This window comes from Anolis sagrei, chromosome 2 (assembly GCF_037176765.1).
Source record: "Anolis sagrei isolate rAnoSag1 chromosome 2, rAnoSag1.mat, whole genome shotgun sequence".
Lineage (NCBI taxonomy): Eukaryota > Metazoa > Chordata > Lepidosauria > Squamata > Dactyloidae > Anolis > Anolis sagrei.
In genome coordinates, this window is record NC_090022.1 from 177,535,122 (window position 1) to 177,602,458 (window position 67,337).

Below are 67,337 nucleotides of genomic sequence, written 5' to 3' on the forward strand. Positions count from 1 at the left end.
TCTAAACGGGATGTAACCAGAGCGTGGGCTACCGTGGCCAAGTCAGACTTCCCAAGGTACGGGCGCAGCTGGCGCACAAGCTTTAGCTGTGCAAATGCTCCCCTGGTCACCGCCGAAACCTGGGGTTCCAGGCTCAGCGATGAGTCCAGGGTCACACCCAAGCTGCGAACCTGCGTCTTCAGGGGGAGTGCGGCCCCATCCAACACAGGCTGTAACCCTATGCCCTGTTCGGCCTTGCGACTGACCAGGAGTACCTCTGTCTGTTACATGTAGACAATAAGTCCCAAACTGCAAATGGCCTTTAAAACTCCACCATTTTGGCTCATAACAAAGAGAGGAATGATAAAACCAGCTCTTCTTGCCCATAGGAATGAAATTCATGATCCTGTGGCTCACAAACTAACTTCCAGTCTCGGGTATACTATCCTATGACCTTCCTATAATCTAAACTGAAGCATGAACACAGTTAGTGGTAAGGTGTTGATGCATTCACTTGTCCTAAGTTTTTCTAAGATGTATTGTCGAAGGCTTTCATGACTGGAATCACTGGGTTGTTGTAGGTTTTTTCGGGCTATATGGCCATGTTCTAGAAGCATTCTCTCCTGACATTTTGCCTGCATCTATGGCAAGCATTCTCAGAGGTAGTGAGGTTTTTCTAACATGTGGTTCAATGGTATTTACATGATAAGATGCAAAATTTAACTAACAAATTAGTGCCTAACAACCACTTAAATGGAAGTTAAATGCCTGCCCTGAAAGTCTCACGAGAATGAAGTTGGAAAATGCAATCCATGATGATTGCTGGCTTCTGATTGATTCCTACATGCGACTCAGAAAGAAATTCTAAGGTTATGAGTTTCAAAATTCAATTTCCTGGGATAAAGATTGTCTGTGAAGAGTCTGATGGAGAACACAGGAAGATCACCTGGATGCAAATAAACCACCATCTCGTTTCCAAGATCTCTATTACTTGTTGGGTGGAAATCTTTTGACTTTGAAACTGACTGCATAGTTAGGAGCACGGAAAAACTACAATGAAAAAACTACAACTTTAAAAATCACTATATTTAAAAACAAAACCTGTCCATGACTTCTGACAGAAATTAAGTATAGGGTTGCTCTAGAAGACCTAGAATTTCCTAGAGGGCCTATAATATTCTAATCTGCAAAAGTTAAATCAGCCGACTGCATTATAAATATGTTTGGCTCTTTAGTGCTCTCTCTCATTTCACTGATCAAGTATTACCTTAGGGATTTCATTCTAGAATCACAATTCTGAAATGTTAACTTCTGCGAGTGAATTTAGTTAAAACAAACTAATCAAGTTGCCCACTTAGTTGATAAATTACTTGATTGCAACTTGTACTTACTTCTGAGTATAATTCAATTCTAATACACTCTCTTAATACACAGAGTAAACAGAGTGGGAGATACCCACCTATTATAACCTGAGCCAGGTATCTGAATTAAAAAGATCTGGGATTAAGATTCAGGGAAATAAAACTAAGATGGGTTGCTGTGAGTTTTTCAGGTTGCATGGCCATGTTTCAGTAGCATTCTTTCCTGATGTTTTGCCTGTATCTGTTGCCTCATTCCCACAGACCTCTGAACAAACATCTGAGGATGCCTGCCATAGATGCAGGTTAAACATCAGGAGAGAATGCTTCTGGAACATGGCCATACAGCCCCAAAACTCACAACAACCCAGTGATTCTGGCCATAATAATAATAATAATAATAATAATAATAATAATAATAATCTTTATTTGTACCCCGCCACCATCTCCCCAAAGGGGACTCAGAGCGGCTTACATGGGGCCAAGCCCAAACAAAAATTACAATATAACAATACAAATTACAATCAAATAAACAACATAACAGTAAAATATAAAACATCAAAGCATATAAAACAATATACACAAAACATAGGAACTAAGCATAATGACAACAAATCGACAGCTAGGAAGGGAAGAGGGGATTGTTGGTAGCATCCCTCTAAAGGCCCTTCCACCCAGCCATATAACCCAGAATATCAAGGCAGAAAATCCAAAACATCAGCTTTGAACTGGGTTATCTGAGTCCATACTGCCATATATTGCAGTTCAAAGCAGATAATGTGGGGTTTATTCAGCTATGTGGAAGGGGCCCCAGTGGGGAGAAAAAATTTTCTCTGGGCTTATATTCTTCTCTTATTTTTTATTTTTTATTTAAATAGACATACATGTGTGTTTCTTGCGTACAGTGCAATGCTTTCCAGTTATTAGTATTCCAAAATCATTTCTCAGATGATATATTTTCTTTAAGGGGTCATAGTCTTCTATTTAAATAGTACATATGAATATCATAGGCTTTCATTTAATATCTGCTTCCTCCTTGTCTACAGTCTTATATACATTTTTCGTTTGATTTTACATTAAGATGTTGAAGCATTGGTTGCCAATCATTAACATTGTTTTCTAATAGTTCTCTTCTTAATGGTACAGTTATTTTATCCATTACTTCTTACTTAGGTGATCCCTCATTGTCCGAGTAGGATAATCTTCCAAGGTGGGTCTGTAGGTGACTGTGGAGCCCTATTCTTGATCTGCAAAATCTCCCGCAGTGAGGGCATTGGTTTCCAGGTGGAAGGCAGTCCCAATTGGGGTTGGCTTGATGCGCCTTCCTCTTGGCACGTTTCTCTCTTTCGCCCTCCATTCGTGCCTCTTCAAATTCTGCAGCACTGCTGGTCACATCTGACCTCCAGCTGGAGTGCTCCCAGGCCAGGGCTTCCCAGTTCTCAGTGTCTATGCCAGAGTTTTTAAGGTTGGCTTTGAGCCCATCTTTAAATCTCTTTTCCTGCCCACCAACTTTCCATTTTCCGTTCTTGAGTTTGGAGTAGAGCAACTGCTTTGGGAGACGGTGGTCAGGCATCCGGACAACGTGGCCAGTCCAGCAGAATTGATGGAGGACCATTGCTTCAGTGCTGGTGGTCTTTGCTTCTTCCAGCATGCTGACATTTGTCCGCTTGTCTTCCCAAGAGATTTCCAGGATTTTTTGGAGGTAGCACTGATGGAATCATTCCAGAAGTTGCGTGTGACATCTGTAGACAGTCCATGTTTCGCAGGCATATAGCAGGGTTGGGAGTACAATAGCTTTATAAACAATCACCTTGATATCCCTATGGATGTCCCCGTCCTCAAACACTCTCTGCTTCATTCGGAAAAATGCTGCACTCGCAGAGCTCAGGCACTGTTGTATTTCGGTGTCAATGTTGACTTTGGTGGAGAGGTGGCTGCCAAGGGTTTATCCATTATCAGCAAATCTGTAATGTATTTTTCCCATTCTTCTAAGGGAGGTATCTCTGAGGTTTTCCTGTATCTGGCCTATACTATTCGAGCTGCGACTGTCATGTAGAACAATTTTTCCCCTAAATGTTCTTTCTAGTTCTCCATCAAGCATGTTCAAAAGGTACATTTGTGGTGTCATTTTGGAATTTGTGTTTAACATCTTTTCGAGATATGCACAAATCTGTTTTCAATAGTTGTTTACTTTGTTACATGTCCACCACGTGTGGTAAAATGGGCCTCTTTCTTTCTCATATTTCCAACATTTGTCAGTGCAATTATACATCTTGCCTAGTCTCTTTGGAGGGAGATACCATCATAGGTGCATTCTTCTCTTTTTAAATGAGCTAAAGTGGGTGATGAATCTATTTTGGTAGTCAAGGTTCAGCACCCTGGAAAGCTCCCTAATAGAGTGTGCCTACACCAGGCATGGACAAACTTTAGACCTCTAGGTCAGGGGTTCTCAACCTTCCTCATGCTGTGACCCCTTAATACAATTCCTCATGTTGTGGTGGCACCCCAACCATAAAATTATTTTCCTTCCTACTTCATAACTGTCATTTTGCTACTGTTATCAATTGTAATGTAAATATCTGATCGACAGGATGTATTTTCATTCACTAGACCAAATTTGGCACAAATACCCAATATGCCCAAATGTGAACACTGGTGGAGTTTGGGGAAAATAGTCCTTGACATTTTGGGAGTTGTAGTTCACCTACAATCAAAGAGCATTCTGAACCCCACCAACGAGAGAACTGGGCCAAACTTCCCACATAGAACCCCCATGACCAACAGAAAATACTGTGTTTTCTGGTGATCTTAAGTGACCCCTCTGACATTCCCTCATGACCCCTCCAGGGGTCCCGACATATAATCCAGTTCAAAGCAGATAATGCGGATTATCTGCTTAGAAGATCTGGATTATATGGCAGTGTAGAAGGGGCCTAAGGCTGGATTTACACAGCCATACAAGATCCAGATTATCTGCATTGAACTGGATTATCTGGCAGTATAGACTCATATAATCCAGTTCTAAGCAGATAATGGTTAGATGATCTGGATTATATGGCAGTGTAGAAGGGGCCTGATTGATATGGTCGGTTTTCCAAGGTGTCCTTGTTGTTCATTCGTTCAGTCGTCTCCGACTCTTCGTGACCTCATGGACCAGCCCACGCCAGAGCTCCCTGTCGGCCGTCACCACCCCCAGCTCCTTCAAGGTCAGTCCAGTCACTTCAAGGATGCCATCCATCCATCTTGTCCTTGGTCGGCCCCTCTTCCTTTTGCCTTCCACTTTCCCTAGCATCATTGTCTTCTCCAGGCTTTGCTGTCTCCTCATGATGTGGTCAAAGTACTTCAACTTTGTCTCTAGTATCCTTCCCTCCAGTGAGCAGCCGGGCTTTATTTCCTGAAGTGTGGACTGGTTGGATCTTCTCGCAGTCCAAGGCACTCTCAGGACTTTCCTCCAACAGCACAGCTCAAAAGCATCTATCTTCCTTCGCTCAGCCTTCCCTAAGGTCCAGCTCTCACATCCCTAGGTGACTACAGGGAATACCATGGCTTTGACGAGGCGGATCTTTGTTGCAAGTCTGATGTCTCTACTCTTTACTATTTTATCGAGACTGGACATTGCTCTCCTCCCAAGAAGTAAGCGTCTTCTGATTTCCTGGCCACAGTCTGCATCTGCAGTAATCTTTGTGCCTAGAAATACAAAGTCTGTCACGGCCTCCACGTTTTCTCCCTCTATTTCCCAGTTGTCAATCATTCTTGTTGCCATAATCTTGGTTATTTTGATGTTTAGCTGCAACCCGGCTTTTGCGCTTTCTTCTTTCACCTTGATTAGAAGGTTCCTCAGCTCCTCCTCGCTTTCGGCCATCAGAGTGGTGTCATCTGCATATCTGAGGTTGTTAATGTTTCTTCCAGCAATTTTCACCCCAGCTTTGCATTCCTCAAGCCCCACACACCTCATGATGTGTTCTGCATACAAGTTAAAAAGGTTGGGTGAGAGGATGCAGCCTTGCCGTACGCCTTTCCCAATCTTGAACCAGTCTGTTGTTCCGTGGTCAGTTCTGACTGTTGCTACTTGGTCCTTGTACAGATTCCTCAGGAGAGAGACAAGGTGGCTTGGTATGCCCATCCCACCAAGAACTTGTCACAATTTATTATGATCCACACAGTCAAAGGCTGTGTCAGTGTAGAAGGGGCCTAAGGCTGGATTTACACAGCCATACAAGATTCAGATTATCTGCATTGAACTGGATTATCTGGCAGTATAGACTCATATAATCCAGTTCTAAGCAGATAATGGTTAGATGATCTGGATTATATGGGAGTGTAGAAGGGGCCTGATTGATATGTTCGGTTTTCCAAGGTGTCCTTAGCCACTTGAGAATATGGAGGACCAACTGTGGAACCAGCACGACTCTTTTCCTTCCCGCGCAGGCGCACTAGCCCTGCCGTAGCCTTCGCCCCGCCTTCTGCCGAGCAGACACCGGGGGGCCAATCAGGAGGCCGGTGGGCGTGGCCTCCCCGGGGCTGTACACAGCCACCACGTGGAGCATGCCAGTGGCCCCCGAGACAGCGGCGGAGGCGGACGTGTTGGCGGAGCCAGAGCGCGGGAAACGCCGCTGCAGGGAGCCATGCCGCCTCTTCTCCCTTCCCGTGGGGATCCTAAGTGAAATAACACCCAAACACCCCACTTCACGTTGCCTTCATTGCAAGGCCAAGCCGGTGCTGTTGTTGCGGCTGCAGGAAGGGCGCGCTGCCTCTCTCTCCTCCCTTCCTCCCTCCGGCTGGCCTTTCCCCGAAGCCCTGCTGCAGAGGACTGCGGATCGGAGCCGGGATGGAAGCATGGCACCGGAACCGGCGTCGCCAAAGCGGCAGGGTAAGAGAGCAGCCCCTCATCCGGGGATCCTCCTCTTGCGGGGCTTCCTGAGCGCCTCCCCCCCCCCCCCCCCCCAGTGCTTTGCCTCTTCTGTGTTTGGGACTTCAATTCCCAGTAACCTGAAGGTTGGAAAGGCCTGTGTATAAGGAATCTGTGGAGGAGATAGTTGTAGTATTCCCTGCTTCAGAGATGGATGATCATAATGCATGGCATTCCTTTGGCTCTCTTTACAGACTGAGAAAATGCAGGCAATAGCAAGGCCTATTGAAATGAATGGCTCCTGGCCTGAGAATGCCATAGAGATATGCTGAAGGCCTAAAGAAGGACATGGTTTGTCTGATGTGGGCACTGTATGATACTGGCCCACAACATAAGCCCCTTCTACACTGCCATATAATCCAGATTATTATTATTATTTTGTCGTTGAGAAACTGCAAGTCGCTTCTGGTGTGAGAGAATTGGCCATCTGCAAGTACGTTGCCCAGGGGATGCCTGGATGATTTGATGTTTTTACTATCCTTCTGGGAGGCTTCTCTCATGTCCCGCATGAGGAGCTGGAGCTCATAGAGATGAGCAAGGCAGATCGATTTATTTTTTTTTGTCGTTGAGAAACTGCAAGTCGCTTCTGCTGTGAGAGAATTGGCCACCTGCAAGGACGTTGCCCTGAATGTTTTGATGTTTTTACCATCCTTGTGGGAGGCTTCTCTCATGTCCCCACATGGGGAGCTGGAGCTGACAGAGGGAGCTCAGATGAGCAAAGCAGATCGATTTATTTTTTTGTCGTTGAGAAACTGCAAGTCGCTTCTGGAACAGGATTATATGAGTCTACACTGCCTGATAATCCAGTTCAAAGCAAATAATCTGGATTTTGTATGGCAGTGTAGAAAGGGCCTTAGGGAGGAGCAATCCCTTTGCAAGGTAAGCATCCCAAGGCTGCCATCTTGGTCTGTTTCAGAATAAAAACACCTAAGGCAGCCCTGTAGTGTCTTGGAAACTGACCGAGAGAAAGCCATTTTTAGCATCAGCTTTATTGAACTTCATTGCTGGCTCTGATGAAACGGATTAAACATTTCTTTGCGCCAGTTACTCTCCAAGTATTTCCTTGCAAGGATAGTCAGTCTTTGTGCCTTTCTGCCACATGAGCAATCTCTGGCCTCCCAGAGGTCTGTGCTAAGTAAAGGTTTTCCCCTGACATTAAGTCCAGTTGTTTCCAACTCTGGGGAGTTGGAAATGACTGGAGGGGTTGGTGCTCAACTCCATTTCTAAGCCGAAGAGCCGGCGTTGTCCATAGACACCTCCAAGGTCATGTGGCCAGCATGACTGCATGCAGCATCGTTACCTTCCCGCTGGAGCGGTACCTATTGATCTCCTCACATTTGCATGTTTTCGAACTGCTAGGTTGGCAGAAGCTGGGCTAACAGCAGGAGCCCACCCCCGCTCCCGGATTCAAACCTGCGACCTTTCGCTCAGCGCTTTGACCCACTGTGCCACTGGGGGCTCCCAGTGATAGATAGATAGATAGATAGATAGATAGATAGATAGATATGTCAACACATTGCACTGCACAACTGCTTTGAGTCCCCCCAGGGGAGAGAAGGGGGGTATATAAATACTGTAAATAAATAAATAATACATAAACAATGCAATGTATTGACATATGTATATAGTGGCCCTTAAGACACCTCTGTTGCTGTACATTGAAGGAACCTTTGGCCTTTTGTGTTTTCTGTCTCTTTAAGCCTTGACAGTGATCTGGGGCCTTCAAGACATAAGCCCTGTTTACCTTTCCATCCATCATGAAACACCAGGCGGATCACGCATCTCTAAGCCCATGGTACCAAAATCCATAGCTGCTCAAGTTATGTAGTATACAACGCTAGTCAAATGGTGTCCCTTATGTAATATGGCAACATCACAGCTTGCTTTTAGGGGGATTTATTTGGAATCTTTTCAAGTCATGCTTGGTTGACTCCAACCAACAATAGAGGGATCTAGTCCCCGATTCACTGTCAAGAGGGAAGTGGAATTAAAGGGAACGAATGTTGGGCAGTCCCTGGTAGCGCAGCGGGTTAAACTGCTTAGCTGCTGAACTGGCTGACTGGAAGGTCAGTGGTTTGAATCTAGGGAGCGGGGTAAGCTCCTGTTGTTAGTCCCAGCTTCTGCCAACCTAGCAGTTCGAAAGCATGCAAATGTGAGTAGATCAATAGGTACCGTTTCAGCGGGAAGGTAACTGCACTCCATGCAGTCATACCGGCGACATGACCTTGGAGGCGTCTATGGACAACGCCGGCTCTTTGGCTTAGAAATGAAGATGAGCACCACCGCACAGAGTGGGACACCACTAGACCTAATGTCAGGGGAAAACCTTTACCTTTACTTCAGCATTGGGCAGAGTTAAAGTGTTGAGATACAACTGGACAGATACACGGTGTTATGAAGCCCATAAGGTGACCTTGGGCCAGTCGCTGTCGGTCAGCCTGTTTACTCAGAGAAAGCCCTTGTCTCATGTCTCAGAGAACCACAAATCAAAAATAAATATGCCCACAGCTCCAAAATCCCTTGCTGTGCCCATATCCCCAACCTATATTCTAATTCTGATGTAGGGGGAAAGGAGGTGAATCGGGAGAGGGGTGGCTTTGAATATGATAGATGCATATAATAAACATGCAGTTCCAGTTTGCTACAAGTGACTTGGCCTTGTGTGCCCCCTATTGATAGAGCCAGGGACTCCAATGCTTAAATGCATCTCCAACAGTAGGGTCATTTGTGTGAGACCACTGGCTCATCTAGTTTCCTAATGGGAATTACATAGCCCTTCTGTTGTTCCTGGACTGCAGGTCCCACTGGTCATGAAATGTAATGGGAGGTGTAGGGAAATAGAGAGGTCGGCAGGATTCCCCTCCCTTGTCTGTAGTAGCATCTGTTCAGAGGTTTGCAGGTTTTCCCAACTGTTCTGCAAATGCTGCGGGTTGAACCTGGGACTTACTGCATGCAAAGCACTCTGTGGTTGTACAGAGAGCTCTTCTGAACAAGTGCAGAGTGTCACTTTCCAAATAACTGTTCAGAGACTCCAACTAGTCCAACAGGCAGCAGCCAGATTACTCACCGGAGCGCCATACAGGGAGCACACCACCCCCCTGTTATGTCAGCTCCACTGGCTGCCGGTCCACCTCCGAGCACAATTCAAAGTGCTGGTCCTGGCCTATGAAAATCTCCAACCCAGCTTACTTGTCCGAATGTATCTCCCTCCCTCTACGTTCCACCTCGTAATTTAAGATCTACTGGGGAGGCCCTGCTCTTGGTCCCACCGGCTTGGCATACGCGTCTGGTGGGGATGAGGGACAGGACCTTTTCAGTGGTAGCCCCCCACTTGTGGAATTCGCTCCCCAGCGAGATCAATATTGGCGTCCTCCCTCCTTTCTTTTAGAAAAAAACTAAAACCGTGGTTGTGGAGCCAGGCTTTTGGCTAGTGGGCACAGCAGGACTTTAGACACTGAACCCGGACCACAGGACTGTTAAGACAATTGGAAATGGCTGTGATTTTGTGACTATGTGATTATAGGGCTATGTGATTATGTGATTAATGTAATTAATGTTACTGTTTTTAATTTGCTATATATTATGTTTTTACATTGTGTTACATTGTGGAGCCCTCGATGGCGCAGTGGGTTAAACCCCTGTGCTGGCAGGACTGAAGACCGACAGGTCACAGGTTCAAATCCGGGGAGAGGCGGATGAGCTCCCTCTGTCAGCTCCAGCTCCTCATGCGGGAACATGAGAGAAGCCTCGCACAGGGATGATAAAAACATCAAATCATCCGGGCGTCCCCTGGGCAACGTCCTTGCAGACAGCCAATTCTCTTACACCAGAAGCGACTTGCAGTTTCTCAAGTCACTCCTGACATGACCAAAAACAAATTGTGTTACTGATATTGTGGCATCGAATTGCTGCCTGTGTTAACCGTCCTGAGTCCCCCCTCGGGGGTGAGAAGGGTGGGGTAGAAATGGTGTAAATAAGTAAATAAATAACCGCAGGCTCAAAGGTTTCCAAGGTCAAAAAGGTGACAGATTGGCAAGTTTGTACCCGTTTCCCCTCCCTCTTTTCTTTTTTTTCTTCTGTACGAGTTCCTGCCCTGTTCCACACAGCCTGTGTGTTGTCATCCGGCTCTTGGCAGTGGCTGCCGTCTTCCCTCCGGTTGCCAGGAAGTCTCTCGTCAGCATCTGGCCAGGATGCTGGGGGGACAGCAAGGTGCCAGGAAGAGAACACGCACTTCCCGTGTTTCCCTCACCCCTGCTACTGGGTCTCTCTCCCCCTCCTTTATACCTCCCTTCCATAAGCTCATTTCTCTCCTTTGCTTACCCATTGCAGGTCCATTCCATGATGGATTACAAAGCCACGCTCACCAGCACAGTTTTTCTGGAGCCCTGAGGAACCAGGAGCAACCCTTTCTTGCTTGCTTCTTCTCTGTTCTTCTCCTCTGGATGCAGGCGGACCACGGAGCCACTTCCCCCTGGGTTCTGCCCCAATGTGTCCTTTCCTGCGGTGTTGGATAGACTGCTGCTGAGCCGATCCGAGAAGACATTTCTTTGGACTGGGCCGCACAGAGTGGCTCTTTGCAGCTTGCTGGCCCCTCTGAGAGCCTTGATGGGACAAAGGTTTTTTAAAACTGAGATTAATCTGGTTGGCTTTACTCAGAGGAAGGTTATCTGGCTACCCCTCCAGTGACCGGGCATTTCTTTGCCTGGATGCACCTCTAAGAGCGTCAGGCAAGCCAGGATCCTAAGCCAAGTTTCTAGGAAGCTGGTTGTGCTTCTCAGAGAACAAACCACAACAAGAAAGCCTTCTTCAAGGCCTCTTTTCCTCCTCCAGACCTTTGGCCTTCCTTCCTCCCAGAATCCAGTGGCCAGTTCATACTCCCACTTATGGTTTTCGGAAGCCATAGAGAAAGAAACTAAAGGATGAGTCTGTTCACAGAGTCATGCCTCATGGTGCTTCCTTCATATCTTACTAGCAAATATGGTTTCTCTGTGATGGAAATGGACAGACTTTTGGCTACGGCAACATGAGATAGTAGGCATTTTCTCAGGGGCTAAGATCATTGGGCACTTTGAATCTAGAGCTTGGTGATAATCTCATACTCACCGGGGAGAAAGTTACACCGACTTTTACTCTGTCCCCCCAAAAACGATAGGAGTAAAGAAACAGAGTATCATATGCTATTGGACCTGGGACAATTCAGGCAGTGGTTTGCATTGTGGCCAGGACTAGTGTGAACTTTCTGGTCCGTCAGCGCCGTGGCTAGTAGCTACATGGAAGACCTGAGCAAATCCGCCTCATGGCTGAGGGCCGAGCTGGCCTCCCCTTCCCCGTGTCTCCACATCCTTGATTGCCGCAGCCGGGAGTTGTACGACTCGTCCCATGTGGAGCGAGCCCTGAGTGTGGCCCTCCCGGGGCTGCTGCTCCGGCGCCTCCGCAAAGGGAACCTTTCTGTCCGGTCCTTGCTGCCTGCACCACCGCAGGGTCTCCGGGACAACCCTGTCCTGCTGTATGACGAGGGAACACTTCATCTGCCCCAACAAAGGGGTCACGAGGATGACGAAGACTCAGTCCTGGTGACATTGCTGCAGAAGCTGCGGGAGGAAGGTTGCTCGGCTTACTATCTCCAGGGTGAGTGTGCAAGAGAAAGTAGTGTTTGTGGGAGAACTAAGTGTTCTTGTATGCCTGCATGGGGGGGGGGGGGTGTCTTACTCTATTTCGGAGGTAGTAAGTGTTTTCATTAAATTGCTTTTGTGTTTTAGTCCAAACTTTAAAGGGGCTATCCAAGGTGCTGGAACCTATCCTCAAAAATATTCAGAATCTAATGTATAGTTCTGTTGAGGTTCAGGCATAACGCCCAGAATGAATTTGCTCCCCCATTGACATGTAAACCTCCTTTCGTGTCAGGGAGAAGGTGAAATAATAATAATAATAATAATAATAATAATAATAATAATAATATTTTATTTATATACCGCTCCATCTCCCCGAGGGGACTCAGAGCGGTTCCCAAGTAACATCACAAAACGTACAGAGTAAAAACAACATAACCATAAGATTGACAAACAAAATATAAACATAAAATTGTCGCCATAACACACATATATTAAAAATAATCCTGCCTTTTCAAGGCAATTAAAAATGTAAAAGGCCGGGCCAAGATTTGTGCAAGGCCAAAAATTCTAGGGTGCCCGGGATTTAAGTGCAATGCTATGGCAGGCAACAATAATATTAGGGACGGGTCTGTGGCTGTTCATTCCGGGGCTGATTAGAGGAAGTAATCTGGGTAATTGATAGGAAGAATAAGGCCGTATTTGACAATGTGTAGGGCTGAGTTAGAACTGGTCATTTTCAAAGGCTTGTTGAAACCACCAGGTCTTCAAGCTCTTACGAAAGGAGGGGAGGGATGGGGCCTGTCTTATTTCCCTTGGAAGGGCATTCCAGAAACGGGGGGGCCATCACTGAGAAGGCCCTCTCTCTCGTCCCCACCAACAGCATAGCTGCCCAATTGGAATATAGAGGGGGCACTGTTGAACTTGCAATTACTTAAGTGTGTTTACTGTATTTTCTCCAGGGACTTTGAGGTAGTATATGTTGCTCTCCTCCACTTTATCCTCACAGTAACAACCCTATGAGGTAGATCTGGCTGAAAGAGAGAGATCGCTCAGGGTCACCCAGTGAAGTTCATGGCTTCTTTCTTCTCAGATCGAGGGTAGAAGGAAAATAAGGAAATTTTGTCTTGGTTTAAACCAAGGTTTCTGAACTGCAACACCCAGCATTATTCATCATTGACTATATTGGCTGGGCCTGGTGGGAGTTGCAGAAGAGCATCCCTTAGAGCAGTGGTTCTCAACCTGTGGCTCCTCAGATGTTTTGGCCTTCAACTCCCAGAAATCCTAACAACTAGTAAACTGGCTGGGATTTCTGGGAGGTGGAGGCCTAAACACCTGAGGACTCACAGGTTGACAACCACTGACTTAGAGGACTGTACTTTGCCAATCCATAATCTAGACAAGTCCTTCTAATCTGTGACAAATGTGTGTCCAACATTTTGGTTTCACAAAGGCAGCTCTCCTAAGGTAGCTGGAAAACATTACAAAAACTCACAGCAACCTAGAACATAACCAAGTCTGTAAAGCTCAAGTATAACCACAAAATAAAAACCAAAAGGTTGGGCAGTAGATCAGTGTAGTATAACTAACATCTCAAGACATATCTGTGCTATATTTTTAATGGAGACCGCAAAAATGTGTCTAAGTTTCTGTGATCTCCCGTTCTTTTCATTAGGTAAGATGGTACAAAAGGCAGGGAGTGATGGGGAGAGAGGGAAAAAACCCTATCATGATGCGGATGTTGGGATGTTTGAGTTATGCCCTAAGAAGGAATGGAGGAGGAGGGTTTGGCAGACATCTAGGTAAAGCTATAATACAAAGTTGGGTAAATGCTAAAACAGTGGATGGGGCTCTTAATGAGACATGCCACATTATCACAGGATGTCTGTGCCCTATACCACTGGAGAAAATACATTGTTTAGCTGGTATTGCACCACCTGACATCTGCCAGGAAGTAGCAGCCAATAACAAAAGGCAGTGTCATCTCTGGCCCATCCTCTTTTCGGATATCATCCAGCACACCAACGCCTTAAATCAAGAAATAGTTGCCTAAGATCTACAGAGATACTCGCAGAAACACCTCAGCAAGCAAGAATCCAAAAGTGGCAGGCTAAAACCCAGAACCTCAATCCATAGCTGATAGCAAATGAGAGACTCCCTCCTGGGCACACAGAAGGCTGGGCAACTTGGAAGGCGCTGTACAGATTGTGCTCTGGCACCACGAGATGCAGAGCCAACCTTAAGAAATAGGGCCACAAAGTGGAGTCTACGACATGCGAGTGTGGAGAAGAGCAAACCACAGGCCACCTATTATAATGTAGTCTTTGCCCTGCAAGATGAACAATGGAGGACCCTCTTATGGCAACATCGGAGGCAGTCGAAGTGGCTAGTTACTGGTCAAAGGACACTTAATATAATGCCAAGTTTTTTAAACTTTGTGTTTTTTAAAAATATATATTACAACAGTACCCTTGGTTTGCTTCTGCAGTTTGAAAGGGGATGGACTTTGGATGATGGGACTTGCACTACCTTCACTCACTTACTGACACCACTGCCACCCTCATCTAATGACTGATAAAGACCAAACTTGGCACACAGAGCCCCCATGACCCACTCTATATCCTGCTGCTGTTTGTAGGAGGATGGCCCATGGATGATGGGACTTCAAGTACCTTCACTCACTTCCTGAAAATAATGCAGCCATTATCCAAAGACCAATAAAGACCAAACTTGGCATACAGAACCGCCATTACCCACTTTCTCTAATAACCCGGGCAACGCCGGGTCCCCAAGCTAGTATATAATAAATAAATCTCTATGAAATACATATTAAAACAAACAAAACAGATTAAATGAAGGACATGCATTAAAATTCATGTTTATGTTTAAAGACTGGGTAGGCCTGCTGGAAGAGACAGGTCTTCACTTGTGTCTTAAATTCCGAAGCTGATTTAGCTGTTGGAGCTCTACCAGCAAGTCATTCCACAGACTTGGGGAGGCCAATGAGAAGGTCCTCTGGGTGGTTGTTGAGGTCTTTGGTCTTCTCTGTCAAAGAGACACCCCCCAGAAGACTCAAGTGTGTGGGGCAGATTACCTCTCCTGCCCTTACTACACCTGCAGACTCTCAAAAGCTTCACCAGCTGCTTGCTACCCAGCTGTAGGGATAGCCTTGCCAAAGAATGAAGCGAAGTTGGCAACTCAGCCTAGATATACTCTGGGAAACTCTTTGGCACCTGCTCAAGCTTACCACGCTTCCTCCCTGATCTGTCCCAGTTATTTGGGCCAAGGGACAGGATCCAGTGGTTGGTGGGGTTGCCAACTTTTCAGGTGGGGTGTTGGGATTGTGCTTTTCTCTGCAGACACTGGTACATACTGATTTTGATCCTTTGTGGTTTTAAAAAAAGGCATCAGCTGGCAATTTCATACGGTACATTCTTGCTGAAAAGCAGAAGTACACGGTGGTTTGTTTTCCTTAGAATCACAGAGTTTCTGAGAATCATAGAGACCAACCCATTGCCATGTCTTACCTCATTAAAAATATAGAACTGAAAGAGACCGCAAGGCCCATTTGGTCCAACCTCATTATGCCACAGTCAAAGCACTCCTGACAGTCTCTGTTTACAAACCTCCAAAGAAAGAAACTCCCAATACATGCCAAGCCAATGTAGTCCACTGTCCAACAGTTCTTACCATCAGGAAATTCCTCCAAATATTCAGGTGGAATCTCTTTCCCTGTGTCCTTCTTCATGTCCTAGTCTCCACAACAGCACAGAACAAGTTTGTCTCTTCCTCATTGTCACATCCTTCCAAATGTTTAGATATAGCTAAACCAGTGGTTCTCAACGTTCCTAATGCTGCAACCCCCTTAATGCAGTTCCTCATGTTGTGGTGACCCCCCCCCCCCCACCCACAATATTATTTTTGTTGGGACTTCATAACTGTACTTTTGCTGAAGTTATGAATCATAATGTAAATATCTGATAGGTAGGATGTATTTTCATTCACTGGACCAAATTTGGCACAAATACCCAATACACCCAAATTTGAATACTGGTGGGGTTGTGGGGATTAATTTTGTCATTTGGGAGTTGTAGTTGCTGGGATTTATAGTTCATTTAAATTAAAAGAGCATTCTGAACTCCACCAATGATGCAATTGAACCAGACTTGGCACACATAACTCTCATGACCAACAGAAAATACTAGAAGGGTTTGATGGGCATTGACCTTGAGTTTGGAAGCTGTAGTTCACCTACATCCAGAGAGCACTGTGAACTCAAACAATGATGTCTCTGTACCAAACTTGGCACAAATATTCTATTGTCCAAATGAGAACACTGGTGGAGTTTGGGGGAAATAGACATTGACAATTGGAGTTGCTGGAATTTATAGTTCACCTACAATCAAAGAGCATTCTGAAGCCCACCAATGATACAATTCGGCCAAACTTCCTACACCAGTGATGGGCAACCTTTTGAGCTTGGTTTGTCAAAATTTGCCAAAAACTTGAGCATAATTTGGGTGGAGTGTCACTTTGAGAAAAAAAAACCATAATTTTGCAATATTTATAGTTTAAATAAGAAAAATGTATAATCCATTCTGAGTTATGGAGTGAACTATGCTCAAACGTGCAGATGTTACATTTAAAGATGGAATTAGATTGGCTCTTATAAGGTGTATTTCTCTGTATGTGGCCGCATGTGTCTGCGTGTCATCAAAAATAGCCATGCGTTTCAGTGCTGACACGCGTGTCATAGGTTCACCATCATGGTCCTACACAGAACCCCCATGACCAACATAATATACTGTGTTTTCTGATGGTCTTTGGTGACCCCTCTGACACCCCCTCGCAATCCCCCCAGGGGTCCCGACCCCCAAGTTGAGAAACACTGAGCTAAACAGACCCACGAAGCTAAACAGGCAACATAGATCCACATAGTTAAAGCAATGGTATTCCCCATAGTCACCTATGGATGTGAGAGCTGGACCATAGGGAAGGCTGAGCGAAGGAAGATAGATACTTTTCAACCAGTCCATATCGTCGGGAAACAAAGCCCAGCTCCTCACTGGAGGGAAGGATATTAGAGGCCAAGATGAAGTACTTTGGCCACATCATGAGAAGAAAGGAAAAAGAGAAGACAATGATGCTGGGAAAAATTGAAGGAAAAAGGAAGAGGGGCCGACCAAGGGCAAGATGGGTGGATGGTATCCTTGAAGTGACTGGGTTGACCTTGAAGGAGCTGGGGGTGGTGACAGGGATCTCTGGCATGGGCTGGTCCATGAGGTCACGAAGAGTCGGAAATGACTGAATGAACAACAACAACAACAAAACAGACCTACCTCCCTCAACTGTCCATCATAGGTCTTGGCTTCCAAACCTTTAATCATTTTGGTTGCCCTTTTCTACACATGTTTCATCTTGTCCATATTTTTCTTGAATTGTAGGGCTCTGAACTGACACAGGTGAGGTCTGATCAAAGCAGAATGGAGTTGAACTATGACTTCTCTTAATCTAGACACTAAATAGTATTTTATGCAGACTCAAATCACATTGGCTATTTTAGCTGCACATTATTGACTCATAATTTCTAGATCCCTTTCACATATAGAGTTGGTAACTCTAATGGTGATCATAGGGTTCATTCTGTGCCACCAATCCCTTCCACACCTTTCTAGTTCTTACTATGGTGCAGGGGTAGAGGACCCATAGGACTCTACAAGCTTTGAATGGCACCTCCCACAATATTGTTGACCAGGATGGCTTGAACTTCTGTGATCTGAGGTCTGCAAAAATCTAGAGGACTGAAATGTCTCCACCCTTGTTATAAATACACATTAAGTCCCCACCTCTGTTGTCCTGGGTGGTGTCTTCCTGTGATTTATCCCCTGGTCTGGTGAGCCAGAGAGTATTTGTATCAATGGATTGTGGGAGAGGCTGGTGAGATAAGACTGACTGTGCATCTGATTAGGAAAATATAGTGCTGCTTTGGGCAAAGTCCCAGTTTTCTTCACAATTCTTGAAGCTACAAGATTCCTCTTCTCTTTTCCCCGAAACCATTCTCGCCTTTCTCCTGTATAGGCAGCTTTTCATACAAGCCTTCCCCCTGCCATCTTCCATATCTGGCAAAGAAATAGTTGAACACTTATATTTACCTCCACTAAGGAAATGCCACGATAGAGGATTCTAAGCAGATGTCAAGAGAAAGTAATGGACATCTGATGAACTGATCTTCTAGTCAACATTGGAGCCTTTTCTTTGTATAGCTTTTGTATGATCGTATAGGATAGTAGCCTATCCAGAAGTCCAAAATACTTCAAAATTCAAAATTGCCTGCATGGTGTTAGGGATAGTGACAACTTTGCTTTCTGATGGATCGATGTATCCAAACTTGGTTTCATGCACAATTTATTTAAAGTATAGAATAAAATTTCAGACTAAGTATATAAGGTGCATGTCTATATAAATAAAAACGTAATGTCTGTTTGTGGGATTAACATACCTCAAAAACCACTGGATGAATTGACACCAAATTTGGACACAAGACAGCTATCAGGCCAATGAGTGACCATCACTCTAAAAACACTGAAAAACACAGTGGAAGAGACTTAAAAAGTCAAAAAAATAAAAAAAATACATTACAATTCATGTGCAAAACCACATATATACACAAACAAAATACATATACACAGACTGAGCCACAGCAATGTGTGGCAGGGAACGGCTAGTCTATATAAATAGAAATGTAATGTTCGTTTGTGGGATTAATATAACTCAAAAACCACTGGATGAATTGACACCAAATTTGGACACAATACACCTATTAGGCCGACGAACGACCATCACTCATAAAAACACGAAAAACACAATAGAAGAGATTTTAAAAGCAAAAAAAACCCCATTAAAAAACATGTACAAAACCACTTATATACACATATACACAAATATATACACACATAAGACATATACACAGACTGGGCCACAGCAACGCGTGGCAGGGGATGGCTAGTATATAAATAAAAATGTAATGTTCGTTTGTGGGATTAACATAACTCAAAAACCACTGTACGAATTCACACCAAATTTGGACACAAGACAATTTTTTTTTCATTTGGGAGTTGTAGTTGCTGGGATTTATATTTCTCCTACAATCAAAGAGCATTCTGGACTCCACCAATGATGGAATTGAACCAAACATGGCACACAGGACTCCCATGACCAACAGAAAACACTAGAAGGGGTTGGTGGGCATTGACGTTGAGTTTGGGAATTGTTGTTCGCCTACATCCAGAGAGTACTGTGCACTCAAACAATGTTGGACCTGGACCAAACTTGGCACAAATATTCCATATGCCCAAATATGAACACAGATCGAGTTGGGGGAAATAGACCTTGACATTTGGGAGTTGTAGTTACTGAGATTTATAGTTCACCTACAATCAAAGAGCATTCTGAACCCCACCAGCGACAGAATTGGGGCAAACTTCCCACACTGAACCCGCACGACCAACAGAAAATACTTAAGGCTATCCAGTCCAAGAAAATGTAATTGAAGCCCTCCTGACAATGAGCCATCCAGTCATAAATATAGATAGATTCACACACACGCAGATATAGTATCATAGATTTGAAAGGGACCCCTAAAGAAGGACAATTGTATGTTGCATATTCCAGAGCAGGCAAACCAGATACTCTCCACATCAACACTGACAAAGAAACAACAAGAAATACTGTTTACCCACAAGGATAAAGAAATTACATATATTAGAAACCAATACCTTCTCATTACTTTATTTTCCAGATCACCAGACTGGGCCAGAGCAACGTGTGGCAGGGAATGGCTAGTATATAATATATCTAAAAGAATGTATAAATATAAAAATATGTTGTCGCTATTTCACGCCTAGTGTAAACATATATTAATTTGACGTTTAGACTTAGGTCCCTCTCCAGGACATCTCATTATGTATGTATATACCAAGCTGACCAAAAACTGCTAAGGAACATGTGGAAATGCCTTAGAGCCATAATGGTGAACCTATGACATGCGTGTCAGCACTGACACTCATAGCCATTTTTTGATGACATGTGGCCACAAACAGAGAAATATGGGGCCACATACCAAGAAGGACGTTTCATCCTCGGCTCCTGCACAGCCAGGTGCAGTAGCCAAGGATGAAGCATTGGCTGTAGTGTAGTGTAGACACTCTATGCCGGAGGTCACATGGCACATGGCTGGCTGCATGGCATAGCCTGATAAGAAGTTCAGTACACAAACAACATCCAGAAGGTCAAAGCTACCTGCTGCTGCAATTTGTGGTTTATTTACATCTTTCACCACACACTGAAGACAGGGGTACTTGTGTTTTTTTTTTTTTAAAAAAAAAAAAAGCTTAAAAGCCCCAAAGCACAGGAGCTGTGTGTGACATAATGTTATGTAATCCATGATGAGCTGCCATGTAGATTTCCAGGGAACTTGGGAGGAGGCTTTGTGCAGCACAGACCAGTTTCATTATATATATATATAAGATTCACTCTGCGAGGGCTCTTAGCTGGAAGAGATGCCATCCAGTCCAACCCCCTTCTGCCATGTAAAATTACACAAACAAAGCCCTCCCAACAGATGACCATCCAGCTTCTGTTTCAAAACCTCCACCACATTCTGAGGCAGTGTATTCCACTGTCAAGCAGTTCTTGCTCTCAGGACGCTGTTTCTAATGTTTAGGTAGAATCTCTTTTCCTGTAGTTTTAATCCATTGCGTCATGTCTTTATCTCTGGATCAACACAAAACAAACTTTCTCCATGTTCACCCAAAAGAGATATTCTTTCTATTTATTTATTTATTTATTTATTTATTTATTTGCAGTTTTTATATTCCGCCCTTCTCACTCAGGGCGGATTACAGTATACACATATATGGCAAACATTCAATGCCAGTTTGACAGACAACGAATACAGACAATACACTGAGGCTATTTAACTTTTTTCTGGCCACCAGGGAAGCTGCTGCTTTCATCGTCCATCAGCAACACCGATGAAGTTCTTCCACATTCCACATCCCGGAGTTTTCTTTATGGCCTCATAAATTAGTTAATTTAGCCTCCCACACAAGGTGGTACCTTATTTTCCTACTTGACAGATGCAACTGTCTTTCGGGTTGCAAAGGTCGACAACAGGCTACACAAAGGCTGGACACTCACTCCAGCCCTGGCTGGCTTCGAACTCATGACCTTTTGGTCAGAGTGATCTTAATGCAGCTGACACTCAGCTAGCTGCGCCACAATCTATAATTTCCGGAGGAAATTGACCATAGAATCACGCCGGAGTACCTACAAATGCCTAGAGAATTGTTCTCTCCGATTTAGAAAAAGTGTCTGTAATCGTAATTTTTATTTGTGTTTGTGATCTTCCCATTTTCATATGGACACTGTCCCTCTTGAAAGTTTCTAAGGTGGGGGCCTTCCTAATCTCATCGGGCAATGAGTTCCAGAGTCGGGGGGCCACAAGGGAGAGAGCCTTCTCCTCTGTGGCCCCCCAACTCTGGAACTCATTGCCCGGTGAGATTAGGAAGGCTCCCACCTTAGAAACTTTCAAGAGGAATCTCAAAACCTGACTTTTCCAATGCGTTTTGGAGAGTAGCCATACTATCATACACAGTTGCTCCCCCTCAATGGTTTTTTATCCCCAGAGTATATTTCCCCACCTGTATGAAGGCCTATTTTTATGACCCCGTTCCTTTATGAGTTTCTCCCTCACAAACAATCTGCTCCATCCCTGTCTCATCCTGATTTTAGTATCTTTAGTATTTTAGTTTTTTTATCTCGAACATGCGGTCCACTCATTGTTATTTTATTGTGTATGATTTTGCTTTATCTTTTTTTTTTTTGTACTCATATGTTGTATGCATTTTACTGCATTATTATTGTGTTTTGGTTTTATTTTATTGTAATATGCTGTTGGGTTTGGCCTCATGTAAGCCGCCCCGAGTCCCCATTGGAGAGATGGTGGTGGGGTATTAAATAAAGAAGTATTATTATTATTATTATTATTATTATTATTATTATCCCCTGCAAAGGAGGAGCCGACAGGGGACTTCTGCAGAAATAGTTGAATGTTTTATTTTGCCAAAGGATAGACATTAATCTGTGGGCACAGGAAGCTTATCACATTTGCTCTTAACTACGTCTTCTTGAAAGAGAAACAAGTTATTGTAAAGCAGAGGTCCTCAAACTTTTTAAACAGAGGGCCAGATCACAGTCCCTCAAACTGTTGGAGGGCCGGATTATAATTTGAAAAAAACATGAATGAATTCCTTCGCACACTAGTGCACACATCTTATGAGATAGGATTGTTGTTATTGTTGTTGCTGTATGCTTTCAAGTTGTTACAGACTTAGATTGAACCTAAGCGAGGTCCAGGTAAATTACCTTGGAGGGCCGCATTCAGCCCCCGGGCCTTAGTTTGAGGACCTCTGTTGTAAAGGATAAGAAGCTTTGCAATGTGCTCATTGATTAGCCTATTTCTCGAACACCAAGTCTCAAATCACCAAGATTTTTAGTGCTTCTGTCCTTAGAAGAATTTTATTCATTTCATGTCAAAAGGATTGCATAAATAAATTAGTATAAAACTGATTAAATAGAAGGAACACAAGCGGCTAAATAACTTTAGACCAAAAGCAGGCAACAGGGACCGCATTGTCTGTAGCATTAAACAGTTCTTCCTCTATGCCAGGGGTCCTCATACTAAGGCCCGGGGCCGGATACGGCCGTCCAACGTCATTTGCCCGGCCCTCTCTCAGGGTCAACCTAAGTCTGAAACGACTTGAAAGCACACAACAACAACAACAACAACAACAACAACAACAACAATCCTATCTCATCAGCCAAAAGCAGGCCCACACTTCCAATTGAAATACTAATAAGTTTATATTTGTTAACATTGTTCTTCATTTTAATTATTGTATTGTGTATAAGATATGTGTAGTGCAGAGTTGTTTGTTTTGCTCCATAGTCACACAAAGTGGAGGGTTCTTCTAGGTAGTGCCGTTTAGCCAGGTTGTCTTCTACCAAGTCCACTTCTGAGTCTGTTCATAGACTTCCAAGTTGCCCATTCTTGGTTTGCCCTTGGAGTAAGACCCTCATGAGGCGGGGGGGGGGGGGGGATCCAGTTGCAATTGCCTGATTTAGCTGCCCAGAGGAATGCCCTTGATGTTGCTGGGGGAACATTAAGAGAAAGTGGTGGTTCTCATGAAACATTTCCTTGATTTAAGTCTATTGAGAGGAGGCCGATAGCCATGCAGTGGGTGGCTTTCACAGTGTTCAATCTTATTTCTCTCCCAGTTAGTAGCAACTTCCTGTTGCACATTGGGCAAGGGAGAGGGGGAATGCCAGCTAGCTTGTAGAGTCTATCAACAGGTGTAGGTTTGAGACATTATGTGATTACTCTTCATCTTTGATTATTCTATTCTTCTAAGCCAGGGGTCCTCAAACTAAGACCCAGGGGCCGGATACGGCCCTCCAGGGTCATTTACCCGGCCCTCGCTCAGGGTCAACCTAAGTCTGAAATGTCTTGAAAGCACACAACAACAACAACAACAACAACAACAACAACAACAACAACCATCTTATCTCATCAGCCAAAAGCAGGCCCACACTTCCCATTGAAATATTAATAAGTTTATATTTGTTAAAGTTGTTCTTCGTTTTAATTATTGTATGTTTTAAAGTGTTTTTTGCACTACAATTAAGATATGTGCAGTGTGCATAAGAATTCATTCGTGTTGTTTTCACATAATGCGCCCCTCCAACTGTTTGAGGGACTGTGACCTGGGCCTCTGTTTAAAAGGTTTGAGGATCCCTGTTCTAAGCCAATGGTTCTCAACCTGTGGGTCCCTCCAACTCCCAGATATCCCAGCCAGTTTACCAGCTGTTGGGATTTCTGGGAGTTGAAGGCCAAAACATCTGGGGACCCACAGGTTGAGAACCACTGTTCTAAGCATTTCTTAGGAGAATAATTCTCTATTTAGCCCATCTAACAAGAATGATTTCAGAATAATAATAATAATAATAATAATAATAATACTTTATTTGTTCCCCGCTACCATCTCCCCAAGGGACTCGGTGGGGCTTACATGAGGCCAAGCCCGCAGTACATCAATAAAACGAAGACAATAACAAAATAATCAATACAAAACAATAAAATAAATCTCATAAACAAAAATAAACAATAACAATAACATACAAGCATTTAAAAACGTATGGCTGGGCCAAATGTAATAATTTAAAATTTAAAAAATAATACTGGGCATGAACAAGGTAGGGTATACTAGGATATATAACAGCACCAACAACTATGAATAAACATAACTATCAGTCTATGGTGTGTGAAATAGTACTGGAAGATTCTCTAACTAATATTTGGAGAGTGGGAAAAGAGGAAATCTGTGACCACCTGTGAGAACCTCTAGTATCAAGATGCACACAACAGCAATGCGAGGGCGACTAAAATGATCAAGGGTCTGGAGAACAAGCCCTATGAGGAGCGGCTTAGGGAACTGGGCATGTTTAGCCTGAAGAAGAGAAGGCTGAGAGGAGATATGATAGCCATGTATAAATATGTGAGAGGAAGCCACAGGGAGGAGGGAGCAAGTTGTTTTCTGCTTCCTTGGAGACTAGGATGCGGAACAATGGCTTCAAACTACAAGAGAGGAGATTCCATCTGAACATGAGGAAGAACTTCCTGACTGTGAGAGCCGTTCAGCAGTGGAACTCTCTGCCCCGGAGTGTGGTGGAGGCTCCTCCTTTGGAAGCTTTTAAGCAGAGGCTGGATGGCCATTTGTCAGGGATGATTTGAATGCAATATTCCTGCTTCTTGGCAGGGGGTTGGACTGGATGGCCCAGGAGGTCTCTTCCAACTCTTTGATTCTATGATTCTATGCAACTCATTCTGGGTCTTTGTCTTTCTTGTAGGAGGCTTCCATAAATTTCAAGCTGAGTGTCCACATCTTTGTGAGACCAACCTGGATGCTGCCATCGCCAGCAGCTCACCTGTGCCCCCCGCTGCCCCGGTGGTTGGCCTGGGGGGCCTGAGCCTCAGCTCGGATTGCTCGGATGCCGAGTCGGAGCCCCTTAGCAGCGGCATGGAGTCGGAAGGGGCCAGCCCCCCATCCTTTCCTGTGCAGATTCTACCCAACCTGTACCTGGGCAGTGCCCGTGACTCAGCTAACATGGACACCTTGGCCAAGCTAGGCATCAGCTACATCCTCAACGTTACACCCAACTTGCCCAACCTCTTTGAGAAGAATGGTGACTTCCATTACAAGCAGATCCCCATCTCGGACCACTGGAGTCAGAATCTCTCCCAGTTCTTCCCTGAGGCCATCGAATTCATTGGTGAGTGAGGTGGAGTGGCTGCAGCAATGTCATTAGGGTGGTGCAGATCACAGCAGGTGACACCATCAGAAGGGGTGACAACAAAATTACTACCTATAAAATGTTGGTGCCGTGTTTCAGTAGAAATTTATTTTTTGTATAGAACTATCCCTGCGGTTGGATATAACTACAAAAACATGATTTTCACTGTTGTTATTACCCAGTTACAGTGACACTTCAGTTTGCGTGGTTTTGCATGCACACTTTGCAAGCATGCACTGTTGTGTCTGCTGGTTTTGCTGGTCACTAATTTTGTCAATTTCTATCATATTTTACTGTAGCTATAGTATTGCCGCACAAATTGTTATGGGAGGGGGTCCCATGGGAAGGACACCATGTGTTACTTCAATAGGAAACATCAACTCTAGTGGCGCCAGCAATGAGTGGCAACTAAACATGGCTGGAAGGACAATGTTCATGCCATAAATACTGGAAAGAAGATTGCTGAGACCCTCAGTTGTCAAGCTTTGTATTGATCAAAATTACCCTTATGTGAAATCTTAGTGACCATATATCGATCACTAGCATGCCATCTTCTCTCACCAGTGATCAATATGACTGGGACTGATGGGAACTGGAGTCTGACAACATACAAGATTTCATACAGTGGTTTTCCTATCAAAATAGGCTGTAAACATACATTTCAGTAGCAGTAGCATCACCGAAAACAAGACTAGGCATACACAGGGTGGACAATGGTTATTTCTCACCCAAATGTGTCCCAAAGACATCACGCAGGTACAACATGACATCACGTCTGGTTTTCTTTTTTTCTTTTTGATGAGGATTGTGCAAAAACAAAACGACTACATTTGATTGAGTTTTTGAGATTTCCTACTGGCAGGCTTCTGGTTATTTTTGAACTGCTTCTCCTAGTTTTCATCAAGATTAGCAGGCTGTTTTAGGCTGCTCAATGTTGCCTATAGTTTAGTGCAAGGGTCCTCAAACTAAGGCCCGGGGGTCGGATACGGCCCTCCAAGGTCATTTACCCGGCCCTTGTTCAGGGTCAACCTAAGTCTTGAAAGCACACAACAACAATCCTATCTCATCAGCCAAAAGCAGGCCCACACTTAATAATAATAATAATAATAATAATAATAATAATAATAATCTTTATTTGTACCCCGCTACCATCTCCCCAAGGGACTCGGTGTGGCTTACATGAGGCCAAGCGCAAAGTACATCAAACAAAACATCAATTAACAGAACATCAATAAACAATCAATAAAATACAAATCATATAAACAAAAAACAATCAATAGTGACATAAACAATTTTTAAAATGGCCAAATGTAATAAAATGGCCAAATGTAATAGATTAAAATTGAAAATATGCTGACGTGAACAAGGTAAAATATAATTACGATAGGATTTTTCGGAGAGCAATATTTCTTCACAATGCACTTTAATACTGACTTAGGATGGACTGTCCATCCTAAGTCCATCCTAAGTCAGTATTAAAGTGCATTGTGAAGAAATATTGCTGAGAGTTCTCCTTATTCTGGGAAGGCACACTGGAACAACCACGTTTTCAGGCTCCTCCTAAAGACTGCCAACGTTGGGGCATATCTAATGTCCCTGGGAAGTGAGTTCCAGAGTCGGGGGGCCACCACCGAGAAGGCCCTCTTGGTGGGGATGAGGCCCTCTCCCTCATCCCCACCAATTGCGCCTACAAAGGAGGTGGGAGCATGAGTAGGGCCTCTCCAGATGATTGAAGAGATCATGTGGGTTCGTACATAGAAATGCGGTCACTTCCCACTGAAATACTAATAAGTTTATATTTGTTAAAATAGTTCTTCATTTTAATTATTGTATTGTTTTTAAGTGGTTTTTGCACTACAAATAAGGTATGTGCAGTGTGCATAGTTTTTGCACTACAAATAAGGTATGTGCAGTGTGCATTCATGTTTTTTTCCCAAATTATAATCCGGCCCTCCAACAGTTTGAGGGACTGTGACCTGGCCCTCTGTTTAAAAAGGTTGAGGACCCCTGGTTTAGTGTATTGCGGGGGGGGGGGGGGGTGTCTATGCATGTCTTTTTATCTCAAACTTCCTGCAATGAGTTGCTGGAACTTGGGAACTCCAGCCATAACAAAGCATCAATTGATCCATGAAGGAGTAGATATAACATATCTGACTTAACTTAGCCAATCCCAAGGCTTTGCATTGCTTGTCAGGGCCCTTCCAGACAGGCCCTATATCCCAGGATCTGATCCCAGGTTTTCCGTTTATCCCAGATTATCTGGCAATGTGGACTCATATAATCCAGTTTAAAGCAGAAAGCCTAGGATCAGATCCTGGGATATAGGGCCTTTATGGAAGGGGCCTCAGTCACCAGTTCCAAGAAGAGAGTCTCTTCTTGAGTTTTACTGTGTCCTCGGAGGACCATGCAGGTTTACAACATTTATCAACATTTATCCTTAGCTTGTGGACCTTTCGATGGGTGGGTTGGAGGTCAGGGGCAGGCTAGCCATCTTGTCTCCTCCCTATATCATCAGTTGAGAGCCCCCCACCCCCCGGCACCAACTGCTGCTCTGGCCAGAGCGAAGAGAGAGGGGGCTACCGTTGAAGACAGTTCCATCTTGTCTTCTGTGCTTTACTAATAATATAATATAATATATTGTATATACATATAATATTTATAATATTGTAATGTAATACAATATAATACTACTAATCTATATATATAAAAATGTTCAGTGCATAATGAGTACCTTAAAAACAAAAGAACCAATGAACGAAATCACACCAAATTTGGCAACCAAATGTCTCACTACACAAGGAGTGACCATCACTCAAAAAATTATGATTTTGTCATTTGGGAGTTGTAGCTGCTGGGATTTATAGTTCACCTATAATTAAAAGCATCCTGAACTCCACCAACGATGGAATTGAACCACACTTGGCACACAGAACTCCCATGATCACCAGAAAATACTGAAAGGGTTTGGTGGGCATTGACCTTGAATTTTGGAATTGTAGTTCACCTACATCTAGAGAGCACTGTGGACTCAAACAATGATGGATCTGGACCAAACTTGGCATGAATACTCAATATGCCCAAATATAAACACAGATGGAGTTTAGGGGAAATAGACCTTGACATTTGGGAGTTGTAGTTACTGGGATTTATAGTTCACCTTCAATCAAAGAGCGTTCTGAACCCCACTAATGACAGAATTGGGACAAACGTCCCACACAGAACCCCCATGACTAACAGAAAATACTTAAGGCCATCCAGCCCAACTCCCTTCACCAGGGCAAGAAAACATTATCAAAGCCCTCCTGACAAAGAGCCATCCAGCCATAGATATAGAGAGAGATATATGACTCTCACACACAGAGATATAGTATCATAGATTTGAAAGGGACCCCTAAAAAAGGACAATTCTGTGTTGCATGCTCCATAGTAGGTCAACCAGACAATCTCTACATCAACACAAGCATAAAGAAATTACATATATTACAAACCAACACTTTCTCATTACTTTATTTTCCAGATCACCAGACTGGGGCACAGCAACGCGTGGCAGGGGACAGCTAGTAATAAATATAATGATAATAATACAATACTATAATTATTTTATATTACATGTAATACTACTAATAATATTACAATATAATGGTGTAGTACAGTATAGTAATATATAATATTACTAAAGGTGAAAACCTGGCTTTTTGAGCAGGTCTTCCCAAATACAGAATAGCTAAACAGAATTATGGAACTACTTAATAATGCAATGGAATAACGATTTGACATGGAGATACTCACGATAATGTTTTAAGGCTTTTATATTTTTTGTATCATATGCTATTGTTTTTAACAGAATTTCTTGATTGTTTTTACTTGTTATAATTGTTGAGGCATCAAATTGTTGCCAATTTGCGAACCACTCCGAGTCGCCTCTGGGCTGAGAGTGGCAATATATAAATATAGTAAATAAATAAAATAAAATAAAATACAACTAGGTCTACAATATTTAATTGACAGATTGGCAAGATGAATGATTCTTTTTTTTCAAATGTTCTTTTCCGATTCAATCAGCGGATTTAAAAAAACTTAACGCTGCGCTATTTTTACATAAGTGTTTTAACAAATTAGCTAATAGACAACATCTTACAAGAAGCATTTCCCCATCTCACTCCCCCCTCTTCTCTCTCATTACCATGTTATAAATAAACTTTCCGTAGGAATGTGAGTAGGCGGATAATTAATCTAAAGGTCTCAGCTTTGCTTGACTGATGAAATGCTCACAAAGGAAACCCTTCTTCGCCTGGTTCTGTGGGTCAGCGGTCCACACAAGGCACAGAGGTAGGACGCCATCGCGTCACATGTACAGCCTTGCCCTTCTGACTCCCGACTCTTCTGAACACAATGCACATTTGATATGCTACTCTCCCTCCTAGACTTCCACTTGTCTGGAAACGGTGGTCCCCACACCATACAATTCTGTGTAATTTGGTAATTTGCCCGCAGCACTGAAGTCCAGCTATAATTCATAGAATCATAGAATCAAAGAGTTGGAAGAGACCTCATGGGCCATCCAGTCCAACCAATATTCCTGCCAAGAAGCAGGAATATTGCGTTCAAATCACCCCTGACAGATGGCCATCCAGCCTCTGTTTAAAAGCTTCCAAAGAAGGAGCCTCCACAACACTCTGGGGCAGAGAGTTCCACTGCTGAACGGCTCTCACAGTCAGGAAGTTCTTCCTCATGTTCAAATGGAATCTCCTTTCTTGTAGTTTGAAGCCATTGTTTCGTGTCCTAGTCTCCAGGGAAGCAGAAAACAAGCTTGCTCCCTCCTCCCTGTGGCTTCCTCTCACATATTTATACATGGCTATCATATCTTCTCTCAGCCTTCTCTTCTAAACATGCCCAGCTCCTTAGGCCGCTCCTCACAGGGCTTGTTCTCCAGACCCTTGATCATTTTAGTCGCCCTCCTCTAGACACATTCCAGCTTGTCAATATCTCTCTTCAATTGTGCCCAGAATTGGACACAATATTCCAGGTGTGGTCTAACCAAAGCAGAATAGAGAATTCTTTGTATTTTATTTCTCAGATGCCATTCCGTAGTCTGTTGACCATCCTGGTCACTTTTTTATTTTTTTTGGTCATGTCAGGAGCAACCTGAGAAACTGCAAGTCGCTCCTGTTGTGAGAGAATTGGCTGTCTGCAAGGACGTTGCCCAGGGGGCGCCCGGATGATTTGATGTTTTATCATCCTTGTGGTAGGCTTCTCTCATGTCCCCGTATGAGGAGCTGGAGCTGATAGAGGGAGCTCATCTGCCTCTCCCCGGATTCGAACCTGTGACCTGTCGGTCTTCAGTCCTGCCGGCACAGGGCTTTAACCCACTGCGCCACCGGGGGCTCCATCCTGGTCACTGAAGGACCATTTCTATATCAATGGGGCAGTGGCTTTGCTCTGAGTTTGCCCAAAACTATCATGGAGCTGACCAAAATGCTGAAGATATGTTGAAGGGAGGTTCCAGTATACCTTTAAAACCCGGAACATATTTACTAGGTCTTTTTATTCGGCCTCATTTTGTTGTGTCTTTCTGCTGCTTGCTTGCTTCCTTTTGCCCCCCTCCCCGACATCCAGACTCTTTGGTAACTGGAACTCAAACCCAAAAGGAGCCAGCAGCACATCATCTTCTGATCTGATGTTTTTGTGTTTCTTTGGCACCGTTTCAAAGAATGTTTTTGTACATATAGTCCCAGTGCCTGCAGGCCCAGGCTTTCCCTTTATTGTTTGGAAATGCAGCATCAAATATCAGGTTTTGATCAGGTTTAAACAAATCTTAAGCATTTCTCATTCTCTTTTATAACAGGTTCGCAATTCGGCTTCTACCTCATAGTATTGGAATCTCTGTAGAGCAGGGGTGGGCAGCCATGGAGTGGTACATTTTGTTGGTCTTATAGGAAGTGTTGCTCTTATAGGAAGTGTGGAGCTCCCAGTGGCGCAGCGGGTTAAACCGCTGAGCTGTTGAACTTGCTGACCGAAAGGTTGCCGGTTGGAATCTGGAGAGCAGGGTGAGCTCTCGCTGTTAGCCCCAGCTTCTGCCAACCTAGCAGTTTGAAAACATGCCAATGTGAGTAGAACAATAGGTATTTATTTATTTATTTACTTACTTCACTTATATACCGCTTTTCTCAGCCCTTAGGCGACTCAAAGCGGTTTACAACAGCAAAAATGCAATGCTAAACATCATAAAAACAATTAAGGGACAGTTAAAACAGTGGCATAATAAACAGTTAAGCATCAATATAACAAATCGTTAACGTCTCATCAGTAGAATCAAAATCCAATCTCATAATCCGTTATTCCATGTTCCTATGTTCATTACACTGCCTAATCAAATGCCTGCTCGAACAACCAGGTCTTCAGTTTCCTCCGAAATGCCAATAGGGAGGGGGCTGATCTGATATCTGAAGGAAGAGCATTCCACAGGCGAGGGGCCACCACTGAGAAGGCCCTGTCTCTCGTCCACGCCAGGCGCATCTGTGAAGCAGGCGGGACTGAGAGCAGGGCCTTCCCAGATGATCTTAATGTCCTAGCTGGTTCATAGGAGGATATGCTTTCAGACAGGTAAGTTGGGCCAGAACTGTTTAGGGCTTTATAGGCTAACGCCAGCACTTTGAATTGTGCCCGGTAGCAAACTGGCAGCCAGTGGAGCTGGCGCAACAGAGGAGTTGTATGCTCCCTGAGTGCCACTCCCGTTAGCATCCTGGTTGCCGAGTGTTGGACCATTTGAAGCTTCCAAACAGTCTTCAAAGGCAACCCCACGTAAAGAGCGTTGCAGTAGTCTATACGGGATGTAACCAGAGCGTGGACTACCGTGGCCAAGTCAGACTTCCCAAGGTAACACTCCGGCGGGAGGGTAGTGGCACTCCATGCCGGCCACATGACCTTGGAGGTGTCTGCAGACAATGCCAGCTCTTTGACTTAGAAATGGAGATGACACAACTGGACTTAATGTCAAGGGACATTTACTTTACTATGGGAAGTGTAGTCTAAGTACATCTAGAGATCAATAGTGGTCTGCTAAACAGGACTGTGTGTGCCACGGAGTAAAGTACGGCAACCCACATTTTTTTATTTATTTACAGTATTTGTATACCGCTTTTCTCACCCTGAGGGGGGCTCAAAGCGGTTTACACATAAATAATGGCAAAAATTCAATGCCAGTACAAACAATTACAATTATACACTACAATTAGACATAAATCAAATTAAAAAATACATCCATGAGCAAAAAAGCAATCATTAAAACAATAAAACAGTCTTGTCCGTCAAATCGCCATTCCAGTCACTGTCTTTCCAAAATGCTGCATACATTTACTTCAACTGCCCGAAGGCCTGGTCCCAAAACTATGATTTTAATTTTTTTCTAAAAGTCAGGATGGAGGAAGCAGATCTTACCTCATTTGGGAGTGTGTTCCATAGGCGGGGGGCCATAGCTGAGAAGGCCCTGTCTCTCATTCCCGCCAGGCGCATCTGTTCTGTTGACGGGAGCAAGAGCAGGGCCTCCCCAGAGTTCTGATTTTGCACAAAGAAAATCAGAGTTGGGTTGTTGTAGATTTTTTCAGGCTATATGGCCATGTTCTAGAGGCATTCTCTCCTGACGTTTCGCCTGCATCTATGGCAAGCATCCTCACTACCTCTGAGGATGCTTGCCATAGATGCAGGCGAAACGTCAGGAGAGAATGCCTCTAGAACATGGCCATATAGCCCGAAAAAACCTACAACAACCCAGTGATTCCAGCCATGGAAGCCTTCGACAATATAATCAGAGGTCTAATTTTGCACAAAGAAAATCAGAACTCTATATTAAGGTAAAGGTAGTCCCCTGACATTAAGTCCAGTCATGTCTGACTCTGGGGTGTGGTGCTCATCTCCATTTCTAAGCCGAAGAGCCAGCGTTGTCCATAGACACCTCCAAGGTCATGTGGCCAGCATGACTGCATGGAGTGCCGTTACCTTCCCGCCGGAGCGGTACCTATTGATCTACTAACATTTTGCACAAAGAAAATCAGAACTCTATATAGGTTATGTGAATGTGATATATTTGTGTTACAAATGCACACACATTTTTAAAATGGACATGGTAATGTATATGTGCATATACAGTATGTGTCTTCCAGGTCACTTGTCAATTAATGGAGATCTGATGAATTTCATAAGATTTTTCTGAGGCAACAAATACATAGAATAGTTTTGCCAGTTCCGTCCTCTGAAAATGTTTACATTCAAGTACTAACCAGGTCTGTCCCTACCTAATATCCATAATCATACAGGACCTGGTACCAGTGATGCTCCTAAATCCCACCCCTGGTCAATAGAAAAGTAATTCAGACCCCAGAGTGCCTTCATTCTCTAGTCTTCAACCTATATATGTGCCTCAGTCCATAGCACAGCCTGTGTAATTTGTGTCTCCCCTCCTTCCATGCTGTATTCTCTCTTTGTCCACAGATGAAGCCCTGTCTCGGAACTGTGGCATTCTGGTGCACTGCTTGGCGGGGATCAGTCGCTCTGTCACCGTCACCGTCGCCTACCTCATGCAGAAGCTCAACCTCTCCCTCAACGATGCCTATGACCTGGTGAAGAGGAAGAAGTCCAACATCTCACCCAACTTCAACTTCATGGGGCAGCTGCTGGACTTTGAGAAGTCCCTGGGGCTCAACCGCAGCAGCCGCCCCACCTCCAGTCAGACCTGCTTCTTCACCTCGCCCACCGATGACAGTGTCTTTGAGCTGGACCCCACGTAGCGGGCAGGAGGGGGCACCGTATGCGTGCTGGCTTTGCTTCTTGTCCTCTTCTGCTCTTTGGTTCTCCCTGCCCTGGTGGCAGAGCTCTTTGGCACCAACAGAATTACCTCATGCCAAGAGAGAGAACGCGAGATGGGGGCCGCCTCTTTTGAAACCTACTGCCACTTTGAGAGCAGGTTTTTGCTGCTTTCCTCTGTTCTCTTGGGCAACAACAGTGATGCTATGTCCCTACCAATCTTACAACTATGCGGTCAGGGCCACACCAATAACCAAAGAAAGACTTCTGCCCCACTTTATCATAGTCGGCTCCTCGTTCACAGGCGTCCTGTAAAGAGCTGTATCTGGAGCATTTTACAGCATGTCAAATACGATCCCTTTTGCCCTCGTTCCATAGGGCACATCAGGGCTGGCACCTGCTGGTTGCTAATGATCTCCATCGTATCTAGAACCCTTCCTCACCTTGTGACTCCACAGCTATAATTCTGAAATTAAACTGGAGAGCTGTAGCTTTCTCACAAGGATCCTACCTGCCTAGGATGTCAGGGCCTTAAGAATCCAGGGAGAACCAGATCTACTCTGGAGTGGACAAACATGCCTCCAACAGTAGCCGTATCAAGTTGGGATCCTGTATCTCCACAGTGGAGAGCCCACCAGCTGCCTCTCTCACTGACATATCTAGGGCCTCGGTTGAACTGCAGAAAGGATGTCCCAGATAATTTTGCATCACCCGAGACTCTAACATTGCCTTAAGGATCCTCTGTTAAGTCTGACGATTAACTGAAACGGTAGAAGATGATGGAGAATTTCCATCCTTTCCTCTTCCGTCTTGGAACTCTAGTTTTAGGAGTTCATCCTGCCAGAACACATTGGAAGCTCTGCAGTTAATCCAGGTCAAATTGTGTCATGACTGTACCTCATCTGTCACCTCACAACTCCTCATCCTCAAAGCAGCACCTCTGGCTGCTTCTCCAACTTTTTTGGGGGGGAGAGCAAATGGAAAAAATGTGTGTCTAATTGGAAGCTTTGGGATAGGCTCACACCAGGGATTCACAATGTAAGGGATGGCATGATGTTACTGCATGGGATGTGGGATCAAGTTGGAGCAGCTCTGTGTAAGAGAGTGTATGTGTGTGTGCTTTTGTGCAAATTCTGGCACCTGTATGTGTGTATATTTGTGTGTGCCTTAACGCCACTGCATGTGAGCAGTCAGAGCATCGTATGTATGTGCTAGGCCGCATTTGCTCAGTATCAGCACGCCGAGACTTCATTTGCCTGCCCAGGCTTATTTCCACAATTTTAGGGCTTGAATTCAATTTTGGCAACAGGGCTCAGTATTTTTTTTTGTCATGTCAGGAGTGACTTGAGAAACTGCAAGTCGCTTCTGGTGTGAGAGAATTGGCCGTCTGCAAGGACGTTGCCCAAGGGACGCCTGGATGTTTTGATGTTTTATCATCCTTGTAGGAGGCTTCTCTCACGTCCCCACCAGGGCTCAGTGAAATCATATCAAAGAAGTTGGCATCTCTGAGCATGTGCAGAAAAATTAATAAATAAATGCCAACAGGATGTTTCCTTCCTCAACAATATCTCCCCTTAGAGTTGAAACTGTCTGTGCAAGGTTTCAAGTTCAAGACTTACACAAAAGCTAGAGTCTTGGCATTTATGAAATCTTTGTTTTAATACCGTACATGCTTATCTAGGAATAAATCCCACTGAATTCAGTGGGACTTGTTTTTGTATAGGATTGTCCTGTAAGTTAACCACTTTTTTTTTTTGTCGTGTCAGGAGCGACTTGAGAAACTGCAAGTTGCTTCTAGTGTGAGAGAATTGGCCGTCTACAAGGACGTTGCCCAGGGGATGCCCGGATGGATTGATGTTTTTATCATCCTTGTGGGAGGCTTCTCTCATGTCCCCGCATGAGGAGCTGGAGCTGACAGAGGGAGCTCATCCACGCTCTCCCCGGATTCGAACCTGCGACCTGTCGGTCTTCAGTCCTGCCGGCACAGGGGTTTAACTCACTGCCTGTATGTGAGTGTAGTCAGAAAACAGTATGTTTTAAAGTATATCCATGCTTTGATCAAGGCTGTTGCTTTAGCTGTGTTTGTTGTGAATGTTGGGCTGCATCTATGCTACGATTCTACAAAAATGGAGGGATGGAATGACACATTGTCTGCAGAATTCAGCATCTTTTTCCTTTTCTTGTTCTTCCTCATATGCAACCTTCTGGCCCTCCCGAAACTTTGTGCCTGTGAGCAATGCTTGGTAAAGTAATCCTAGTGGATGCCTCCCGTGTAGGGAGGTTCCCTTGCCTAGTTCCCCCTCTGGTCCTCCCAAGATTAGTGAAACCAGAATATATTATGCAAAACAGTCACAATGTTATGCAAAGTCTGAACAGTTATGCAAACTTGCTCAGTTCACCTGGCTTACAAAATCCAACTTTTCTCAAAAATTTGGACACAAAATTTTCTGGAATTTTATTTTAATGCAGGCTACGCACAAGCCCTGTGCACCTATATGTGTGCAAACACAGGTTTTGCACAATGGCATTTGTCTCTGGATCAGTGCTTTTCATTTTATTCTTTTATTACTGGCAGTTGTGAGTCAGTCTACAGAGGAATTGCTCTCTCGGTATCCTGGTCTCTTGTTCTTCAAATGAATGTAAACGGCTGTGGAGCTGAGATGGTGGTGGGCACACGGTGCCTTTGCCATGGTCAACTGGTCACTTCAATAAAGCAGGACTTTAAATAATACAAATTATGTGTGGTTTTGTTTTATTTGGGTGGGGGAGGTTGGAGTGGGGAGATTATCCATTACTTAATAGAGAACCAGTTCACCTTTGTAAAACTAACCCATATAACCATTGTATTGGTGGTATCTCTGGCACAGCAAGGCAAGGAAACACATCGATCACAGTCTCCTTAGGCCAGTGTTTCTCAGCCTGGGGGTCAGGACCCCTAAGGGGGTCGCAAGGGGGTTTAAAAGGGGTCACCAAAGATCGTCCTTTACCAACCAAAGACAATCAGGAAACACATATTTCTGATGGTCTTCGAAAACCCTTTGACAGAGAAGGCTGACATCCCTCCACCTGTCCTTCTCTTCCTTTTTGGAAACAGAAAACAAATCCTCCCACCAAAGCCTTCCTCCTGCTCTCTTGTGTAGGTGGACTAACACTCCAAAACTCAAGGTCAATGCCCACCAAACTCTTCCAATACTTTCTGTTGGTCATGGGAAGATTGGCCCAATTCTATCATTGGTGGGGTTTAGAATGCCCTTTGATTGTAGGTGAACTATACATCCCAGGAACTACAACTCCCAAATGACAAAATCAACCCTCCTCCAACCCCACCAGTCTTCAAATGTGGGCATATCAGGTATTTGTGCCAAATTTGGTGCAGTGAATGAAAATCCATCCTGCATATTAGATATTTACATAGCAGTAGCAAAATTACAGTGATGAAGTAGCAACTAAAATAATTTAATGGTTGGGATCACCACAACATGAGGAACGTTATTAAGGGGTCGTGGCATTAGGAAGGTTGAGAAACACTGCCTTAGGCTATAAACTAATTTATTATACAACTATTTACATTGGAAGCTAAGCAGATCGTAAAACTTGCTTCCTTCTCCATTGGCAGTCACATCGCAAACTACTGAACACGTTATCAGCATTAGTCCACACCTCCTGCATTCCAGAAGGATGTATGACGTACAATGCACTACACTATGTCCATTGCTCTCTGTACTAAGTTTTATGACCTCTCTAGGAATGCCATTTCTCTTCATGATACAGTTAACCCTTTCCACACAGGAATTCTATCGGCACATAGCATAACATTTTAAACATACAAACACACTTTGAAAGCTACATTACACATTTCAAAACACAGCAACACATTGCCCTATTGGCTCTCATAACATCTGTCCATCAGGAGATAAATAGATAGATGGATAGACAGATACTGAATGAGTAGATCAGGTGGAAACTGTTCAGCCTTCTAGTAGCTAACTGTAACTCTCACCAGTCCTAACCACTATATTCAAGGGGTGAGGGATCATGGGGGTTACAGTCCAACAACCCCCCATTCCCATCCTTGAGATGAAAGAAACTTGCCCTTTAATCATTGGGTGGGATTTTTTTTTCTGAAATTTTTACTCTGCTGTCTTTTTAAAGGGGAATTCCAGATGCCTTCACCAAGGATCAAAACCTTTTCAGGATTTTCCCACTGCATTTTCTCTTTATGAGAACAACAATGCTATTAAGAAGGGAAAGCGGAAGAGCTACATGATATTGCCAGGAGATGCCCATCTGGAAATACCCCAAGTATTATTCGCATTGCTTGCCTTCAATTCAATTCCAATGAATGATGACCCTATGAATGAAAGACTTGCAAGATCTTCAGTCATTAACGTTGATGCTCAGATTTTGCAGACTCGGGGCATTGGCTTTCCTGCTTGAATCAATCCACCTGTAATGTGCTCTGCCTCCTTTCCGGTTGTCTCCCACTTTACTGAATGTTATTGTCACACCAAAGAATTTCAGAAGAAAATCTGCCTGTGTTTTATAGTCTATAAAATTCTTTGATTGTGTGATCATGATTATTATTCAAGAAATCGGTATATCACAATATTACCTGTACTAGGGACAAGAGACTACTGTTAGGACAGAATATAGAGAAACAGAATGGTTTTGAATTGGCAAGGAGGTCAGGCAAGGCTGCATTTGATCACCCTATGTGTTTAATTTCTTTGCTGAACATATACTGTATATACCTGAGTAGAAGCAGAGTTTTTCAGCCCTTTTTTAGGCTGAAAAAGCCTCACTCTGCTTATACTCAAGTCAACATTATTATTTACTCTATTATTTTGTTACATTTATTATTTTACTCTCTTATTATTATTACATTTATTATTTTATTTTTTATTATTATTACATTTACATTATTTTACTCTCTTTGTTCTGGAACGGCTGTTCCAGAGGCTCCAATTTTGTGCTTTGCACTGAATATTTGTTCATAGTCCTAAGTTGCAGGGACTTTGCAGATAGGTGCCTCCTTTGGATGCATTCATAGGGCAAGCCATCTGTCAATAATAGTTAAGATTCCCTGGTCCCGCCCCTCTCTGGTTTTTTGGAGGGAAGGCACCATTTTTCAGTTAGTCTCAAAAAGGAAGTCAATGCAGAGGATGTATACAGACGTCCTCTTGTGCAAAGGCTTCGTCCCTTAAGACTTTCCAGGGGAGAACAGTCTTGAAAGCCTCTGAAGATTCCCAAAGTTTCCGGGGAAACAGCCTTACAGCCCTGAGGAATTCCGGAGGGAATAACAGCTCTAACCATCAAAGCAGCTAAGTGATTACAAGCCTTTTGATAGGTTCGCTCGGCGCTGAGACGTAGTTCAGCCCGGTAGTGAATCCACATCAATAAGGTTTAGGTTCACAGCAGCCTGGGAGGAGCTAGAAAGGGGAATTTTCCTTTAAACAAGGTTTTTGAAGATAGTGCCTGTTCCCTGTGGACAAGATTGCAAGAGCCAAGAGACTGTTAAGAAAGTTTTACAATTCCCGTTTGTTCATCAATAAAAGACTGTTATATTTAAGCTCAAGCCTTAAAAAGACTGTTTAATAAGGGAAATGTCTCTAAAGGCTTCTTTTCAGACACCCTGGCTTCCCGCTGGATCCAAGCCATACATCCTCTCTTAAAGGCACTTCATTTCAGGTCCAGCGGCGACAGAACACTCTTATTATTAATTTTATTATTTTACTCTATTATTGCTGTTATTACATTTCAATTATTTTACTATATTATTATTAGAAGTATATGTGAGCACATTTACATTAAAGAAGGTTAGAATAATGGTTTAATCAGTTGGACAGTCGTAGCTTAAATTACAGTTTTATGCAAATATTCAAAATATTTAACCTACTTATGCCTCAATTAATGTAATTGTATTGGTATATATTTTTATTTTGAAATTTACCAGTAGCCGCTGCATTTCCCACCCTTGGCTTATACTCAGTACATTTTTCCAGTTTTTTGTTGTAAAATTATTCGGGTCAGCTTATACTCGAGTATATACGGTAATACATAAATTAGGATTAGACTGAGAAGAGGGTTGTGGAAATTGTGGAAAGAAAGTTCAGTAATTTGATGATATGCTATATATGACTATACTACTAGCAGAAACAAGCAAAGAATTTATTGAAGAGGGTGCAAATGCAAGTTTACAGTTGAACATCAAGAAAACAAAAACAGTGACCACAGATGAATGACGTAATGTTGAAATAGACAACAAAGACTTTGAAATAGTTAAAAAAAATTCCATACCTTGGTTCAGGCATTAATTGGAATGGAGATTGCAGACAAGACATAACAGGAACAAGACCTGGAAGACCGGCTATGAAAGAAATAGACAAGAGTTTCAAGTGGAAAGGTGCATCATGAATACGAAAATCAGGACTGTCCATGCCTTTGCATTTCCAATTTCTTTAAGATGGGGGAAACAGGACAGTGAAGAAAGCTAATGGGAAGAAAACCATCCCATTTGAAATGTGGCACTGGAAAAGAGCTTTACAGATGCCATTGATTGTTTTAAAAAATCAATGATCTTAGAACAAATCAAGCCTGAACTCTTCATAGAAGACTAAACTGAGGTTGATGTATTTTGGCCACATCATGAGAAGATATGACTCACTTTAAAAAGTCATGCTTGGTAAATTAGGACCCTTCTAGACAGGCCCTAAAACGTGGAATAAATCGGGATAAAAGGGATGTGTGGCTAAATGATGTTTAAGGAAAATGCATGTTGATTTGCATTAACAGGAGAAAAACACGTATTAAAAAGTATGCTTAAACCCCAATTTCAGCCGAAAATGTATATATTCGCATGACTGTATATCCCTGCAATCAAGGAAAACATGTAACTTCATTCCTATATGCTGGTGTGGACTGGTCTAGCACATGTCTGCATTTAAAGATCCAGAAACAGCTGATTGGGCTGTAAAGAAATGGAGCCAGAGCCACACATGTGGCTAAATGGAAGCACAATTGGAAAGCAGTTACAATGAGAACTCTCTGCAACCATTCCTTTGTTCTGATGTTTTTGAAATTAAACAGCTTGAATTTAGATGAGGATGAGGAGAGATAATAAGAAACCTGTTTGTGTGCACATTTAGATATCTGCATCGCTGTATATGAGGTCCAGCAAATCTTGGGAGACTCCATTTTAAAAAAATGTAAAGTAAACTTCTGCCAGAAGTCCCCTGGCAGATTTCTATAATCCACTACAAGCAAATGTGTCAGAACACCAGGGGAGCATTGACCAGGACTGGAGTTACTGTCAGATCTTGTAATTTTTTGCCCCACTTCTTTGTCACGCATTTTGACGCTGTCTGAAAGTGCCTTTAGAAAGCAAAGACTGTATTACAGATGGATGGACTGAATTAAAGAAGTCATGGATGTCCTCAGTCCGTAAGGCTGTGCATAACAAGGTGAGTTTTGGTGCCTCAAATATTAGACTTCTTTCTGCATATATAACACTTTCTGATTCCAAAAATGACAGCAGCTCTAGCTTTTGAGATACAGAATATACCATTCTCCATCTTTTCACCCATAGAAAACCATAACCCTATCAAAGAAACTAAAGCTGGTGTGGTCTATCCAATGCAATTTTCTTAATCAGCACCCAAACATCTCTACGAACAGGCCTAAAAAAGAAGATACCATGATTGATTGATTGATTGATTGATTGATTTTTGGCTCAGCTGTATTATAGAAAGAGAACAACAGAGGAGAAGAGAGACAAGATAAAGCCAAAGGAAGAATGGAGCAAAAATAGCTACACCAAGTTAGAAATATGACTCAGAATTGACACACTGTGTCCAAACTAGCCAGTATGTTTAGGGTCAGTAGCTAGGTTGAGATTGCATTGGCCCTGATGGGCCAGTTAATTTGGAATTGCTTCACTCAGCCACAGTCTGGGGGGTGCTCTGGAGTATCCTATAACTTTGGGGCAATGTGAACAGCTGGATCAGTTCCAATTCAGGCCAGTCCATCCATATGGGGCACCATGCAGGGAAAGGAGATAGCACATGCCCATACCACTGCCACTCCCAGCCAGCTGCAGAACTCTGTGTGAGGTCCTGACTGTCCTGGGTACTGAGTTCTGATTTCAAGGTGAGGAAATTGGCATCTTCCTTCTTCCCTTTTGTGCACAGCACACCTCTGCTGATGTCAGAAGGGCCAGGACCTCACACACAGCTCTGCAACCAGATGAAAGCAATATGGGCACAATCTATCACCTTTTCCCTGCACAGTACCCCATGTCTGAATCATACCTGATGGTCTGAATCATCCCTTATCCAGCTGTCCACATTGCCCCAAAGCCATGGGATAGTCCAGAACATCCCTGATGTTTTCTGAACTCAGGCAAAGCCAAATCAACCAGGTTTAGCCCATGAAACTGAACAGAAGTGGAAGAAGGCTTCGAAGACATGCAAGGGCCAATTTAGGATGAGTCTGGGTTTAAATATGCATCTAGACAATCCCACAGACTTCTGGATTAGGAAGGGAAGAATATGACTAAGGGGAGAGCGAAATAATTTCCTCCTCCTCATAAATATTCCCCCAGCCTCCAAATTTCTAACTTTGCACCAACTTCAGCTGAACATTGAGGAATTGGAGTTGAAACTTCTGGAGAAAAGGGGCAGGCAGAGTTACCAAGGTGTGACTAGTTTTCCGTGTCGCTAGAAAGTGGGCACTATAAACAATATCATAAGAAAGCCGACTGGCACAACCTGGGGATCACAACCAGACACAGTGAAGACATCTGCCATTGCGCTATGCTACTCTGCTGCTGAGTATGCATGCCCAGTGTGGAAAACATCTCACCACGCTAAAACAGTAGATGTGGCTCTTAATGAGACATGCCACATTATCATGGGGTGTCTGTGCCCTACGCTACTGGAGAAATTACACTGTTTAGCCGGTATTGCACCACCTGACATCCGCTGGGAAGTAGCAGCCAATAGTGAAAGATGTCACCAAGGCAGTGACATCTCCAGCTCATCCCCTGTTTGGGTATCAGCCAGCACATCAATGATTTAAATCAAGAAATAGTTTTCTAAGATCTACAGAGACACTCGCTGTAACACCTCAGCAAGCGAGAGTCCAAAAGTGGCAGGCTCAAACCCAAAACCTCAATCAATGGCTGATACCAAATGAGAGACTCCCCCCCCTGGGCACACAGAAAACTGGGAGACTTGGGAGGTGCTGAACAGACTGTGCTCTGGCACCACGAGATGCAGAGCCAACCTTAAGAAATGGGGCTACAAAGTGGAATCAATGACATGCGAGTGTGGAAAGAGCAAACTACAGACCACCTGCTGCAATGCAACCTGAGCCCTGCTTCATGCACAATGGAGGACCTTCTTGCGGCAACACCAGAGTCACTCCAAGTGGCCAGCTACTGGTCAAAGGACATTTAATCAACTACCAAGCTTGCAAACTTTGTGTTTTGTTTTGTTTGTTTGTTTGTTAAAAATGCAATACAACTGTTTGGTTTGCTCCTGACATGATAAATAAATAAGTGTCTCTCTGTAAAGCTAGAAATATGGGGACTGCAGAGGGAAAAATATTCAGGGACAAGATCATTATTGAGGCATATTCTCATTTTTTTCCCACTTTCCTTAGTTACACTCCTAAGGCAGCCCCATTTAACATATCCGAGTTCCAGTAAGGAAGTTCTGCCCAGGAAGTTCAAGGATGGTGGCCTGAGATTACCTATTATTGGAAGCACCACAAGGCAAAACACCATCACAATTATGAGCATTATTTGCCCATCAAATGGTCTGGCTCTGTGGTTAACTTTTCCCTGTAGAAATCTCTAGTTCATACAGCACAACTTTAGGTCAGCTAGCAGATGTTGACCACAAAATCACATTGGAAGATCTAGAGATTTTAGATAGACCATATTATTCAAATCCGCAAATATAATCAAATATGCAAAAGTTAAAACTGCACATGTAGAAGGCCAACAGCAGTGAAAACAACCTCACAGCACATTCCCTATGTGCTGATAATGGCAAAAGTATAGGGTAAACAGATTGCTATAATATAAAGCCAGGAAGGGGACTGTATAACCCGATTATCATTGAACTTCAGCTTTCGTTAGCTCTAGATCATTGGTTCTCAACTTTCCCAATACAGCGACTCCTTAATACAGTTCCTCATGTTGTGGTGACCCCCAACCATAAAATTATTTTCATTGCTACTTCATGACTGTACTTTTGCTACTCTTATGAATTGTAATGTAAATATCTGATATACAGGATATATTTTCATTCACTGTACCAAATTTGACACACATACTCAATACGAATACTGGTGGGGTTTGAGGGACATTGATTTTGTCATTTGGGAGTTGTAGTTGTTGGGATTTATAGTTCACCTACAATCAAAGAGAATTCTGAACTCCACGAATGAGGGAATTGAACCAAACTTGGCACATGGAATTCCCATGAACAAAGGAAAATACTGGAGGGATTTGGGAAGAATTGACAGTGATTTAGGGGTGAGCACGCCTGCTCTCCCCTCCCCACTTGGAGTCTCAGAAACAGCCCTCCCCTTGGCTGAGAGGCCAGCTGAGAGTCTGGGCTTTTGGTGGGAGGATTTGCTGTCTGTTTTCAAAAAGGAAGAGAAGGACAGGCGGAGAGATCTTCAGCCTTCTCTGTCAAAGGGGTTCCTAAGATCATCAGAAATATGTGTTTTCAGTCATCTACAATACACTCTTAACCTGGTTAACGGAATGCGAACAGGTCAAACTATGTATGATAAAATGGGCAGAGAATATAAGAAGACCTATTCAATTTAGAGAGTAGGAGCAAATGTGGAACAAAAAGTTAAAATACGTCTATGCGACAGACTTAAAGGAAAATTGGATAAAAATGTTCCACAGATGGTATACCACCCCTAAAAAATTGGCTCTTATAAATAAAAATTCTTCTGATAAATGTTGGAAAGGATGTTAACAGATAGGTACCTTTTATCATATGTGGTGAACATGCAAAGAAATAGTGAAATATTGGTCGATAGTACACGAAGAAACACAAAAAAATCCTGAAGAGAGTATTCAAGAAGAAACCAGAATATTATCTATTAGGTTTTACAGACCTAGAACTACAATTAGATGAAAATGAGGACAAATTATTTACATATTTTACGACAGCGGCGAGAATATCTTTAGCAAAACTTTGGAAACAGGACAGTATCCCTGCCATAGAATAATGGTTAGGGAAAATTAGAGAAATAAGAGAAATGAATGAATTAACTTTTTTCTTGAAGAAAAATACCAGGAATCTGATAAAGAGGACAGATTGGACCCTCTATGATAATTATGAGAAAGAAAGAAGAAAGTAAGAGGAATTTTATTTTATTTTTTTGGAAGCAATGGAAACATATTTTTTTTCAGGAGATACAAGACCTGATGATGAGATGGAAGTCAACCCTTTTTTTAAAAAAATAATCTTTTTTTCTTTTTTCTTTTTTTTCTTCTTTTTTCCTTTTTCTTTTTCTGAACTGAGGGAGGGTTGTGGTGTTTTTCTTTCTATCCATTTAACGTTTCCTCCTGTTCTATCTCACTTTAAATATTCACCCTCTTTCACTGTAATTTTATAATATTTCAATAAAAAACTATTTTAAAAAAGAAATATGTGTTTTCTGATGGTCTTTGGTGACCCCTCTGAAACCCTCTCATGACCCTCCCAGGGGTCCTGACCCCCAGGCTGAGAAGTGCTGCTCTAGGTCAAGGGTCAAGAATGCTGGAAGTTGTAATCCAACCACATTTGGAGAAGGATATATATATATTCCCTATCCTTCCTTTAAAGTTACTTAAACTTTTTTTGCAGTTTTGCAAGGTGCCATTGGTATCAGAAACCTTGGGGCCTGGAATGATTTCGACCTAGTAGCCTTATCCTCTACACCAGTGTTTCTCAACCTTCCTAATGCCGCGACCCCTTAATACAGTTCCTCATGTTGTAGTCACCCCCAACCATAACATTCTTTGGCTACTTCATAACTGTAATTTTGCTCCTGTTATGAAACATAATTTGAGAGTTGTAGTTGTTGGGATTGATGGTTCACCTACAATCAAAGAGTATTCTGAACTCCACCAACAATGGAATTGAACCAAACTTGGCACACAGAATGCCCATGACCAACAGAAAACAGTTGAAGAGTTTGTTGGGCATTGATTGTGAGTTTGGGAGTTGTAGTTCTCCTACAGAGAGCACTATGGACTCAAACAATGATGGATCTGGACCAAACTTGGCACAAACACTCAGTATGCTAAATGTGAACACTGGTGGAGTGTGGGGAAAATAGGCCTTGACATTTGGGAGTTGTAGTTGCTGGGATTTATAGTTCACCTACAATCAAAAAGCATTCTGAACCCCACCAATGATAGCATTGGGCCAAACCTCCCACACAGAAGCCCCATGACCAACAGAAAATACTGTGCTTTCTGATGATCTTTGGTGACCCCTCTGGCACCTCCTGGCAACCCCTCCAGGGGTCCCGACCCCCAGGTTGAGAAACAGTGCTCTACACATCCGAGTACCTTTTTGTCTATCTCCCTGCCAAGATCCCCCAAAGACATCATGCTGCCTGAGAAAACACAACAAATGGTGCTTCCTCCTCATCCCAAAATGATAAAAGCTGATCAAGTTATTTTGACATATGAGGCAGAAAACACTACACAAGACGGCCTGTGCTCTCCCTGACAGTAAAGAAGACACAACATTGGGAAATGTAATAACTTTTTCTCGAGATTGAATGCTTGTTGCCTTAGGCGGTTACCTTACTCTGCCTAATGATAGGAATTGGCTCTGATAGCTGGAGATCTCGGCTTCGGGAAGATTACAGATGAGAAATGCTGCTTTAGACCGATGAGTCGCATAGTGCTTCTCTTTTTCCAGTCCCTTGCAGACATATCGGCTGTCTCTTAAACCAATGCAAGCAAAAGGTGGTAAAAGTTATTAATGAGGACGAATGCACAAGCCGAGAAGTTGCAGTAATTTGCTTTTGCCAGAGCCTACCAAGAAGGGAAGGAATCTGCTCCCTATTCGCCTCTCTGTCCTGCTGGGTGCAAATAACATTTTTGTGGCAAGTGACATAAGCTGAGGACAAAGCGGGAGGAGGAGAGATAAATTGGGACATTTTTTAAAAAATGTGGGGTGGCAGATGATCATAGAATCAAAGAGTTGGAAGAGACCTCATGGGCCATCCAGTCCAACCCCCTGCCAAGAAGCAGAAGCATTCAAATCACTCCTGACAAATGGCCATCCAGCCTCTGTTTAAAAGCTTCCAAAGAAGGAGCCTCCACCACACTCCGGGGCAGAGAGTTCCACTGCTGAATGGCTCTCACAGTCAGGAAGTTCTTCCTCATGTTCAGATGGAATCTCCTTTCTTGTAGTTTGAAGCCATTGTTCCTTGTCCTAATCTCCATGGAAGCAGTAAACAAGCTTGCTCCCTCCTCCCTGTGGCTTCCTCTCACATATTTATACATGGCTATCATATCTCCTCTCATCTTTCTCTTCTTCAGGCTAAACATGCCCAGCTCCTTAAGCCGCTCCTCATAGGGCTTGTTCTCCAGACCCTTGTTCATTTTAGTCGCCCTCCTCTGGACACATTCCAGCTTGTCAATATCTCTCTTGAATTGTGGTGCCCAGAACTGGACACAATATTCCAGGTGTGGTCTAACCAAAGCGGAATAGAGGGGTAGCATGACTTCCCTAGATCTTGACACTATGCTCCTATTGATGCAGGCCAAAATCCCATTGGCTTTTTTTGCTGCCACATCACATTGTTGGCTCATGTTGGCTCCACGAGGACTCCAAGATCTTTTTCACACGTACTGCTCTCGAGCCAGGCATTGTCCCCCATTCTGTATCTTTGCATTTCGTTTTTTCTGCCTAAGTGGAGTATATTGCATTTGTCCCCGTTGAACTTCATTTTGTTAGCTTTGGCCCATCTCTCTAATCTGTCAAGATCGTTTTGAATTCTGCTCCTGTCTTCTGGAGTATTGGCTATCCCTCCCAAATGAGGAGAGTTGGTGGATATGGCCTTGAACGCAGTCTTCCATTCCCTTTTAAAAGATAGTGCATGCACTACCCACATATATGTGTCTAAGGCTGAGAGAGTGTGACTTGTCCAATGTTACTCGGTGTCTTTAGTACATTTTTTTCCTTCATATATATCTGTTTTGTGTCTTTAATTTTTTTATTCTTCTTTTACACACACACAAATCTCTCTTGCACACAGTTGCCTGGTAACCAGGCTCTCTTCTCTTTGGAGAAGAGGGCGGAGTGGGAGGAGAAGGAGCCGTAATTCTGGAGGATGCCCATATTGGATTTTCCTTTCCACCCATTCTGAGCTTTCTCCTTTGCACTCCCTCTTCACCTGAGAGAAGGAATGAACTATAATGTTTGTCCTGTATTTTCTGGACTCCGGACATACAGGAGCCATAAGGAATGTTTGTGTATCCTGTGCCTTTGAATCATTTTGGTTTGCAGTGTTCAGAAAACAAACCTATCACAGGGTTTTCTTGGCTGCATTTGTTCAAAGTGGATCTTATTTTTATTTATTTCCTATATTTGTACCCCTCCCCTTCTCATCCCCAAGGGGGGACTCAGGGCGGCCACACAACAAGCACCTTACGACGCCATCACCATCATAAACATTCAACAAATACATTAAAACGGTTCATCAAAACAATTGATTAAACCAGCGGTTATTATTATTATTATTATTATTATTATTATTGTTGTTGTTGTCTTTATTTGTACCCCGCTATCATCTCCCCAAGGGACTCGGTGCGGCTTACATGAGGCCGAACCCAAACACAACAACAAAAGCAATAAAACATCAATACAAGCAATTAAAAAACATAGACAATAAAATACACAACATTATCAAAAAAGCAACACATGTTTCTCAGTCTTCTGAATGCCATGATCCCTTCATACACTTCCTCATGTTGTGGTGACTCCCAACCATAATATTTTTGTTTACTTACTTACTTACTTTACTTTATTTATATACCGCTTTTCTCAGCCCTCAGGCGACTCAAAGCAGTGAACAATATCAATACAAAACATCACGAGACAAGTACAGGGCAATTAAAAACAATTGTAACATAAATCATTAAACATCCGTAATGTTTTGTTGCTACTTCATAACTAATTTTGCTCCTGTTATGAATTGCAAATATCTGATATACAGGATGTATTTCCATTCACTGTACCAAATTTGACACACATACTCAATATGCCCAAATTTGAATACTGGTGGGATTGGGGGGGGGGGGGGAGATTGATTTCTTCATTTGGGAGTTGCAGTTGCTGGGATTTATAGTTCACCTAGAATCAAAGAGCATGCTGGTCTCCACCAGTGATGGAACTGAACCAAACTTGGCTTACAGAACTCCATGACCAACAAAAAATCCTGGATGGGTTTGGTGGGCATTGAGTTTTGTAGTTCACCTACATCCAGAGAGCACTGCGGAGCCAAACAGTGATGGATCTGGACCAAACTTGGCATGAATACTCAATATGCCCAAATGTGAACAGTGATGGAGTTTGGGGAAAATAGACCTTGCCATTTGGGAGTTGTAGTTGCTGAGATTTAGAGTTCATCTACAATTGAAGAGCATTCTGAACCCCACCAATGATAGAATTGGGCCAAACTTCCTACACAGAACCTCCACGACCAACAGAAAATACTGTATTTTCTGATGGTCTTTGGTGACCCCTCTGACACCCCCTCACGACCTCCTCCAGGGGCCCCAACTCCCAGGTTGAGAAACGCTGGATTAAACACAACGTCTTCTAAGGCTGGATCTACACTGCCCTATATCTCATGATCCCAGGTTATATTCTTATTCCAGATTATTTGACAGTGTAGACTCATGTAATGCAGCTCAAAGCAGAGAATCTGGGATTAGACCCTGGGATACAGGGTAGTGTAGACCCAGCCTGAGGCTGAGAGAGTGTGACTTACCCAAGGCCACTCAGGCTCCTTCTATTAATATCCCTTGACCATGAGAAGGGAGTTCATAGGACTTGGGGAAAGTTCCACAAAGTTTTGAAAAGTTCCTTGAAAGTTTAAGAAAGTTGTCCAAAGTTGTAAAATCCAGAAAAGGCAAATGGGGAAAGGTGTCCCAGTGTCCACAGAGTCTTCATAATCATCCACCAGCACTGGAGATCAAAATCAGGAGGAGAACTACAGATCCCTTCACACCAAGGACCAAGGCGGCCCACCGACATCTTAGGGGTTCCATGGGTTGACCGTGACAGTCCCCCGGAATCAACAGGCTCCTTGGACATCCACAAAATGGTGGCAGCGAGGCAGCGCCTTTGGAATAACATCTGGACTCCATGGCATGATTTCGGGGACAAAAAGGGTTATTCCCAGGATGGGAAGGACAACGGAGCAAAACCGAGATAGCCATTAGTCTTAGAATTCTCCCAGGAGAAGATCGGCACAGTTTTTGGAGCGATCCGTTAACTCGCGGATACCGGGGCCCGAGGTGTTTCAGTATCCGCGGTTTAAGGGAATGCAGTTTCGGCCTCCCTGGGATGTGACATTTGCATCCCAGGAAGACCGGCAGCTGTCTGCAGCCTGGGAGAGGAAAGATTTATTGGAAAGAGAGTTTGAGGCAGTAAAAGGACACAAAGTAACACTATGGAGAGGGAAAAGTTTCAAATAATTGATACATTTTATTGAGGGGATTAGTTACAATGTTAGGAAGGGGAAAAGCAAAGAAATGAGAAGGCTTCTGAGTTGGAGCTGCTGCTGTGGCCACGTTCATGCAGTTGGCCCAAGCAGGGCATTGTAGATCTGTGGAACTCACTACTGCAGGTCAGATTAGCTTGAAGGCAGGGAGCTCCGCACTCGGTCTCACTACACTGTCATATAAAATCCATATTATCTGCTTTGAACTACATTATATAGCAGTGTAGATTCATATAGTCCAGTTCTAATCAGATTTTTTTTTTGTCGTGTCAGGAGCGACTTGAGAAACTGCAAGTCGCTTCTGGTGTGAGAGAATTGGCCGTCTGCAAGGACGTTGCCCAGGGGACGCCTGGATGATTTGATGCTTTTATCATCCTTGTGGGAGGCTTCTCTCATTTCCCCGCAAGAGGAGCTGGAGCTGATAGAGGGAGCTCATCCACCTCTCCCCGGATTCAAACCTGTGATCTGTTGGTCTTCAGTCCTGCCGGCACAGGGGTTTAACCCACTGCGCTACCGGGGGCTCCATTCTAATCAGATAATCTGGATTATATGGCAGTGTAGAAGGGGTCTCAGTGGGTTTTCAGGACTGTATGGGATTTGAACCCTTGTCTCCCAAAATAACACATCACCCTGGCTCTGAATAAGTCATATGAAGTATGTTGCTATGTCATGATGCAGCTGGTTGGAGCACCAGATTGTAAAAGGGCAAAGCTTGCCCACATGCAAAAATAGGAAAGAAAGAAGTGCGCGGATTGAAAATCTGAATAACTAAAAACTGAAAGCAAATGAGACCTCACAGCTACATCCACTGTTGTGTAAGTACAACCTACGTATGAAACTCAAAGCACGAAGGCAAGCCAGCCTGAGCATATGAGGACATTTCGTAGCCAAGAGACTGGCAAACGAGGCATTTAAGGACAGAAACAAATAGGCAAGAGAAGAAAAGTCCAGAGATCTGCTCCGAGCAGACTAATCTACCTTTCTCACTCCAGCACCCATCTCAGAAGGTTGTGTGCTTTTGGAAGAACTGGCCCCAGGCTTACATTCAACTGGTGAAATTTCCCTTGTGTGACAGCAGGAGTCGTGAAACAGAGAATGGCAAAGGACTGGAGGGGTTCACCTTTAAAATCTAGTACTTACTGGGTTGGATGGGTAGACCACTTATCTCTCAGGGTGGTAACAACTCAGGGCCCTTTCACAGCACTGCCATCCCATTTAGAATCATAGAGTTGGAAGAAACCTCATGGGTCATCCAGTCCAAGCCTCTGCCAAGAAGCAGGACAATTGCATTAAAAGCACCCCCAACAGATGGCCATCCAGCCCCTGTTTAAAAACCTCCACCACACTTTGGGGTAGAGAGTTCCACTGCTGAACGGCTCTCACAGTTAGGAAGTTCTTCCTAATGTTCAGGTGGAATCTCCTTTCCTGTAGTTTGAAGCCATTGCTTCACGTTTTAGTCTCCAGGGCAGCGAAATACAAGCTTGCTCCCTTCTCCCTATGACTTTCCCTTTTATACATTTATTTATTTACTTACTTACTTCATTTATATACCGCTTTTCTCAGCCCTCAGGTGACTCAAAGTGGTTAACAACGGCAAAAATCAATGCAAAAACATCACAAAACGAATATGGGACAGTTAAAAACAGCATCATCAATGATTAAACATCAATGTAACAATCATATTAGCGTCTCATCAGTAAAAATCAGAATCCAATCTCATCATCCATTATTCCATATTCCTATATTTAATTACACTGCTTAATCGAATGCTTGTTCGAACAGCCAGGTCTTCACTTTCCTCCAAAATGCCAACAGGGAGGGGGCCGATCTAATATCTGTAGGAAGGGCATTCCACAGACAAGGGGCCACCACTGAGAAGGCCCTGTCCCTCATCCCCACCAGACGCGCCTGTGATGCAGGCAGGACCGAGAGCAAGGCCTCACCAGATGATCTTAATGTCCTAGTTGGTTCATAGGAGGAGATGCGTTCGGAGAAGTAAGTAGGGCCAGAACCATTTAGGGCTTTATAGGCTAACACCAGCACTTTGAATTGTGCCCGGTAGCAAACTGGCAGCCAGTGGAGCTGGCACAACAGAGGAGTAGTATGCTCCCTGAGTGCCGCTCCTGTTAGCAACCTGGCTGCCGAACGCTGGACCATTTGAAGCTTCCGAGCAGTCTTTAAAGGCAACCCCACGTAGAGAGCATTGCAGTAGTCTATACGGGATGTAACCAGAGCGTGGACTACCATGGAAGTCAGACTTCTGAAGGTACAGCCGCAGCTGGCGCACAAGTTTTAACTGTGCGAATTCTCCCCTGGTCACTGCTGAAACCTGAGGTTCCAGGCTCAGCGATGAGTCCAAGATCACACCCAAGCTGCGAACCTGCGTCTTCAGGGGGAATGTAACCCCATCCATGGCTATCATGTCTCCTCTCAGTCTTCTCTTCTGCAAGCTAAACATGCCCAGCTATTTAAGCCACTCCTCATAAGGCTTGTTCTCCAGACTTTTGATCATTTTAGTCGCCCTCCTTTGGACACATTCCAACTTCAACTGCAATGGGGCAACATCTTGGGATTTGCAGTTTAAGGAGGGATAATTAGATTTCCCCATGTTCAACTACAGATCCCAGAAATCATTGTCGTCTTTCCATGTGTTTGTTGATGGAACAGAGAGGGTTTACATGGAGAACCAATTGTCCCCACTGCATATCAGCCCTCTCTCTTCCACAGGCAGAGTTTGGGTCCTCCGGCCTCCAGCTTCCGTTCCCACCGCCGCCCTTCTCCTGTTTGCTGCCATTTCCTGCAAGCTGTTTCCGAGGGATTATTTTCACCCGGTTTTTCTTCCTCTCGGAGGACAGGAAGGGCAGCTTCCTCTACACAGGAGACTGCTGTCGCCTCAGCAATAATTTTTAATCGACTTTGCGGCGCACTGTACAGTCCTTATCAACGTTGTGACCAAAACTCAACACCAGACAGGAGACGAAATGTTTTACAGATGGGAAACCAACAGAAATGTCCCTATGGCACCTGAAAGGAAAAGGTTTTGGAGCAAGTGGAGTCTACTTGGTCAAGTTGAAAGCCAAACAAATTATGTAACGGTGTCCCAATGGCACCTCTTATAGTCTTGCTTTTTTTCTCCAAACATCTAAAGCTCAGCTTTTCTCTCTCTCCCTGCTTCCATGAGTGCATCTGCACTGTGATATTAATTCAATTTAACCCTGCTTGGATTGCAACAGTTCGGTACTAGGGAATCATGAGAACTGGAGATTTAGAATAGTTTAGCCTTGTTTGCCAAAGTCTTGATGCTTCATCGAGCTACAACTCTCAGGAGTCCATCACATATATGGCAGTCAAAGTAGTATCATGTTGCATTAAATCTAAAGGGAAAATGTAACATCTACATGAAACCGCTGGGAGAGGTCATCTGGAGTTTTGGAGTTGGGTGCCATCTCTATGCAGATGACACGCAACCCTACTACTCTTTTCCACTAACTCCAAGGAAGCCCCTCAGGTGCTGGACGAGTGCCTGGCCACTGTGGCTATCTGGATGATCAGGAACAAGCTGAGGATCAATCCCGACAAGACAGAGGTCCTCCTGGTCGATCGTAAGCCGGATCAGGGTATAGGGTGGCAACCTGTGTTGGACAGGGTTGCACTCCCCCTGAAGTCACAGGTCCGCAGTCTGGGTGTCCTCCTTGACTCATCACTTACGCTTGAAGCTCAGGCATTGGCGGTGGCTGGGAGGGCCTTCGCACAACTAAGACTCATGCGCCAGCTGCGACCGTACCTCGTGAAGTACGGATCTGGCCATGGTGGTCCATGCCTTAGTCACCTCCAGATTGGATTGCTGTAATGCACTCTATGTGGGGCTGCCCTTGAAAGCAGCCCGGAAATTTCAATTGGTACAACGAACGGCAGCCAGGTTACTAAATGATGCTTCTTACAGAGAGCGGTCAACCCTTCTGTTTAAGGAGCTCCATTGGCTGGTGTTCATTTTCCGGTCCCAATTCAAGGTGCAGGTTCTGAACGGTTTGGGACCCACCTACCTGCGTGAAAGCATTTCTGTGTACAAACCCACACGATCTCTTCTATCATCTGGAGAGGCCCTGCTCGTGCTTCCACCTCCTTCGCAGGCGCGATTGGTGGGAACAAGGGAGAGGGCCTTCTCGGTGGTGGCCCCCCAACTCTAGAACTCACTTCCCAAGGACATCAGACATGCCCCAACTCTGGCAGTCTTTAGGATGAGCCTGAAAACGTGGTTATTCCAGTGTGCCTTCCCAGAATAAGGAAAACTCTCAGCAATATGCACTCAAAATGCACCACTGATTTAAGACTGACTGTGTTCCCTCATCTCTCTTTGAAAAACCCTATCCCAGTTATATCCTAGCAAATCCTAAAAAATAATGCCTAGCATTATTTTTTAAATTTTTAAATTATTACATTTGGCCTGGTCATAGATTTTTAAATGCTTGTGTGTTACTGTTATTGTTTATTGTTTGTTTTTTTGTTTATGTGATTTATATTAATTGTTTTGTATTGATTGTTTTTGCTATTGCCTTTGTTTACTGATGTACTGTGGGCTTGGCCTCATGTAAGTGGCACCAAGTCCCTTGGGGAGATGGTAGAGGGGTATAAATAAAGATTATTATTATTATTATTATTATTATTATTATTATTACATTCATCCCCCTCTCCATTTAGAATAATAGAATCATAGAGTTGGACCATCCAGCCCAACCCCCTGAGAAGAAGCAGGAAAACTGCATCCAAAGAAGGAGCCTCTACCACACTCCGGGGCAGAGAGTTCCACTACTGAACAGCTCTCACAGTCAGGAAGTTCTTCCTAATGTTCAGATGGAATCTCCTTTCTTGTAGTTTCTCCTTCACCTATACTAATGCTTACAATAAATCTATGTGATGATTTAACTTAGAAACTAGAATAATAAAGGCCTTTAGATACTTTTCATCTCCAGTCCCCAACATTCCCATACTCTCCAAGATTTCACCAATAACAGCATAGACATGTGTGATCCAGCAACATCAGAGTGTGAACAACATGGCAAGACATGAGGAAGAACACAAAAAGTAAGAGATGACACAACAGTTTGCTTTTGCCTGTGCCTACTGGGAAGAGCAACACTCTTTCCCCTCCTTTCATCTCTTCCATGATGAGTTCACTGCATGCAAGTGCTGTTGTGTATGGAACTCGGTTTACAGCAATTGCAGTATGCTAGAGTCAAAAAGCGGAAGTGGGAGGATGAGAGCGAAACAGAGACGTTTTAAGAGTGCTTGAAAAGTGCCAAATCAGGACTACAGCAGGTTTGCATTCCTCACTACTTGCTATGCTGGCAATTGCTGATATAAGTTCTACTCTAACAAAGTAGCTATGATATTTTGTGTTAACCTTAACTAAATAGGTTTATTAAATCAGGCTGGGGTGGAGCTACACTGCCCTATATCCCGGGATCTGATCCTAGACTGCTTTGAACTGGGTTTTTTTTTGGGGGGGGGGGGGGTTTGTCGTGTCAGGAGCGACTTGAGATTATATGAGTCTACACTGCCAGATAATCTGGGATAAGCAGATACTCTTGGATCAGATTGTGGGACATAGGGCAGTATGGAAGGTGCCCAAGAAGAACACTCTTATAAATATCTTTTACATCTATCTAATCAAAGTATGCATGTGTATGTGTATTTAAACCACAAAAACTCCAACATGTCTTGATGGATTAGGACAATATATACTCTTCCTTGCTCAACATAAAAAATTGAGGGGTTTGACAGGATGATAGGGGAGAGTTGTTTCATGACCATCAATGGTGAATCTTGACCAAAGACATAACATTCATGATCCAAGGTAAATTACTGTCAGGATTTGAGGGGAAATGAATACTGGATGATGGGAGCTGGATGATCCAGCCACATCCAGAAAGCCATGTGAATCCCACTTGTGATGGATGTCAACCAAACTAGGTATAGATACCCTTAGCTAATGGCAATTCCAACCTATTGCCTATATGATTTTAGAAAAGATCCCATTATTTGGGCATACATTTTCTAATGGGACCATGCATAAAATCATAAAGCTAACAATGAGTAATTGTAATTAATGCCAAGGCTATGCTGGATACATAGGCTAGTATTATATTATTACAAAATAACTCAAATGCATTTTTTTTTAAAAAAACTTATCTAAGTCCCCTGCCACGTGTTGCTGTGGCCCAGTTTGGTAATCTGGAAAATAAAGTAATGAGAATGTTTCTAATATATGTAATGTCTTTATGCTTGTGGGTAAACAGTATTTCTTGTTGTTTCTTTGTCAGTGTTGATGTAGAGATTATCTGCTTGCCTATTGCAACATATAATTGTCCTTCTCTAGGGGCCCCTTTCAAATCTAGGATACTATATCTGTCATATACATACATATTAGGGCTGGGCGGTTTCGTTTCATTAATTCGTAATTCGTTAATAATTCGTTAATTTTGTTGATTACGAAGCGATAACGAACCATTCTGGAGCAATTTTTTAAAAAAACGAATTTTTAAAGACGTTTTGTAAATGCTTCGTATTTCGGTATTGTATTCGTTTCGTTATTGTTCTGTGGTCGTTTCGTTATTATTTCCGCATGTCTGGGCCAGTTTTATGGTTTAATTAGTGAAAAAAATTTATAATATCACACCAACAGTCAACAACAGAGGGAGAGGGAAGCTTCAGAAGTTTTTGGAGGTTTTTTAGCGTATTTCGCGGTTGCGTCCGCCATTAACGAATCGATTCGTTATTGTTTTGGAAATCGATTCGTTATTTTTTTACCATTTACGAAATTTCGTAAATATCGAACTTTTTAAAAGGAAAATTTTGTAATTATTTTAAATATCGAAACGCAAAAACCCCCAAAAAACGAATTGATTTTAGAAACATATTTTTCCGTTGTTACCCAGGCCTAATACATATGTGTGTGTATGAATCATAGCTCATGGACAGATGGCTCTTTGTCAGGAGGTCTTTGATTATGTTTTCTTGCTCTAGTGAAGGGAGTTGGACCGGATGGACTTAAGGCAGCATTTCTCAGCCTGGGGGTGGGGACCCTGGGGGTGGCGTCACAAGGGGATGTCAGAAGGGTCGCTAAAGGCCACCACAGTATTTTCTGTCGTGGGTGTTTTGTATGGGAGGTTTGACCCAATTCTATCTTTGGTGGGGTACAGAATGCTCTTTTATTGTAGTTGAACTATAAATCCCAGCAATGACAGCTCCTAAGTGTCAAGGTCTATTTTCCCCAAACTCCATCTGTGTCCATATTTGGGCATATGGAGTATTTGTGCCAAGTTTGGTCCAGATTCATCATTGTTTGAGTCTACAGTGCTCTTTGGATGTAGGTGAACTACAACTCCCAAACTCAATGCCCACCAAACCCATCCAGAATTTTCTGTTGGTTGTGGGAGTCCTATGTGCCAAGTTTGGTTCAGTTCCATCATTGGTGGGGCTCAGAATGCTCTTTGATTGTAAGTGAACTATAAATCCCAGCAGCTGCAACTCTCAAATGACAAAATCAATTTTTTTGTGTGATGGTCACTCCATGGGTTAGTAGGTGTATTGTAATCAAATTTGGTGGTAATTCGCCCAGTGGTTTTTGCGTTATGTTAATCCCACAAACGAACATTAGATTTTTATTTATATAGATGGAAAGGGTTCTTTGTTGATACACCATAAGGGAACAGACAATCTAAAATTGAGGGAATTTCTAAGGATGTCTCCTTCCCCTTCCCAGGCACATATGTTGTTTTTGTATGTCTTCAAGTCATTTCCAGCTTGTGGTGACTCTAAAGTGAGCTTTCTGGGGCTGAGGGTATGTGACCTGTCTAGGGTCATTCAGTGGATTTCCATGCCTAAGTGACGGATTCGAACTCTGGTCTGCAGAGTTGTAGTCCAACACTCAAACGACTACATCATGCTGGCTCTCTATTATACACACACATACTCCTCAGATATTAACTTTGGGAAGGAAAGTCATGCTTGGACTCAACACAGGAAGAATCCTTCCTGAATTGCCTCGCTACTCTAAAAATATTATCTGCTTTCACGGTGGGTTTTTTTGCCTCCAGATTAACCGTGCTTCCTGCCACTATGACCTTGGAAAGCCAGCTTCCTCCTCTGAGACAAGAGGAAGTGGAGCTTCCACTAATGTGCTTATTCTTCCTACTGTGAAAAGACTTTTCTCATTTCTGGCCAAAGCAGGGTGTGGGAACACAAATGGGAGTAAGCGAAGAGTCTCGCTGTGACGGAATTTAATATTGAAAAGGTCAGAAAAGCTGTAGCCTTCTTTCTCACACACACACGCATATGGTGCAAGGTTTTGACACTGTTGTTTAAACAAGTCACAGGAAGCACAAAGATCTGAAACTGGAAATTGTGCAGCAATTTAAAGATCTGACCATTTTTACTGTGGCTTTGAGGTTGTTTACTCTGATCAATCTATCAGGCATATGTAAAGTTCCAAATGCATAGGGACCTGATAAGTTCGACTTGGTGATAGAAAATTTGCCCTTCCAAATGTTTTAGAAGACAGAATAGCAGTAGATGACAAACTGAAATTTTTTAAATCAAAACATCTGGAAATCTAGAGGCTGTATTGTCGAAGGCTTTCATGGCCGGAATCACTGGGTTGTTGTAGGTTTTTCAGGCTATATGGCCATGGTCTAGACATTCTCTCCTGACGTTTCACCTGCATCTATGGCAAGCATCACTACCTCTGAGGATGCTTGCCATAGATGCAGGCGAAACGTCAGGAGAGAATCCTCTAGAACATGGCCTCTAGACCATGGTTTACAACAGGCTCCCCCAGTTGTAAACCATTCCCTGTCTCCCTTTAAGAGCAGCTTGAACTATGTGTGTTTTCAGTTCACTTCCAACACAGGAGTGAGAGAAACATAGACACATAGAGTTGGATGAGATTAGGACTACAACAGGTTTGCATTCCTCACTACTTGCTATGCTTAGAAATGGAGATGAGCACCACACCCCAGAGTCGGACACGACTGGACTTCATGTCAGGGGAAAACCTTTACCTTTACCTTTGCTTTCTTCTAGCCTGAAAGCAGACACAAAGCAGGGCTGAAAGGTGGATCCTAGCATCACAATGGCAGTGATTTTGTGTGTGTGTGTCAAGAGCGACTTGAGAAACTGCAAGTCACTTCTGGTATGAGAGAATTGGCCGTCTGTAAGGATGTTGCCCAGGGGACACCCAGATGTTTACTGTTTTACCATCCTTATGGGATATATTTATGCTTTTTTAATCTGTTTGTTTGTTTTGTTCTGTTAGAAATGTAATACAATGTTCTGGTTGCGGATGACACGATAAATAAATACATAATCCTTATGGGAGGCTTCTCTCATGTCCTCACATGGGGAGCTGGAGCTGACAGAGGGAGGTCAACCCAGATTTGAACTGCTGACCTGACACCTTCTGCTGTCAAGAATTCAATGACTGCACATTACTTAACTCGCATTGACTGACTGTCTGTGCAGGGTTCCATACTTCGCACTTTAACAACACAACCGTTCAATGCTACGGCTTCCCACCAAAAAAAAAAAAACTGTAGAGGAGAGTCTACTGAACAAGCCAGTACATGCTGCATACCAGTACTGCCATCTGTTGAGGAGTTATGAAGGTCAGCAGTCCTGCCAGCACAAGGGTTTAACCCATTGTGCCACAGTGGCAGTGATGAAAGATGGAAATACATAAACTGCCATGGACTATCTTTGCAAGTTGCAGCAACAAATCAATGGTGTGAAAATTGTAGCATGCTACCTCTCTACCAGACCGTAGCCAGGATTTCGATTCAGAGGGGGCTAAGTTTGTTTCGGGGGGGGGGGGCTGAGTCTGAGTGAAAGAGGGTCTACCCTAGCAAACCTTTGGTATCGTTACCCCAATACCCCCATGCATATGGGATATATTGGGTATGGTGATCAGATCCTGATATGAATAAACATAACAGTTTAAATAATGCACCAGTAAGGCCTTTTCAGGGCGGGGGGGTGAAGCCCCCCAAGCCCCCCCCCCCCCCCCCCCCCCAGCTACATGCCTGCTCTCTACTAGATGAGTTGGAGATTTGCACACTGCCTTTTCCCTCTTTCTGTAGTCACCCAAACTGGTGAATGTGCCCATGAAGCCTGGCATGCTTACTTCCGGGCTCCAGCATGAGGGCATCACCAGCAATTGCTTTCCCTTTGCAAACTCCTTGCTTCCCTCTTTTTTTCAACTGCATTAACACCACACAGTGCACTCCCTGTCTTCCTTCTCCCCAAGCCACAGCATATATTTTTTCTGAAAATGCCAGTCCAGGAGCAGGGATCCTTAAATGCCCACACATATGGTGCAGGGCCACTGAGATCAGCTGTACACTTGGCTAAGGAGGAGGAGGAGGAGGAAGAGGAGGAGGAGGAGGAAGAGGACTCTACAAGGCCTTGATGATGTGTGTGGGGAGGTATGATTTAGCCAAGAGACAGGAGGGATTCGTCATCCTCAGTAGTTGCATAACCCTCCCTGGCACAGACAGCAGCTTCATCCTAACACCCACCAAGTTTGGCATGGGATGCCAACAGGGAAACCGCCCCTAAAATGGACCTTGCCTGCCATCTGCTGTGAAACAGTAGAACTGTGGAGGAAAAGCTTTCTTCTCCCCCAGCTATTTTGGGGACTAATGTTTGGCCACAATGCCTTCCAGTGAAGGAGAACTCCTCCCCCGACACACACACACACAACTTTTCCCTTCAGTGGGTTATTGTGATGTGAGATGCTGCAGATCACACAAGCGTCATCTTCTCCTTCGGCACAAAAAGGGGTCAAACATCAGGCTCCGAGCACAGAAGCTCTTCCTCAAGAGGCCATAAGGTTGCTGGAAAATGTTGGTGTTGTATAGAAATGGAAAGTAGCAACAGCGTGTGGTGAAGAGCACCGAAAAGGTGCATCTGTTGAAAATCCCTTCTTACGCGCTCTATTTTCTCCCATTGCAGATTAATAAATAATTTCATATCTCATCAAGTCAGAGTGACCTATATACCGAACGGGGAGAGAGCTGCTTATTTTGGAGACATTCCGAACAACCTACAAAATGCTGCCTTGGCTTGTGAGTTTTTCATAAGCCAAGAATGAGGATTGTCATTGGCCTTGCCTTCCAAAGCCATCTAGGTTGGGGCAATTAAACAGTTCAAGTTTTTCCTGGCCTAGAGATGAACTGATAACAAGAAAAACTACATTTGTTTCCTCGTTGTGTGCAAAGCTGATGTTAAACCTATGCAACCAACACTACTAAAATATACAAGGGTTGAATGAAAAGTAATGCCTCCACCTTCGTAACTCCTCAACAGATGGCAGTACTGGTATGCGGCACATACTGGCTCGTCCAGTAGACTCTCCTCTACAGTTCCTTTGTGGTGGGAAGCCATAGCATTGAATGGTTGTGTTGTTAAAGTGTGAAGTATGGAATCCTGCGCAGTCGGTCAATGCAAGTTAAGCAACGTGAATCATTGAATTCTTGACAGCAGAAGGTGTCATTCCAAAGGAGATTCATCAGAGAATGCAAGATGTTTATGGTGATTGTGTTGATGTGAGTACTGTGTGTCATTGGGTGAGTAAGTTTAAAGATGTTGAGGTTGAAATACAAAGATACAGAATGGGGGACGATGCCTGGATCGAGAGCAGTACGTGTGAGAAAGATCTTGGAGTCCTCGTGGACAACAAGTTAAACATGAGCCAACAATGTGATGTGGCGGCAAAAAAAGCCAATGGGATTTTGGCCTGCATCAATAGGAACATAGTGTCTAGATCTAGGGAAGTGATGCTACGCCTCTATTCTGCTTTGGTTAGACCACACCTGGAATATTGTGTCCAATTCTGGGCACCACAATTCAAGAGAGATATTGACAAGCTGGAATGTGTCCAGAGGAGGGCAACTAAAATGATCATGGGTCTGGAAAACAAGAGCAGCTTAAGGAGCTGGGCATGTTTAGCCTGAAGAATAGAAGGCTGAGAGGAGATATGATAGCCATGTATAAATATGTGAGAGGAAGCCACAGGGAGGAGGGAGCAAGCTTGTTTTCTGCTTCCTTGGAGACTAGGATGCGGAACAATGGCTTCGAACTACAAGAGAGGAGATTCCATCTGAACATGAGGAAGAACTTCCTGACTGTGAGAACCATTCAGCAGTGGAACTCTCTGCCCCGGAGCGTGGTGGAGGCTCCTTCTTTGGAAGCTTTTAAACAGAGGCTGGATGGCCATCTGTCAGGGGTGATTTGAATGCAATATTCCTGCTTCTTGGCAGGGGGTTGGACTGGATGGCCCATGAGGTCTCTTCCAACTCTTTGATTCTATGAGGTTTTTTTTTTTTTTTTGGTCGTGTCAGGAGCATCCTGTTATGAGAGAATTGGCCGTCTGCAAGGACGTTGCCCAGGAGACGCCCGGATGATTTTTGATGTTTTATCATCCTTGTGGGAGGCTTCTCTCATGTCCCCGCATGAGGAGCTGGAGCTGATAGAAGGAGCTCATCCGCCTCTCCCCGGATTCGAACCTGCGACCTGTCGGTCTTCAGTCCTGTCGGCACAGGGCTTTAACCCACTGCGCCACTGGGGGCTCCTATAAGAGTTGAACGTCCTGTGACAGCAACCACCAAGTTTCAGAAGCAAAAGGCTGACAGATTGATTCAGGACGATTGTTGTATCACTCAGAGAGAAATTTCAAGCATAATCGTCATTTCACAAGAATGTGTGGGTCACATTATTGCTTTGCTTGGCTATCGGAAGATCTGTGCACGATGGGTAGCGGAAACAGAGTGTCGACTTCTTTTCGTGATGGCTTCAGAAAAATTGTTCATTGTTGGCAGAAATGTATCCAATTGTCTGGTGATTATGTCAAAAGTGAATAGTGGTAGATAAAGGAGTACATTCTAAGGATTATTTCTGCAATTGATTTATTAAAATATTCCCATCCAAACCCAAGTAACGAAGGTGGAGGCATTACTTTTCATTCAACCCTCGTACTTTCGTCAAGGATCCCAAAAGGAGGGCTGGGCTGCCAGTTCACCGCCTATTAATTTGCTTCTACCTTTAATGTTACCATTGAAATGAGTGATGCAGCAAGCAGTGCTTGCCTTTTCCATCGCTTCCTTGCTCTTTTTCATCCTTCTTCCCTCCCTGAAGCTTGCTTGCAAGACAGCAGGTGCAACACACAGCAGGTAGGGAGCAGAACAGATGGGGATGGGAGGACAAGCACAAAGGTACAGAGAAAGCCTCCAGGTTGCTGCCTGGCAGCTGCACGGAAAGAACAGGCAGAACGAAGGACACTTAGAAGAAAGGGAGGAAGCACGCACGGCTCTGAACCGGCACAAACACAGACTTATGTAACCACTGTGCCAAAATAGGGAGTTGCTCACCCCTCCTCCCCTTGTGCATTGCTTGGATTGGAAGTCGGACCACCCACGCTGGCCCAAAATGCTCACTCTGAGCAGAAATGCTTCGCTTCCACTTTCAGATTCCTTCTTGCATGGTCTCACTTACATGAGAAGAAGATACAGGCAGTACCCAAGTTACAAACACCCGACTTAGAAATGACTCCTAATTATGAACCCACACGTTCTCTTCGTTCATCCGGAGAGGCCCTGCTCGCGATCCCACCTGCGTCGCAGGCGCGTCTGGTGGGGATGAGGGACAGGGCCTTTTCTGTGGTGGCCCCCGACTTTGGAACACCCTCTTCAAGGACATCAGACAAGCCCCTACACTGGCAGTCTTCAGGAAGAGTTTGAAGACCTGGCTGTTCTTGTGTGCCTTTCCAAAAACCGCACTGAGTCGCCTACGGGCTGAGAGAATGCGGTATACAAATAAAGTAAATAAACTCCAGCAATATGTCCCAGAAGCACTTTATCAGAGATTTAAGATTGTCTGCACATTGCACTTACCCTAAAATCCTATATTCCACCTGTCATACTCAGCACTTTTAATCTGTACCCATCAACGACTTAAATCAAGACATAGTTTTCTTAGATCTACAGAGACACTCGCTGGATCACCCCAGCAAGCGAGAGTCCAAAAGTGGCAGGCCCAAACCCAGCACCTCAATCCATGGGTGATACCAGATGAGAGACTCCCCCCTGGGCACACAGAAGACTGGGCAACTTGGAAGGCACTGAACAGACTGCGCTCTGGCACCACGAGGTGCAGAGCCAATTTTAAGAAATGGGGCTACAGGGTGGAATCCTCAGCATGCGAGTGTGGAGAAGAGCAAACCACTGACCACCTGCTGCAATGCAACCTGAGCCCTGCCACATGCACAAGGGAGGACCTTCTTGCGGCAACACCAGAGGCACTCCAAGTGGCCAGATACTGGTCAAAGGACATTTAACCAACTACCAAGTTTGCAAAATCTGTTTTTTTTTAATCTGTGTGTTTGTTTTGTTCTGTTAGAATTGTAACACAATGGTATGGTTGCTGATGACACGATAAATAAATAAATCTGTACCCATCACATTCGGCCCGGCCCTAGTTTTATTGTGTCATGGTGTACTGTTTCTATTGTTTACTGTTATTGCTTAATGTTTTGATTTGCTTTATAATGCTGTGTGTATTGTTATGTTGTTGTTTTACTGATGCCTTGGCCTTTGTAAGCCGCATCGAGTCCTAGCGGGGTACAAATAAAGTTAATAATAATTAATAAAATTAATAATGAATGGGGGTGAGACAACAGGAAGTGAGAGAAATCCGCCCTTGGACGAGTTATCATGAGGAAAAGGTGTCTCCACTGAAGCTTTACCACCAATCCTTGTTTCCACAATAAGCCATGTTTTTCAAAATCCAGTTATCACAGCTACAGAAAGTGAGGTGAAATCTTCTGAACAGGGGCACAGACAGCAAAACTAACACCGCAAGGGTGTCAACCCTTTCTATGCTATCTAGTACTACTACTACCTCATGAAGTTTGACTTGACCACGGTGGTCCATGCCTTAGTTACCTCTAGACTGGATTACTGCAATGCACTCTATGTGGGGCTACCCTTGAAGACGGCCCGGAAACTACCCACAGGGACAAGGGTGACTCAGGGTTAATTGGGGTGAAGGGAGGTTAGGTCCTGGGATCAAAAGGAAGGGAGCCCCGCTCTGAGGGCTATGGAGGTTATGGGGCCAGGAGGCGCCATGTGTCAGAGGCCAAAGGACTGAGAGACAGATAGACACAGGAGGCAAAAAGGATACAGAGAATCAAATATGAGGATAACACACCGTAGTGTATGTTTATTGAAGGGTTAGTTTGTAATAAAGGGGGAAAGAGAGATCCACCCAGGGTGCTTGGTAGCTGCTGCTGGGCTTCTCTGATCCTCCGATCCTTTGCATAACTGATCCCAGCTAGGCTCTGGGCTTCTGTTCTCCGTGGCTCTTTCCGCCATGGCTTAATATTTTGACCAGGGGAAAGTGGTGCTCGACATCAGCAGTACTGAAGGTGTTTACATTATTCTATTCTAAAGCTATTTAGTTAAACTATGGTAATTATTTTTGTTTCCTTAGTATTTGTCTGTAACCTCTGTCTTTGCATTACAAATATTGCTTAATTGAAAATGGGCATGATGCTGGGATTTGGTTTTACACTCTCAGAGATACTAAAATCCAAGGATACATAACGGCATAGTTAAACGGCATACCTTATATAATATGGCAGCTCAAATGAGTTCAAGAAAGAGTCTGAGGATCCGTGAAATCTGTAAAACAAGGAGGCTACAGCAGGGTATAGGAACACATCCGCATAGGCAGTGCAAGACAAAATCAATGTGTGCTTTTTGGAATTTTATTTTGTGTTTATTTTAGGGCCACAGTTGGTTGAATCCATGGACATAGAACTCATGGATTATCTGAGTCCATACTGCCATATACTCAAAGTTCAATGTAGATTTACAAAAGCTTGTGTCGAGGGCTGACTTTCAATAGATCGCAGCGAGGGAGCTGTTCTGCTACATACGAAACCCCGACCCAGAATCAGGTTGTCTACGAATGATTTAGCACCGGATTCCCGCGAATGTGCGTTGCGCTACGGGCTAGAGGCGACCCCCTTCCGGCCGTGCTCCGCTCCCAAGACGGACGGCTCTCCGCACCGGGGCCAGCTCCCCCTGGGGGGGGGGGGGCGGCCAGCCCGGCCCACTGAGGGTCCTCGGCACTGCGGTATCGTTCCCTTTAGGGGGGATTCTGACTTAGAGGCGTTCAGTCATAATCCCACAGATGGTAGCTTCGCCCCATTGGCTCCTCAGCCAAGCACATGCACCAAATGTCTGAACCTGCGGTTCCTCTCGTACTGAGCAGGATTACTAGCACAATGACGCCTCATCAATAGGGTAAAACTAACCTGTCTCACGACGGTCTAAACCCAGCTCACGTTCCCTATTAGTGGGTGAACAATCCAACGCTTGGTGAATTCTGCTTCAGAATGATAGGAAGAGCCAACATCGAAGGTTCAAAAAGCAACGTCACTATGAACGCTTGGCCGCCACA

General features: G+C 43.8%; 1 protein-coding gene across 1 annotated transcript; it reads left to right on the forward strand.

The window, feature by feature from the left end:
* The first annotated feature begins 5,900 nt into the window (after nt 1-5,900).
* Nucleotides 5,901-36,799, forward strand: DUSP9 (dual specificity phosphatase 9). Its single transcript, XM_060763168.2, has 4 exons — nt 5,901-6,207; nt 10,576-11,874; nt 24,822-25,244; nt 33,753-36,799. Exons 2-4 carry the CDS (start codon nt 11,517-11,519, stop codon nt 34,046-34,048), a joined length of 1,077 nt encoding a protein of 358 aa, XP_060619151.1. The 5' UTR covers nt 5,901-6,207; nt 10,576-11,516; the 3' UTR covers nt 34,049-36,799.
* Nucleotides 36,800-67,337: the final 30,538 nt, after the last annotated feature.

Excerpts from the sequence above, each read along its gene's own strand:
- DUSP9 (XM_060763168.2), top strand. The coding sequence starts at position 11,517 with ATGGAAGACCTGAGCAAATCCGCCTCATGGCTGAGGGCCGAGCTGGCC. Across the intron at positions 11,875-24,821 it reads CTCGGCTTACTATCTCCAGG|GAGGCTTCCATAAATTTCAA; the intron begins GTGAGTGTGCAA and ends TCTTTCTTGTAG. Across the intron at positions 25,245-33,752 it reads TGAGGCCATCGAATTCATTG|ATGAAGCCCTGTCTCGGAAC; the intron begins GTGAGTGAGGTG and ends CTTTGTCCACAG.